Genomic DNA, 72089 nt, shown 5'->3' with positions numbered 1-72089 from the left:
TTAATACCACTACAGAGGTAGGGCAGTATCCGGTTTTGTAATTTGTGTTAGAGCTGTCTACTTGGGAGAGAGTCAGCCCACTTACTGTTCCATATAAAGTGACTGACCATTTCTCATTTCTCTGGTGGAGCTCTCCTTTTCATTGTTGCTTAGGAAGAGGCACATTCATTTTCCCTCTGTAGGCCACACAGGCAAGGAGCTCTTTGTAAGAATACTTATGTTTATGCAGAAAGGTTGCCAACACCATCCCTGTGGCACCACTCCAAGATATCTGCCCAGTATTTTTCAGAATTACACGCAGATGTCATGGGGTGGTACGAGTGGCTCTGTCTGGAAGCAGAGCCACTCGTAGCACTCCATGACATCTGTGTGAAGTTCGCATGCATGGTAAAGAAGCAAAAATCGGTTCACTAACTGGTATATCAAGGCCTACATTAAGGGGAATTGGCACACTTGACTATTAGAAAAAGTATCGCCCCGATGAAGATCTTGCAGACTAATTGTCCCCATGGAGATCGAAACGTGTTGGCTTAGCTCAAAGAATGCTTAGGCGCTTTACTACTGAGAAACTGTACTTTTTATGTTTAAGGACACCAAACAGCTCCAGGACAGGGAACCATTCTCAAGGACTGCTTTATACAAAATGACAATGCCACTTTCTCATTATTGCGAATATGTCAGGGAATGTTCATACAGGAAATGTGCTAATGATAGAAAGTCATCCTTTTTTTACCCTGTTTACCCCCATTTTTTGACTGATTCTGGTGGTAACTGACTCTGACTGTGCCCTTGGCTCTGGCAACCAGGCCCAGGGCTAGTGTTCTGATGAAAAAGTTATATGGTAATTAAGTATAATTGCAATTGGCAATGACAGACCTTATGAGCCCTAGTATTTTAATAAGGAATGGGGGGTTCAAACTACCTATAAGTCCCTAGTATATAATAAGGCAGTGTGGTTTAGAGGCACAGTAGCTTTCCTGCACTGTAACATGCACTACTGTGTTGCCTGCTGTCATTTATAAATGCAACCCTGCTTTGCAGACTGTCTTTAAAAGTAAATGATATGCAAATTCGACTTTGGAGTTAAAGGTACTTCCAAAGTGGTAAGCTACCTTATTTCTACATATAAGTCACCTGCATGGTCTCCTCTAGGCCCCCAGGGGTGGGGTGTCATGTAACTATAAGCAGGGACATTTTAAAAGATGTTTTATAAGCCCTTGTAGGGAAAAACTGTCAATTCCGTTTTCCCCTATGGTAGATTATTAGCTTCACAGGCTAACAAAGGAATATGTTATTTAAGCATAAATATTGCTAGGAAGGAGCTACAAACCTAATTCAATGACCTGAAAGATTGGCAATGAGAAATCCAACAATTTGACTTTATCATAACTGGTACAGAAAAGAAGTTGTAGAACTTTCTTTTCTGTGAGCCAAAATCCAGCCTTCTAGCAGCCTTTCCTGATTGGTCAGCCTTAACAGGCTTAGCCAGGCTGATTTGATGAGGTGATAAGTGGCCTGCATATAGCAGAAGTTATCTGATAAGGAGAGCTCTGCAGCTGCACAGAACAGGCCAGGTCGGGGGCTGGATAAATCACACTGAGCGTCAAAGAGAGCAGGACATTAAGGAATACCAGCCAGCCTATCCACTCTTCCTGTAACCCAAGCCAGGGAATGGTATTTACAGGTGGTGAAGGGGGAGTGTTAATGGAAATGAGCTACCTCGGTGGGTTAGTTTAGCCAGCTATTACTCAAAAGGAGAGAAAATCTCCAACTTGAATTTTAAAGTGCAGTTATTTGTGGCACAAGAATATGCCACACTTTGGAGGAAGCTGTCATGCTTTTTGGTGGCACCCTGCAACTCATTGAACAGCCCCCCCCCCTGATTTTTACCCCTGATCATTGAACAAATATGTGAGAGATGCACAGCAACTTGAATTTGCTGCCTGAAGCTACAAAACGAAGGACTGCCCTGCTGGAACCCTTGTCTGCACCACACTGGATTGCTGCCTGAAGACCTGCTTCTGTTGCACACTTGGAACTACAGCCCTGAAGACTTTGACTTGTTTCAAAAAGGAAAAGGAGTGAACTCCCTTAAAGCAGCAGGTTAACAGAGCTTCCCTGCACCATCTCCCTCAAGACCTCCCCAGCCTGGAGTGCTTCTAGTGGACATGTAAGGATTTGGCCATGTGCATTGTGGGAACTGTCGCCCGAACTTCCAAGGACCGTCTCAGAGCTTCTAGACCATTGGATTTGTGTTTCAGGCACTTTGAACCCTTAAAATGAACTTCAAGAAGAAGTTCCAGAAGATTGGAGAAGTTTGAAGCAACTTTGGGAAAAATCTCTATAACTTGACCTACCCTATGTCGAGAATGAAGTCGACTATCTTCTACTGTGAACCTGCCTTGATTTCAGGTTCATCCCACCGAAATCTCTGGAGCGCCAGACTTCCAGGATGTGACATGGGCCTCGCTTAGAAGCAATCCGATGATGTTGCATTTAAGTTGGTCTGCTGGCGAGGACCACACAATGTCGAGAGAAAATCCTCCAGAAAAGTTTTGAAGTCCGTAGGTAAAATTTTGACAGGGGCCAAACGCTTAGTTTGCCCGACCAGGGCTGCATTGCAGTCAGCCTCAAACTTTGACTTTGTCTCGGTCAAGCGCGACCGGATGTCCCAGGTTGGCATATATGTTTTCAAGCACCATAAAGTGGTTAATCTTTCATAATTCAGTAATTTTGTTGTAATTTTAAAGATAACAATATTTCCTATTTTTATAAATTGGTGTGGGATTTTTATTGTGCGTTGTGTTTTACTTATTTAATGTATTAGTGTTTTTAAATGCTTTAAATACCTGTCTCCTAAGTTAAGCCTGCCTGCTCATTGCCAGCCACCAAGGGTTGAGCAAGGGCATAATATGCATAGGTGGCCTCATTGCTAGTGGTCGATGCAGACTTACCTCTACTAATAATCCACCTTCCAACATTTAAACATTTTGAAAAGTGCTATTTGAATGTTATATAATTATATTTTTATGAACTCACAATATTAATATTGGTTGTGTTGTAATTGCTGTTAAATATTTTGAAAAATTCTATTTACATTTGATATGATTTTTGTTTTGAGTGTGTACAAGATTATTATCGGTATTTTGAGATTCCATTGAGAGTATTTAAAATAGAAAATATGACTGTTTATAAATCAATCTGATAAGTGTTGAACAATATTTTTGATGTGTAATGTTGATGTGTTCCTTTGACGTTTTTAAATGACCATGTGAAGCAATTGAGCTGACACAGTTGTAAAAAGGTCTGCATGTCATGTTTACTTTGGCATGTTCATTAATCTACGGTGAAGGAGGGTAGTCTTTTGTTTTATTGATTTTTAAGTACCCCTCCACCCTCATTGCCCTAAATGGGTCTAACCCCATATTAGGTATTACTCAAAAAGGCCCATATTAGATATTACTCAAAAAGTATACTGCTCTTGATTAGTGTAAACTGCACATGCAGACCATTCTTTCTATAATTTCCATTGAATGATCTCAAATCACTAAGGTTACCTACATTTCAAATAGAGAATCTTAGAACCTTGTACAGTGGAAGGAGCCAGCAGAAACACCTCACTTCTTCACAATCCTTCACAAGGACTCTCCTCTTCCATGTTCCTCAATGCATCTCGTAACACACACGCTCCTTCTTCCTCTCTGTACTCCAGACAGAGAGGCAGATATCTCTCTTCATGTGTTTGGATAAGAAGAGGAATCACAGATCACTCTTCTACTTAATGGGTTACAAAAGATATTATCGATTTTGCTCCCGTCTTTCTTCATTCATGTCTTTCAAAGAGGTAGCACAGCACTCTTTCTCCATGCGCCTCATAAACACATACCATAGCTTATTTACTATTACTGTATTTTACACTCTTAGATTTGGTCTCTAAGTTCTCCCGACAGAGGAACATGTCTTGCATGGATAGGTTTGGTCTCCAGTATTTACAGTGTTCCTTACAGTGTCAGGGAAGCTCTCTCACCCTCATTTTGTCCCTAACAGTGTCTTCTCACAGTAACATAGGTTCCTTCACTTTGTTTCAGATTGTGGCAGGCTTGGTCTCTCTTCCCTGTTCTGTTTTGTACAATTATGTTTGTTCTCCCTTTCATGGTCTTTTTATTAGAGCAACTGGTCTGGTCTCTCTTCCGGAGCCTGTTATTTACAGTAAATGTTGGACTGGTCTGATCAGCCCCATGGCACTGCCAGATGGGCTGACCTGAAAGGGTCAGTGTGTGCTGCTTTTTACCTTTTGGTTCCATCACAGCCCACAGACTCTAAATATGTGGCCTGCACACTTACCCTTTCACATGGGCCGAACTGGTAGTGCTATAAAGTGCCCAGCAGGCAAGTCCAACACTGATTACAGTAATATGTGCAGTCTCCCTCAGTCTATTTCAAATTGTGTTAAGTTTGGTCTTTATTCCTTGTTTTTTTTCTTACAGTAAATGAGTTGGTATTTTTTTCCTGGGCCTGTTTCTTAAGGTAAATAGTTTGGTCTTTCTTCTTGGGCCTGTTACGTGCAGTAAATGTTTTTTTGTCTTTCTTGTTTGTCCTGTTTGTTACAGTGATTGCTTTTTTTCTTTGGCGTTCTTCTTACAATGAGTTAGTTTCTCCTCAGAGTGTGTGATATTACTGGCAGATCTGGTCTCTTCTCTACTGTTTTTTTCTGATAGTGATAGGTTGGGTGTCTGGCGCCAATCTCAGTTTGCTAATTAGTCTAACAGGCTGGTCGCTGTACCTCAGTATGCTTCTTATAGTGAGAGGTCTGTTCTCTCTACCTTAGGTTTGTTTCTTCCAGGGATAGGTATGTTCTCCTTTTCCTGGTGTGTTCTTTCATGTAACATGTGATCTCCTGTCTCAGTTTCTTTTTATGACAGGGCGGGCCTCTCTTTCTCAGTCAGTTCCTTAATGTGACAAGTTTAGTCTCCTTTCCTTAGTCTTCTTCAGATAGTTTTAAGTCTGGCCTCTCTCTAGGTCAGTTCTGGTTTGGTCTTTCTTCTTTGGGCTCTCTTCGTCTGTTTCTTACAGCGTTTGGTTGTCTCTCTCTTCTTTGGTCAAATTCTTATAATGACAGGTCTGGCCTCTCTTTCTGAGTCTGTTTATTACAGTGATAGCACTGGTCTTCATTTCTCAGTTTCCGTCTTACAGTGATGGGGTAGGTCTCTCCACCACTGTCTTTTCTTTATAGTGACCAGTTTGCTCTCTCATCCTCAGTATATTCCTTACAGTGATATGTCTTGTCTCCCTTCCTGCGACTGTTTCTTATACTGAAGGTTTTTGTCTTCCTTGGTGTGTTTTCTTTTAGTGATGGGTTCAGCATCTTTTGCTCTGTTCTTTGAAGTGACAGGTCTGGTCTGAATTCCATGCTCTGCTACATTTAGTGTTAGGTCAGGGCTCTCTACCTCGGTCTATTCTTCAAGTGATAGTCCAGGCCTCTGAACTTAGGCCTATTTCTTACAGAGACAGGTCATGCCCCTCTACTTCAGTCTTACTTTTAGAGTCAGGTCAGGTCTTCCTACTTCAGTCTTTCTTTTAAAATCAGATTAGGCCTCTCTACTTCAGTTTTTCTTTTAGAGTCAGGTCAGGCCTCTCCACTTCAGTCTTTCTTTTAGAGTCAGCTCAGGCCCCTCTACTTTAGTCTTTCTTTTAGAGTCAGGTCCCTCTACTTCGGTCTCTTTCCTACAGTGGCAGGTTAAACTTTTCTCTCGTTTTCCATGCCATCACCTCGATACAACTCACGTCTCTCCTGTTGCTTCCGACGTCTTGTGCTCTGAGTCTTTGTAGAGGCACCTGGTGTGTTGATGTAACATTAGAATGGAATATTAGTATGAAATAATAGCATTGGAAGGTTAAGGGGTTTTGGAATGTATACGGGGCATTTGGAAAGGAAGCTGAAGCGACAAGCACTATATTCTGTAACTGAAAACAATCTGAAGTAAAGGCCTTGATGTTTTGCTTTATTTGAGAAGGTTACAATGGCGACGAGTGGTAAACATCCATGCTGCATGAAGTACTTATAATAATTACACTCGCCTGCTGTTCTTGAAGCTGTGACTTGATGAGCTGAGACTTGGAGAGCAGCGAAAAGGGAGAGCAGTAAGTAATGGAGCATTACAGCATTGGACAGAACGCCGGCCATTTTAAAATCAAACAGATCCACCCTGAAATGTGTTATAACATTGAATTTGAAGCCGACGACCATTTTAAAGTTAGGCAAATCTACTTTAAGCCTGAACAATAGTAAAATGGTTAAAAAAACTTGTTACGTTTAGCATTGTTTTAAAAGACACATTCTAGATTGATTTTTTCTCTTTTTGCTTACCTCAAATACAATGTGAAATAGAGAGTTAAGCAGTTAAATTACTATAAATTCAGATAGAGAAACACACAATGGTGAGGAAAGCATAGAGAATGTGTCCAAAATAATATTTTGGAGACCCATACCATTTATTTTGTCTGATCAGCAAAATATTGCGCAAAGATGGGAGAAATGGAAAAGATTTGAGCATTTTTTAAATGTTACATGTAAAAAGCACACAGATGCGCAGGCGAAAGATCTCTTGGTAGGTTATGATGTTGACGACTTGATAGTGACATTGCCAGAACATTAAAAAAGAACAACATACAAAGGACTCATTACATGTCTAAATGGCCAGTTTGATCCACAAAGACTATAGGATTTTGAAAGATTTAATTTCAGTGTAGCTTTCGAAAATGAGGATGAGTCCATTAATGAATATGTAACAAGTTTAAGGAAGCTGGTCACTTTTTGTGAATTAGAGAAGTTTAGCAATGAAGAAGCAATAAGACTAAAGTTAATTCAAGGATGTTCTATAAAGTTCAGAAAAAAGCTGTTAGAAAAAAGGTATGATTTGCAAATGACACTATTCATGGTTCGAACAAGCACAAATCATTCTAATAATACAGAACAGGGTAGAGTAAAAACTGTAGCACAAGTACGACAACTGTTAAAGAAAGACACTAGTATAGAAAAAACAGATGTGCAAAATAAAGAAAAAAGGTTGTGTTATAGACGTGGATTCCATTTCCGACTTATAAAAGTGTATCCAGCATTAGATCAACAGTGCACAAAATGTGAATGATTGAATCATTTTAGAAGTATATATAAAAGAGACAAAAAGGAAGTGTGGACTAAAAAGGAAAATTGGAACAAGCAAACCATGCCTGAAGCTAAAAAGAAAGTAGGTAATGTTAAATATTCAAGGCAAATGCAAGGTGTTGAATATGATTTTGGGGTTATAGAAGCTGGACAATCAGGCAGGTTGTACATGATGCCTGAACAAAGTGAATACAAACAAATCAACATGATCAGAAGAGAGGAAATTTAAAAAAGTATGTAGATATCACAGTTGGCTCTCAAAAAGTTACTTTGGTGTTAGATAGTGGCACCACATATAATATAATGTGTCACTGTATATCAAAACATGGAGAAATGTCCAAGTCTAACTCCATCAAATGTCGGTGTTTTCCTGTGGGAAGCACAACTCCTAGACCTATGTGCAGGAAAATTAGAGGAAACTCTGCAGTATGGAGAGAAATCCAGCAGATAGGTAATACATGTTTTGGAAGTTGAAGTTCCTGCCCCATGTTATTTTAGCAATGCCACAGCTCAAGTTATGGGTCTGCTAGCAATGACTTGCAATGTCACAATGGACCATCCTATTCTACAATATCCACAATAATTTACAGGTCTAGGAAAAATGAAAGATACAACAATTACTTTGCATATTAATGAGTCTGTAAAACCTGTTGCACAAGTTCGCAGAGGAGTTCCAATACATTTACAGACAAAAGTTGAAAAATTAAAAAAGTTGTTCCTTTAGAAGCACACTATTGAGCCAGTTTTTGGGCCAATGCCATGGATATCTCTGATTTTGGTAGTTCCCAAAAAAGATACAGAGGACATAAGAATGTGTGTAGATATGAGAGTGCCCAATTCAGCAATCAAAAGTGAGACACATCCAGGATCACATTTAACCGACATGATAACTAGCATCAGTGGTGTGATTAGCTTTTCAAAATTGGATTTATATAAAGGACACCATCAGTTAAAATTGATGATCAGTCTCGTTACATAACATTTTCTACACATTTAGGCCGATTTAGATAAAAAAGACTGAATTTTGGCATATGCTCAGCTGCAAAAGAATTTCAGGAAACTTAAAAAAATGTAGTAAGGCCAGTAAGAAATGCGTTGATCTATAGTGATGATCTTGATATTCAAAAAACTCAAGAAGAATGTGATCAAAGCTTTAAATGAAGTGTGCCAACAACTTGTAACAGCTGGCCTAATACTCAGTTTTGGAAAGTGTGACATAAACAAATCTGAATTGATATTTTATGGTCATATATTTTCCCGCAAAGGTTTGAGATGTGATCCCATAAAGATTTCTTTAAACTTGGTAGCCATTCCTAAATATGTAAGAGAACTGTATTCTTCTTGGGAATGGCCAGTTACTGTTCACAGTACATAAAACACTATGCCACCATAAGTGCACCGCTTAGAGAACTAACAAAGAAAGGACACAAATGAATTTGGGATGTGAACTGTTAACAAGCATTCAAACAAATAAAACAGGACATATTGTCTGCAGCCAATTTAAACTATTTTGATACACAATTGTGCACTGAGGTAGTGGTGAATGCCAGTCCTGTGGGACTTGGTGCAATATAAGTGCACCATAAACGCAGCAGGGAGCCTCCTCGGTATATGATTTCACATGCTAGCAAAAGTTTGTCTGATATGGAGTGAAGATACTCCCAGCCCAAGAAAGAAAGCTTTGCTGTTGTATGCACTTGTGAATATCACCTTGATTTTATATAATGCGAACCAATTTTTACAATAACAGACCATCAAGCACTAGTTGCAATTTATGGGAATCCAATAATTGAAATGACACCATGTATTAAAAGATGGGGAATGCGACTGATGGATTATGATTTTAAATCACTCACAACCCGGGAAAATAATTTAACCCAAAAGATTATTGATCCAGACAACCCACTGAGATACAGACAAAAGAACAGTTGAAGGCAGAAGAATGCATATGTTTTATTATCAGGTCTATCATACCAGATATCATATCAGAAAAAGAGTTAATTGAAATGACGGAGAAAGATGAAACACTTATAGAAGTAAAATAGATTGAATTTGAAAACAAATGGAGACGAGTAAATACTGCAACACCATTGCATGTGAATATATAAAGGTATGACATCCTAGCATTTAAGAATATACATTCAGAGTTATCTATAGCATCTTCTAGAGTGCTTTTCAGAGAAAATAAATTGATAATTCCAGAAAGTCTACAAAGAAGTGGAATTGACCTGGCACACGAAAGCCACAGAGGTATGTCGGTGACAAAGAACATACTAAGAGAAAAAATGTGGTTACCGCGATTAGTCAAGTAGAGGAAGTTGTAAGAAAATGCCATCTATGTCAATGCTTTACAAATGAAAGAGTAATGGAGGAGTTACCCAAGTCCAAATTACCTGATGATGAATGGTCTAGTGTGGCACCCAATTTTTATGGACCACTAAATTCAGAACACTATTTACTAGCAGTGATTGATGAGTATTCTAGGTTCCTGATTGTGAAAGTAGTGTTGTCAACATCAACCACAACTGTGCTTCCTGTTCTTGTTTACATTTTCTCAACCTGGGAGATACCAGAAATGTTCAAAACAGACAATGAACCTTTTAGTTCAAATGAGTTCTAAAGAATCATGAATTATTTTGGAATAATTCCTAGAAGAGTTACCCCAAGGGGAGAGGAGTTGGCCTAACGGCTAGGGCGCTCGACCTCGGACCTGGGGAACAGTGTTCGAGTCTTGGTAATGATGCTAAAACAACCTGTGATTATGGGCAAATCCCTTAATCTCCCCATGCCTAACAAAAATGAACATGTCCTCATGTAACGTAACTGGTGCTATGTAAAGCGCCCTGATTCCCGATTCGGGTTAAGTTCGCGCTATATAAAACTCTGCAAAAAAATAAAAAGTAGGCAGAAGTAAGTGATGATGGCACTGAGAGAGCGGAAATTTGAATAGAAATTATGTATGGGGCATATTTACAAGCACATTGAATAACGTAGGAATGAAACGTATATCGTAATGTGAAATTGACACTTATAGCATATAGATAACCGATGTAATTAACGTAAATATAGGAAACGTAACTATATTCACTTTAGAACATGTATTAGATTTAGAAGGCCCGTATATATAGTGGGCTAATATAGAGATGATGTAGAAATGCTTACGAAATGTAGAACGTGCAAGGTAGAATTCATGTACGTGTGAAAACGTTAAATGGAGAAGCGGCGAGAAATGTAACGTGGAGAAGTGCGCAGAAAGTATACATACGACGATGTAACGAATAAGCATATAACCTCGTACTCTATGTAGTTATATTCTATGTAAAATGTATTCAAGTAAAATTAAGACTTTAGCTAAATACGAATATATATAAATGTGTGTTAAAGGTTGTACTGTGTAGAAGGTTTTTTTTGTAGAAATGTTAGAAAGGTTTAGGTCATTTGTGATTCTAACCTGACTGACCAAGGGTTAGCAGGAACACAGTCCGATGTATATAATTTAGCGGACTTACAGGAGTCGTAAATAGTTGATGTGGACGTGAGAGCCAAGAAGTCTAGCACTTGTTAGATTTAAGGTGACAACGCTGGACAAAGTTTATGGCCTGAACGTGATGAGAAGCGCTAAGAATTTGAAACTTGTTTTTGAATGACCATTCACAGGACCTAGAAGGTCAAAGAATAGCAGTTGTAAGTTAAAGTCTTGTTTAAGTTCATATGATTTCTGATCTGAAAGTGTCAATTGAAATTGCCAATAAGAAGATGAAGATGACATCTAAAGAAGAAAGGTCAACTTAACGGACGGCGAAAGAGATGAAGCAATGGAAGAAGCCAGAAGCTGACATCATCGGGGAAAGTCCGTGGTGGGCGTCAAGGGGCGTTCCACCCACACTGTGATTGTGTATTTTAGGGACAGCACCCCGGGGAGGAGGTAGCAATTAGCAATTGGAGGTTAGGAACAGCAAGAGAAGTCATTATAGAGAGCAAGAGCGTAGATGACTTAAGCAGATGCGCTGAGAGAGATCAGAGCGCAGGAGAGCAGTAGGCCGAGGACCCTTAAGAAGAGCGGATGGGTAGGCAGAGAGGGTACTGCTTCTTAAACATAAGTTACCTTTAGAGGCTAAGAGAGTTTGATCTTCTTTGGAAGTCAAACTGCTGACACCTTTTTAGGTCAGGAACTAACGAAGTAGGGATGTCACATAGCATAGAGTAGGGACAGATTTAACGTGATACTTTTTCTCTTTCTGTAGATGACGCCAAGGAACCACTTCACATCGAAGCTTTAAATTGCTGAATGTGGAATTGATTTTGTATTCTTTTGTATACTTTGATCCCGAGAGGATTGTATTTGCATTTAACTTTGACTTTTATATAAAACTTTTAAACTTTATCAGTTGTAAGTGGTTCTTCTGAGTGGCGTCCGTTAATGGGGTTTGTCTAAACCTATATAGGGGTTGTCTTTTACTCAATGACAGATACTAGCGGTCCAAAATAGATGAATGAGATAAGTTATTAAATTGATCATAAATTGATATCAAAATCTCATTCCCCGCAGTTGGTAGCAGAGAAATGATGGTTATCTTCTTGAGGAAGACGACCTAGGCCAGGTTTAGTTTACCCCAAGGTCCCTAGTCATCGACGACCAGAAGAAGAATTGCAGTCGAAGACGGTGCTGACGGTGCGACGAGAGAAAAGCAGCAGAGTCGGTCGAGAGTGAGTATAAGGGTCATGCGTTGTAAGATTGCGGTGTTTTATGTTGTTTCTGTGTTGTAATGTCAAGCGGAGTTGAATGCCTGTAGTGTGATTGAGGGAAGGTTGTGAGCGCGCGCAACCGGATGAAATCTTAAGCTCCAGGGAAGGACTTAAGTGGTTCGGGTGTATCGAACACCCAGAGTAATTTGTCTACCATTGAAAGGGGGTCATGAGGTACCATTGATTTCCCGACAGACCGATGATAGGGGGAGCGTAAGAGTGAGTGAATGAGTAACGGACGCTGGTCGTACGTTTACTGTGTGTAAGTAACCTATCAGTTGAGGCGATCGTCTGACCGTAAGAGGGAAGACGTTTCGTCAGTTGAGGTGACAATTACAGTTAGACTGTGGCCGTACAGTCAGAGAAAAGTGATCGCTTGGACGGAAGTAGTCATTTTTCAATGTATGAATGAAAACGCATGAGAAATCGTGAGACAAATTGAGAAAGAAGGAGAATTGCTGCAAGAGGAAACGAGTGACGTCAGCATAGAACCGCGCTGAGATTGGTTAGTTTGTCAGACGTCAGCGGAGAGTCGCACTGAGATAGGCCGATTAGCGAGAGCCGCGTAGGGATTGGTTGTTGGTTGTCAGTGGGACATAAACAAGGAAGAGTAAAGGGAAAATTGTAAAACATCGAAAATGAAGTGTTTTAAGAGTTTAAGAGCACTTTTTAGGAGAAATAGAAGAAACTTATATGCCGGAGAAGAAGCTCCACCAGAAGGCACACCAGCTTATTATAAGGCAGTAAATGTAGGCTTACACTCGATACTATGGATCTCCGAGTGGAATAAGCTAACTGAAGGGAATAAGGAACTGACGTTTCCGAGATTTGGAACGTTTAAGCTAGATGTGTTGAACGAACTAAAAGCGGTAATGCTTGCAACAAGACCTCTACCGAGGCCAACACAGTTCGAAGCACTTAGTGTATGGTTTAGAACAGCACACGAAAAGAGCGTAAAGAGGCGCCAAGAAAGAGTGAGAAGATCGGTAAAAGCAGTGCAGGATGCTAAATGGGATGAGGAAGCTAAGAAATGGAGGGTGCAAAAGATAGAAGCAGACAAACTGTTCACCATGATAGAAGCCACAGGAGAAAAGAAACCTCTAGAGGAAGATGAGGAAAGCGAGACAGAAGAAGATCTGATAGAGAGGCTATTGACAGATAGACCACCTCCGTACAGCGGAGGGGCCGCAAGTCCTATATTACCACAAGAGGACGGAGCTAGATGGGGGGAATATAAATCGATCCCAGTAACAGATTGGGATGCCAAGAAAGAGGAGGAAGTACCTCAATCTAGTTCCGAACAAAGAGTAGTGGGAAGATTCGTGGTCCAGAAAATGCCAGAAACACAACATGCAAGGTCTTACCAAATGCCAGATGCTCTACAAGTACCGGTTACCATAGGCCCTATTGTGTCAATCTACAACCCAGAAGGGGTCCAGCAGGAGGAACAAGCACGATGGGACAGGGATAGATCAGAGATGGAGAATAGGGATCAGAGGCAGATATTAGCACCGATGAGTTGGAGTACCCCATTAGATGCAGCAACAGGTCCCTGGGTAGAACAAGGGCGTCAAAGAGGGCCAATGGACTTAAGGGGACCAAAACCGAAGACCTTTAAGGAATTAAGGGAATACCTGAAGGATTGGGATACTGCCGAGGAGATTAGGAATAAAAGTGTAGAAATAGGAGCTGAATGGAGAGACCAAGATAACCGGGTTCTCTCTCATTGTGGAGCTGGCGAAAGCAGCCCGGAGTGGGAGAGAGGGAGTCAGGAAAGCAGAGGAATTGATTGTCCTACTATCAGCGGCAATAGGCAAATGTGCGATGACAGGAGTACAGGGTGTGGCGAAGTGCCTCGCGTCACCTTTAGCGAAGGAGAACAAAGGACGCAGGAGTATCGTAATACTTTCAGGTGCACTCACCATACCCCGGGTGAAACAGTGCAACATTGGATTCACGGAAACATGGAGAGTCGCGAAGCGTCTCGACATGCATCCGGCGATAATAGACAAATTCATGAGAACATAGGGAGTCGCGAAACGTCTCGCCATACTTCTGGTGATCAGGATCGAGATCGTGGGAGCATGGGGAGCCATGAAGGACCTTATCGTTTATTGAGCGACACCAGACAGCAAGCGAGTTACAGTGATGTTGAACAGAACGGCGGATCCTATCTCGTATCTGGAGAAACCGAGCCAAAAAGGCGCAATGTAGGGATGGGGGATGGAGTAATGTTCCACCACACCCCACGGGAAGATGGAAAAGCTTGGGATCTAGAGAGGTGGGAACAAAGAGATGGAAGGAAAACTCCTCATAACTCACCTGTGTTCAGGCGTAGGGCGCATAGTGGAGGTGAGAGGGGTATGAACGAACCACCTAGGACTGACATACTGAGAGCTGAAATAAAAGCAAAACGGCTCGATGTAATGAGTTTGAAGTCAGACCTAGATGAAATAATTGACGGCACAGTGAAAATAGAGAGATTAGAATTGTACGCACCAGATGAAATATTGTTTATCTCCAAGGATGTTACTCGGAGAGCGAGGTCAGCTCATGAAAATTTATCGAATTTAGCAAATAGATATATGATAGACCTATCACGAACTAAAGCTTTACAGGGTAACCATAGGCTAACTTGCTCGGATCAGGATCTGGATGAGCGTAGAACGATCGCGCTGAAGGTACACATAAGGGAATTGATTCAGAGTATTAGAATATGGAGAGATCTGGATAGATGGGAGGAAAGATGGTCTAAGAAGGGGTCCGTAAGAAGGAGTTCACTTACAAGGTCCCCGGATACAGACCTAATGCGAATGGAAGCATTCCCTTTGCGAGAAATCGCGAACGGAAATTACGTTCACGTACCATGGAGTAGGGGGGATTTGGCGGCATTTACCAATTCCTTCCCAAAGCTTAGAGAAAATCCAGTCGAGTGGTACAAGCAGGTAGAGAGGTTCGTGAAGATCTCTAAGGTGCTGTGGATCGATTTGAACACATTGTTCGATATCGTAGTACCCGGAGATTTGTGGACGGCATGCAAGCTTAGTGTTGAATGGCCTACTTGTGAGCCTCCGAGAGACACACGGACGAATGGTCCATCAGTCAGAGTCATGGAGAAATACGAAAGAGTCATAACATGGCTGAAAGAGAAAGTGCCAGTGCACGATATAGACTGGGTTAAGATAGATCGAACTACTCAGGAGCCGAAGGAAACAGTCCATGAGTTTTATGAGCGATTGCTGAAAGCATTCAAGCAGTACAGTGGGTTAGACGTAATGGTTCCTAAGGACATAGGACAGTTTGTGTCGAAGTTTGTTCTAGGATTAAGACCAGACATAAGCTTGATGATACAACAGCATCTGATTTGTTGGCAGAACAAACCTTTAGATGAAATTCTTAGGTATGCAAGGTACTGTAGCGATGAGATAGATTCAAAGGCAAAGAAACTCAAGGAAAAGTTAATGCTGGTACAAATGCAAGCAGCTGGAAAGGGTGGACAGCGGCAACAGGGAATAGGAACGCAAGCGAAGAAACAGAATAATCAGAGCAGAGATGAGGAAGAAAGACCGAGACCGAGAATGGATATCGCGACACTGAAAAAGACAACGAGGTGTCATCAGTGTAACGAAGTGGGACATTGGAGACGCGAGTGTCCTTACAATGTTGAGACAGGGGAATTAGAACAAGAGGAGGAAGAGGTACAGAATAACGTGGTTAAGGGAGCCGCAGCCCCGAAGGGAAAGTTTGTCAAAGGGGGGACTCAGACTCCTCGAGCCCCGTTTCCTCAACCGCCTCGCATCACAAACGGAGGGAAAACCTATAGACAAATGCCATTGTTTGTAGGAGGAGAGGAATGCTATTACGTTGATCCTCTTACAGGGCAACGAGTGAATAGGGAGGAAGACTGTACTCTAGGAGCAGCCCTGGAAGTAGATCAGAGAGGACCATACGTAGAGGCTGAAGTAGCTGGATGTCCTACGACCTTTTTGGTAGACACGGGGGCCACTCGATCCACTCTGAGATCAGCGGTAGTCCCAGGTTTGCCAATATCGGGAGAGACGATTCAGGTGGTAGGAGTCGCAAACAAAAGGATGACGAATCCTCTGACAGAACCAGTGTCAGTAAAAATAGGGAATTACAGTAACGAACATCAGTTTGTGATCTGTGATTCTAGCCCTGTGTGTTTGCTAGGAAGAGATCTATTGTGTAAACTGAATTGCACAATACATTGTACACCTGAAGGAGTAGAAGTACAGACAAATGATGAGGATGCTGATTTTAAAATTGTAAACTCGCAAGAGTGCGTGGAACTATATCCTACCTTAACAGTGGAGGAACTTCCACAGGATTTGAGAGAGAAAGTGTCAGCTGAGGTGTGGGATTTTACTGGAGAAGAAATAGGACTGATTAAAGGAGTAGAACCAGTAAAAATCTTGGTAAGAGCCAATGCGGAATATCCAAGAACCCCACAATACAAGTTGACTCCAGAGACGATTGCAGGAATAAAGCCTGTGATCGAATCCATGATTAAACAGGGAATACTGAAGGAGATCGTGGGAAGTCCATGTAACTCCCCGATTATGGGTTTGCAGAAGCCTAGTGGAAAATACAGAATAGTGCAGGATCTTCGGAAGATTAATAATATTGTTGTCTCATGTTGTCCAGTGGTACCGAATCCATCAGTGATATTATTTCAGATACCGTTCCAAGCTGAATGGTTTACAGTGATAGATTTATGCCAGGCTTTCTTTTCGATACCTTTAGATGAAGAGAGCCAGTATCTTTTCGCTTTTAAGCTGGAAGATCGCGTCCTAACATGGTGTCGTATCCCTCAGGGGTATACAGAAAGCCCATCGATCTTTAACCAGTTATTAAAACGAAACCTTGAAAGTCTAGTACTGCCCAAGAATTCAGTTCTAGTCCAGTACATAGACGACCTCCTAGTTGCGTCAGAAACTGAGGAAGCTTGCAGGGAAGACACTATAACCTTGTTAAATCACTTGGCCGAGAACGGACACAAGGTGTCTCCAAGTAAATTGCAATATTGTAAGACTGAAGTGCAATACTTGGGCCATAGGATTGAAAAGGGAAAGCGGAAGGTGTCTCCAGACAGAATAGAGGCGATCATGAAAATGAATGCGCCTACAACACAAAGAGAAGTCAGGATGTTTCTAGGTATGGTCGGTTATTGTCGGCAGTGGATAGCCAACTTCTCACTGAAGGCAAAACCGTTATTACAACTGACGCACAAAGGAGTAAGTGATCCGGTACCATGGGACGAAGATTGTTTGATGGCATTTTTGCAGCTGAGGGAGGACTTATGTCGTGCCCCGGCTTTAGGAATGCCTGATTACACAAAACCGTTCTTGCTTTACTGCTGCGAAAGAGAGGGATGCGCTTTAGCAGTTTTAGCTCAGATCCACGGAGATGCGCGCAGGCCAGTAGCGTATTTTTCGGCTACATTAGATCCAGTAGCCGCAGCGTTGCCCGGATGTCTCAAATCCGTAGCTGCAACGGGTGTCAGCATTGAACGATCTGAAAGCGTAGTCATGGGTCATCAGTTAGAGGTATATGTACCACATTCTGTAGAATTGTTAATGACCAGGACTAAGACTCAGCATCTGACAAATAGCAGGCTCACACGCTACGAGCAAGTCATACTGGCTGCCGAGAATGTGACCCTAAAAAGATGCTCCGTCTTGAATCCTGCAACTTTGATGCCACTTCCGAATGAGGTGGACGATGAAAACTGTACAGATCATGACTGCCTTGATGTGACTGAACTATGCACCAAACCGAGACCCGATATTGTGGATGAGCCATTGACTGACCCAGATGAAATTTTCTTTGTTGATGGTTCATGTGTAAGAGACAATATCGGTCAGCTGAGAGCAGCTTATGCAGTTTGCACAATTACGAGGGTAATAGAAGCCGCTTGCCTGGAAGGAGTACACTCCGCTCAGGTAGCTGAAATTGTTGCTTTGACTCGTGCTTGCTTAGCAGGCGACAAACTTCGAGTCACCATATACACCGATAGCCAGTATGGTTTCGGGGTAGTTCACGATTACGGGCAGTTATGGTCTCAAAGAGGTTACATGACCTCCTCGGGTTCTCCCATTAGGAATGGAGAATTCGTGAGACTTTTGTTAGAAGCATTACAAGGTCCAACAGCCATAGCAGTGGTTAAATGCGCTGCGCATACAAAGAATGTTGACTTTGTGTCACTAGGAAACCGCTATGCAGATGAGGTAGCGCGTTACTGCGCAGAACAGGGATATTCTCACACTGATGTAAAAGTGGGGGGAATCCAGGAAAGAACTGAATTGACAATGTTGTTAGACACTGTAGATACGTGGGATGAATTAAGAAGTGTTCAGGAAAATGCACCAGATGATGAGAAAAAGAGTTGGGAAACAGCTGGTTGCTCTAGAAGTGAGATGAATTTCTGGATATCTGCGGATGGGAGAGCAGTTTTACCAAATGAACTTGTTAGTCCAATGGCAAGGAAATTGCATGGATCAGCACACATAGGTAGAGATGCTATGGTGAGAGTATTCAGACAAACGTGGTTTAATCCCAAATTTAGAGTAGCGGCAGAAGCTGTGTGTCAGCGATGTACGATCTGTCAGCAACTAAATGTGGGCAAGAGAACACCAGTTACATTGAGTCATATTGGGAGGTCTGGGGGGCCTTTCAATAGGATGCAGCTTGACTTTATAGAAATGCCTAAATGCAACAGACTCAGATACGTTTTAGTGATTGTTTGCATATTTTCTAGATGGGTTGAGGCTTACCCTACACGTAGGTGCGATACACTTACAGTAGCAAAATTGTTACTTAGAGAGTTGATACCGAGGTTTGGGGTGCCATCCTCTTTGGAATCGGACAGAGGAACTCATTTTAACAGCGAAATAGTGAAGATGCTATGTTCAGCTTTGAATATCGATCAGAAGTTACACTGCAGCTATCGACCAGAAGCTTCAGGGATTGTAGAGCAAATCAACAGCACAATCAAGTCCAGACTTGCCAAAGTTTGTTCAGCAACATCCCTGAGTTGGCCAGACGCACTTCCAGTGGTTCTTATGAGCATACGTAGCACACCGGATAGGAAAACAGGTCTCTCTCCTCATGAAGTGCTAATGGGGAGAGCCATGAGATTGCCATCGGTTCCGACTGCAGCTCTAGTGAACATCACAGACGATTTGATCTTGGACTACTGTAAGGGACTATCTGATGCCGTTAATTCTGTGTCCCTCCAGGTCCAGGCTGCAGAGGTTCCATCAGCACAAGACTTGTGCCATGACCTGAGTCCGGGAGACTGGGTCCTGGTGAAGAAGCATGTCAGGAAGAACTGCTTAGACGTGTGCTGGAGAGGACCGTTTCAAGTTATACTTGTGACAAATACTGCAGTAAAGTGTGGAGGTCTGCCAAACTGGATACATGCCTCACACACCCGAAGAGTGCCAACACCTCTAGAAGAAACAGCTCCTCTCTCGGATGAGAATCCAGCGGAAAGCGGAGAAGCCATAGAGGGGGAAAGCCAAGCTGTGGAGGTGAGCGAAGAGACTGAGATTGAGACAGAACAGGACGACGAAGGTCAAGACACCAGTGAGACCGAAGTCGCCTCAGGAGAAGAAAGTAATTGGGAGTCCGACACAGATATTGAACAAACTGAGAGTGACCAAGAGACAGGTCCAAGAACAAGGAGCAGGAGGACAAAGAGAGACGAAGCCAGTTGGCCGGAGAGAAAGAAAAGGCCAAGCTCAGAAGAAAAGCAAGAAAGAACTCTTGTTCCGATTGCAGAAGAATCAGACCAGGAGGAGGAAACTACAGACTCAGGAACTGAAAGTCCAAGGAGATCGAGGAGGGTACGTGTGCCCTGCAGAAGGTACGCCACCCCAGAGTGGACATATCTAGCAGATGTCTTGGGGACAGAAATCTGGGAGAGTGAAGAAAGTGAAAGTAATCGATCACGATCCATTTGTGGCAGTGGAGATATGGATGTTGACGCCTGGACTCGAGACTGAGGGATTACTGACTTTCACACTTCCCATACCCCCATATTTGAGTCAGATTCAAGATCTAGTGCTAAATAGATTACAATTTCCAACTTTTGGCCAGCAAATGCCAGAAGAAGAAGAAAAAGTCATTCGTTTTGAATTATTAGAAATTGTTGTGAAGGCTGCAGGTGCGAGAATAATTGTTGATGCATAAAAGACTTTGTGTATAAGCTATAAAGAAGAAGATAACCTAGCGCCGAGTGGAAAGAAGAATAAAATTAGGGATTACATTTAGAGGACGGAGAAGGGTTAGGGTTGTCGGTTACTAAAAGAGGAAAAGACATTGTTGCGAAAAAGAGACTTTGTTGATGAAAAGCACTTTACTGAGAAAGCAAATAAAGCAAACAAAGACTTGCAAAGAAAAACTTTTCGCAAAAGAAGGAGCTACGCTGTTTTGATAACATGGAGAACGGAAACCCAAACCGAAAAGCTAGATGCATAGTAGGTACACTTATAGCAATAGTAATTTTTCTCATAATTACAGTAGTGACAATATCATACATAATAGGACATGAAACAGATAAAGAAACAGCAAATGTACAGCCTATAACGACTTTGAGACCTGCTCTTGTGGGAAAGAACGAAGAGAGCAACGTTATACGTGAAAAGGCGTTATTGGCAGATGAAGCTCGTAGGTTACACATAGACGAGTCACAGGGAAACTTTAGGTCAAATGCATATGCTAAATTATTGTACGAGTATATTGATACCATGGAGGCCAAAGATTGCTACGTTTGTATGCAATTGCCGGCTTCTGTAGACGAAGGCATTAGATATCATCATCTCCCATTGACTTATGGGATAACATGTAGTTTACTGCTTAGTATATTTTATGGTAGGGAAGGATTTGAGTACTACTTTTCAAATTATGATTCGGTACTGCCTGAAGTTCCGAATTATAAGCAAATGAATAAGTGGGACTATTATAAAAAGGAGGATAGACTAGCTAAATTCTTTCTTCCTTGGGATACACTAGATACATCATATGCACGCAGAAATAACCTAACTTGCAAAGTGACAGAGGTAGAGAAGAAGTTCATAGGACAAGTAGATGATAGATACAGAAGGCAGAAGATTCTAAAAATGTCAGGACAATGGAAAACGGATTGGACCGAAGAAGAGAAGGCACATAAAAAGAAAGGTAGCAATGGTCCAATAGCATTGGATAGAACGCAGAAAGGAAAGTTATGTTTAACTCGAAGCAAGACATATTATGAGAGTGTATTTGTAGGTGAAGTGAATTGCGAACATGCTTTTCGTTTAGAGTACTATACGAAAGATTTCATGAAAGGGATGCAAGCAATTCCGAATGTATATTTTGTATGTGGAAGAAATGCCTATGTAAAACTACCTGACAATTGGTATGGTTCGTGTTACTTGGCAATTGTCTTCCCCAAAATATATCATGCAAAGGATGTAGCGATAATAGAAGGAAAAGCTTTGAGGAGAGCGAGAAGGGAAGTAGGAGATGCAGAAGTAGTAGGAGATGTATTTGGAGCAATGTTTCCTATGTTAGGTTTAATACTTAACGACGTTAAGATCAGGAGACTGGCTACAGTTGTGGATAGATTATCTGCAAGTACTGCAAGATCATTAATGTTGGTAGAAGGCGAGATGCAGTCGATTAGAGCAATGGTTCTTCAGAACCGACTTGCTTTAGATGTACTGCTAGCAAAAGAAGGCGGAGTTTGCAAGGCTTTGAAGGTCCAGGAATGTTGTACTTATATTCCTGATAATTCAAAACCACTTGAGAAAGTCATACGGAACATTACACAGATTCATCAAGAGATCGAAGATTTATCAAAAATAAATGTTTGGGAAAAAGTTGGTCATGGGGTAGGAAAGGTTGGGAGTTGGTTTGCCAACCTTGGGAAAAGCATAGTATGGTACATAATAAAGCCTGTATTAATAGCATTAATTTGTATAATCACATTGTTAGGTTTAGTAAAATTGTATAAATGGTATAGGTCGAACCAGTTACAACGAACAATGAGAGAGCAAGAAAGGAGATTAGCTGCTTTACAAGATCAACAGTATAAAAGTTTAAGAGCTCTCGAGACGATGAAAAGAGGGAATATCGTAACTAGTTCGGTTTAGAAATGTTATTCAAATTGCGTTTAGTGATGACTCCTAGAAGTCATCAAAGGGGGGACTGAGAGAGCGGAAATTTGAATAGAAATTATGTATGGGGCATATTTACAAGCACATTGAATAACGTAGGAATGAAACGTATATCGTAATGTGAAATTGACACTTATAGCATATAGATAACCGATGTAATTAACGTAAATATAGGAAACGTAACTATATTCACTTTAGAACATGTATTAGATTTAGAAGGCCCGTATATATAGTGGGCTAATATAGAGATGATGTAGAAATGCTTACGAAATGTAGAACGTGCAAGGTAGAATTCATGTACGTGTGAAAACGTTAAATGGAGAAGCGGCGAGAAATGTAACGTGGAGAAGTGCGCAGAAAGTATACATACGACGATGTAACGAATAAGCATATAACCTCGTACTCTATGTAGTTATATTCTATGTAAAATGTATTCAAGTAAAATTAAGACTTTAGCTAAATACGAATATATATAAATGTGTGTTAAAGGTTGTACTGTGTAGAAGGTTTTTTTTGTAGAAATGTTAGAAAGGTTTAGGTCATTTGTGATTCTAACCTGACTGACCAAGGGTTAGCAGGAACACAGTCCGATGTATATAATTTAGCGGACTTACAGGAGTCGTAAATAGTTGATGTGGACGTGAGAGCCAAGAAGTCTAGCACTTGTTAGATTTAAGGTGACAACGCTGGACAAAGTTTATGGCCTGAACGTGATGAGAAGCGCTAAGAATTTGAAACTTGTTTTTGAATGACCATTCACAGGACTAGGCATGGGCGGAAAATCCGTTCCGCTCGCGGATTTTGCGGATTTTCGGGAAATCCGCAATCCGCGAGATTTGCGAATTTCCCGCAAAATCCGCAAATCCGCGAGCAGCGGATTTTGCTCGCACTGCTCGCACTGTTCGCGTGAGTTCGCGCCCCGCGAATAAGTGCAAAATTGCAGAAATACGATCTTAGCAAAACTGAAAGTAACTACTTACCAGGTTCAAAAGTTCAGGCTCATCATTAGTAGCCATTTCCTGGAGTGCTTCCTGAGGGGCCCCTCCAGAGTTCAGTTGCCAGTTGAAACTATTATGTGACCCTGCTCTGAACCTCAGAATAGTTACACATATGCCACAAAGGTCCTGAATTACAGCTAAGGGAGACAAGCAGGAGCCAGGCTGGAAGTTAAAATCCATTAATCAGCCCCTAATTCATTATTGTCAGTTGGGGCAGGGCAGGTGTTGTAACAAATTTTGCAACAATGAAAGCACTTAGCAAGTGCAAAAGATCACTAATCAGGGCGCACTAAGGAAGCAGGTGCCAGCTAAAAAAATATTCTGTGACACATGAATCAGCCCCAAATTAATTCAGGTCACTTGAGGCAGGGAAGGTGTGCTTTGCTTTGCCGAAAATAATGTACACTGGACAACCAGAGGGTGTGGTGATGAAACAGAGGGTGGCATGGGTGGGCCAGAGGGTGGCATGAGTAGTCAGAGAGTGGCAGTGATGAAGAAGAGTGTCCCAAACAGGCTGGACACGTAGAAACAACAAGTTCGCGAAACTTGCGACCCGACAGGTAAGTTCGCAATTTGCGAAAGTGTACAAAACCCTCGCGAACTGGCAGAAACACGGGCGAACACAAAAAAAAAAAAAAATCCGCAAATTCGCGGGAATTCGCGGATTTTGCGGATTGCGAATCCGCAAATCCGCAAAATTCGCGAACGCGAGATCCGCAAAATTCGCTCATGCTTACACAGGACCTAGAAGGTCAAAGAATAGCAGTTGTAAGTTAAAGTCTTGTTTAAGTTCATATGATTTCTGATCTGAAAGTGTCAATTGAAATTGCCAATAAGAAGATGAAGATGACATCTAAAGAAGAAAGGTCAACTTAACGGACGGCGAAAGAGATGAAGCAATGGAAGAAGCCAGAAGCTGACATCATCGGGGAAAGTCCGTGGTGGGCGTCAAGGGGCGTTCCACCCACACTGTGATTGTGTATTTTAGGGACAGCACCCCGGGGAGGAGGTAGCAATTAGCAATTGGAGGTTAGGAACAGCAAGAGAAGTCATTATAGAGAGCAAGAGCGTAGATGACTTAAGCAGATGCGCTGAGAGAGATCAGAGCGCAGGAGAGCAGTAGGCCGAGGACCCTTAAGAAGAGCGGATGGGTAGGCAGAGAGGGTACTGCTTCTTAAACTTAAGTTACCTTTAGAGGCTAAGAGAGTTTGATCTTCTTTGGAAGTCAAACTGCTGACACCTTTTTAGGTCAGGAACTAACGAAGTAGGGATGTCACATAGCATAGAGTAGGGACAGATTTAACGTGATACTTTTTCTCTTTCTGTAGATGACGCCAAGGAACCACTTCACATCGAAGCTTTAAATTGCTGAATGTGGAATTGATTTTGTATTCTTTTGTATACTTTGATCCCGAGAGGATTGTATTTGCATTTAACTTTGACTTTTATATAAAACTTTTAAACTTTATCAGTTGTAAGTGGTTCTTCTGAGTGGCGTCCGTTAATGGGGTTTGTCTAAACCTATATAGGGGTTGTCTTTTACTCAATGACAGATACTAGCGGTCCAAAATAGATGAATGAGATAAGTTATTAAATTGATCATAAATTGATATCAAAATCTCATTCCCCGCAGCACCTATCAAAAAAGCTATACAAAGAGCTAACCTTACTCAGATTTCAATAAATCAGGCATTATGTTTGGTTCTACAAGACTTTAGAAACACTCGTAATGGTTCTACAGGAAGATGTCCTTCTGAGTTACTGTTTGGCCAGTCAAAACAAACACCTATGTCACATCTTCCACCTGTTCCACCACAAGACCGTGCTGAAATATTAAACATAGATACGAAAGCAAAAAGGAAAATGCAATATTATGCTGACAGCAAGAAACATTTTCGAAGTGAGGGCTACATTATAGGGACCTAGTAATGGTAAGGAAGCAACAGGTAAAAGAAAATCACAGGGTAAGTTTCATTCAACTCCTTTGGCAGAGGCAAAAGTTCATGGGACTGCACTTACAGCAGAAAATGACAGAAGAGTGATAACTAGGAATAACACATTTTTTTAAAAATGTCATTCAAGTGCTGAAGAACAAGGAAATGCATAACTAAATGGCCAATGCATGGAGCAATTAAGTACAAAACCTCAGAGGATTTTACGGACACCAAATCGCCTAATAGAACATTGCTGAATGTTAATGTTAAATGTGAATTGTCTAATTTCTTTCGTTTTGTTTTCTTCTACTCTTCTTTCAACTTTTGTTTTCTTCTTTTTTTTCTCCTTTTTTCTTCTCATAAAAAAAAGAAGGGGAAGGGAGGAAATGTAATGATTTAAAATTGAATATTGGGATGGAATAATAGCACCGGAAGGTTAGATAATTTCGGAATGTACATGGGGCAGTTGGAAAGGGAGCTGAAGCGACGAGCTGCAATAAACCTGAAGAAAAGGCCTTGCTGTTTTGCTCTATTTGAGAAGATTACACCTGGTCCCTCCCCTCCTCCGTGCGGTGCACACGCATGCAGGGCTGATCTCAATTCCTCGGTGGGTTTCTCACGAGGCTGAGGATGGATGCGGGGAACTCTCGAAGTCAGCACAAGATCAATAGGAATCCAATCTTCCCGAGCCTCCGATACGATTATCCAGGCACCTTGTACCCAATCATTCAGCTCACCGGGGACATGTGATAAATGCTACTGATCACACGCTCGGAGAGGGCGGTGCAGGTGGGCGAAGCAAGAGGGGGGGGTGGGAAGGGGCAGTACAGGGGGCTAATCTAGAGGACAGGAGCACCTGGTCAGGAGGGCAGGTGGGGCAGCGCAGGAGGACGGGAGAACCAGGGCTAGAAGGGCAGTACAGGAGGCGCTATGCGGGAGGACCTAGCAGCTGGGTGGGAGGTAAAGTACAGGAGGACAGGAAGACCTGCACAGGAAGGACAGTGCAAGGAAGGGCAGGGCTGGAGAATCCACGCTGGAGGGGAGAAGGGGCAGGGCAGAAGGGGTGGTGTGGGAGGACTTGGCAGGATGCCTTAGGGGCAGTGCAGATGGACCAGACTATAAACGCTGGAGGGCAGGAGGGGCGATGCTGGTGGGCAGTGCCACCTAGCGGGAGGACAGAAAGAGCAGTGCGGGAGGATAGTGAGTTCTACACAGTAGGGCTGTAGGGGCAGTGCATGAGGGGGCTATGGAGGAGGACTTAGCAGGATGGGTTATGGGGTAGTGCAGAAGGACAGGGGAACCTGGGTTAGAGGGGCAGAACAGAAGGAGCTATGCAGGAGAAGCTAGCAGGAGGCGGCACAGTACAGGAGGACAGGAAGACCTGCGCTGGAGGGACAGTGCAAGGAAGGGCAGGGCAGTAGGATTTAGCGGCAGAGTAGGACGGCAAGTGGATCAGATGAGCTACACAGGACAGGAGCAGGGGCGGCCTTAGGCATGTGCAAGCTGTGCACCTGCACAGGGCCACCAAACCCCGGGGCCATCACGCCAATATATATCCTTAATATAATAATCCTCTGAGGATGGATACATATTTGCGTGGCGGCCCCAGTGGCAGGGATTTGGCGGCCTCCGGCTCTGTTCCACTTCCAAACACCCTGACCCCCACCCCTCTTCACTGGCCTCCACGCAATGCCCAGCCGCGACCCCCTCTTCCGGGGCCCCCTACCTACGCTCCCTGCCCAGGGCCGCCATGAGCCTAGAGCCGCCCCTGACCGGAGGAGGGGCAGTGTAGGATGGGTGATACCGGAGGAGCACTAAAGGAGGTACCACGAGGAGGGGCAAGAGAATGTACACAGGAGGGGCAGTGCAGGAGGAGCCCTGAGGGAGGACAGCCGGACCCATGCAGGAAGGCAAGAGGGCCTATGCAGGAGAGGCGATGCAGTGGGACAGTAGAATCTACACAGGAGGGGGGAGGAGAAGTGCAGGAGGGGCGGTGCAGGAGGCCATAGCGGGGTGGCTTGAGGGGCAGTGCAGAAGGGTAGGAGGATAAAGACTGGAAGGCAGGAGGGGTGATGCAGATGGACAGTGCCAGCAGGAGGACAGAAAGAGCAGTACGGGAGGATAGTGGGCTCTATGCAGTAGGACAGTCGGGGCAGTGCGGGAGGGGCAATGCCGGAAGGCAGGAGGATCAGTCCAGGGGCATAGCTATGACTATTGTAGCAGGTCCTGTGGCATCGGAGCCCAGGGCTGCGAGGGGTCGACTGCATTGCAATAATGCTCTGTCTTACCACCAACCAAGGGGCTGGGGACATTCCCTTGCCTGCATAGGGGCCCATGGTGTCCTTGCTCTGCCATCAGCCAGTGCAGGTGGTGGTGGGTGATGCAGGAGAAGAGGAGCAGAAAATCCATTGAGATAGGGCAGAAAGGGCAGTTCAGCAGATGGGCAGTGCAAGTGGAGGACGTGTGTTAACTGTAGCAGGACCCCAGAACACATCTCTTCACACATGCCAAATACCTACCCATTCCAATGCACACAGACGCACACATGCCCAAACACACAGATCATCAGACATGCAGGCACAAATGCACATGCTAAGAAGGGATGTATGACGTTACAACACATGCTTTTATCACGCATGCCTTTACAACGTGGTTTTTACATCGCAATCCATTACAACGCATAGCGCTCTGGGGTGCTGGATAGTGAAAAGTTTAATTTACTATTCCAACACCAGTCCCCGTGGACACTAGGGAAGGTGTTGGATAGTAAATTAAACTTATTCCCTATCCTAGAGCGCCCCCAGCGCAATGCGTTGTAATGGTTTGCGTTGTAAATACCGCGTTGTAAAGGCACTGCGTTGTAAAAGTTTCGTTGTAACGGTTGTTCACCGCTAAGAAGCAGTCAGTCTCATAGAGAACAGGCACATACACCAGCTCACAACAAATATATATACACAGAGGGGTGTATAGGCACTCATCGATGATGAGATAGCGAATGTCGGCAGGCGGCATGAACAATTAATGGTTAATATACAGGCAGGGCGATGGATGCATAACTAACACAGGTGTGATCTGGCATTAATCTTTAGCCTCTCTGCAGCTGAACTAACAATTGAGATCATGGATAGGAGTGGACCGTCAGCACCCATCAAAACTTTGGTTTCTCTTTGGAGAAATTGTTTCAATTGGATAACAGACCAACAGACTTACATGCATCTATGCATACAGGCCACTAGACACAGAGGCTTCTATCAGTCAATCAATCAATCATTCAGCATTTGTAAAGCCCTGCTAATCACCCATGAGGGTATACAGGCACAGACAACCATCATACAGTCATCCATGCACAGAGAACAAAAGAGGCAAACACAAACTCTCAGAGGCAAACCTAAATAAATTCACATTTGCAACAAGACCAAAAGACTTAGGCGTATTACAGCTGCCCGCAATGGTGTTCCCATTCGGAATACTGCACAAGGCATCTACAAGATTTCCTAAGGGTCTCGGAGTGGATTTATCAGGTCCTCAAACACCAGACCCAATAATTCTGGCCCTAGAGACATTGGACCTGTGGTCTTGAGAGGAGGTACTGGTGTTGTGGACCTGGCCCCCTCCTGCCTTCACACATCAGCATGGGGAGCGCAGAAAAAGTTACCATCAGCTGAAGTAAATAAATGTATGCGCATTACGACCACTTTTTTTACCAAAAGGAGGAGAAATCAAAACATATATAAGTTGTCTGGGTATTTCTGGATCTCTTTCTGTGCTTAATTCGAGCCGGTGGGTTCTGGTGCTCGGCACCGGGACTTAATTATCAACACTAGCGCTTGTGACAGTCTGTCACAAGGTGGTACTGTCTGGAGATGACCACCACAACAGGTAATTAATCATTCAATATGCATTAAAAATGACTATTACCTGAAACCCGCGCCATTCGTGCAGCTTTTGTTGGCCACAAATAGTCAGAATTGTCACACTTGTAGGAGAGTGAGCATTAGTAGTTGTGTTGTTATTATGATTGGCAGCATAGCTGGAGCAATGTGTGGTGCAAGCTAAAGTGGCCCCCGGGCAATAGCTCTGGCACTTGTTCTTTTTTTTTTTTTTTACAAATTAAGCAGTGGTTTGTTAATCACCATTCCAGGGGAAACTATTCCAGCCCCAGTGTCCCCAAGCAAAGTCCAGGAAGAACTTGTAGTGAGGACCATGTAGATATCCAGGCACACACATGCAACACCTATCTGGCTGGGTGTGTGAGGGCCTTAGTTCCGAAAGGAGGAATTCCCCCGCCTCCTTACTCACCTCCCTTGGAGGACACTTTGCCCCCCAAGGTAGATTGTCAACCCCTTACCTCTCTGTACTCGCCCGCTGGGTGACCCACTTAGGAACTGCATACCCTTTCGGCTTCTGATTGTTCTGGGCAAGTATGCTGGACCTGAATAAACGCCCTACCTGATGCCCCCCCCCCCTTTTGTAGTACACACATGCAACACACACACAGTTACAGGCTGTAGATACACATTCAGTTGGAAACATCATATGTACGGATGGTCAACAAACTGGTGTCGAAGCACACTTGCACGGATAGAACCATTGGAATGGCAGTCACCCAAAGAACAAAAGGCATCAAGATACCCCATTACCATAGATGGAGGCACCGGTAACAGTGAACACTAGCGTTACAGAAAGCCGCAAGCACAAAGACAAATATGTTTCTAAGATTCTTATCCCCATGCATCTTTATAAGAATTGAAAACAGAGCAATTGATGGACAGACTTCAGAACAGTGACATACATTCACCCCAGTACAGTATTCTTTAGAGGAGTTGGCATAACGCTTAAAAGCACAGACATATTGGGTTAAAGGGACACAAGTAATTAGGTATACAGGCATGCCTGCACAAAGATCATCAAGCATACAGGCACCCATGCTTGCCACTGAATATACAGACACATATACACAGCAAACACATAGGTATCCCTGTACAGAGAGAGATGAATACAAATAGTCACACGTCAGTGGAGGGATTGGAAAGAAACACTAATGGGCTAACCTATTAATGGATGGACAGGTGGATGGATGCATAACTGGTGCAGTACTGCAAAGGAGGCTTTATCTTCAGCCCACCTGTAGATCAAATCACATTCAGGATTGAGAAAACATGGACACAGAGCAAAAAAGACAAAAACATGCATGGAGGATGACACGCACGAAAGCACTGTTATACAATGAATAAAACACAAGGGTACCGAAACATACACAAGCAACACAAGGTTATAGATGACAGACATACAGAAAACACACACAGCTAAATGTATGTGTGTAGAATTTCAATGGTGTGAATATAGCCAAATGGCAGCAGAGCACTGCACAAAGTCTAAGACACCCATAAAATCAATGAGTGATGGTAGATGTATCTGGTTTGTGGACAATTAATGCATTGTGATGTAGTGTTCCCTGAAAAGGTGCGCTTTCAGCTCTTTCCTCTGCTTGATGAATATAGAGATTCTGTTCCAGATCCTGGGTTCAGAGATGGAAATAGCTTGCTTCCTTGTATTTTTTTTTCTTTTTTACACTTCTTAGTCTGCATTCTGATGGAATTCTGGCTGCCGGTGTGCTGTGGATCATCAGAGATGGTGAGCTTGTCTGCAAGTTAAGCAGGGGTGCCTGTTGGGTTTATAAATGAGGCAGCTGGTTTTAATCAGACCTCAGCAAAGTTATGTTGGCATTATTTGCACTATTTTGAAGATTTTGCATTAACACCATCGGTGCAGCGCATTTTCCCGCTGTGCGCTGAAGATTTGAAAATCCCGCGGTTCATGACGAGCTCAGCTCGTCATTGAGCGTACGAGAGGTGTACTTCATGACGAGCTGAGCTTGTCATCAGCGTCGAAGGGGTTAAGCTTGTGATGTTGAGTTCCTGAAATGACACCCTTACTCTACTTTGCACAATTCATGGTAATTCACGCTAAATGTTTACAGCAAATACATGGGAACAACAGAATAAGAGCAGCAGATGTTTGTGATGCTCTTGCAAAAGTGCATTCTTGCACCAATATAAAAAAAATAGCACAAAATGACACATTTGCATTCCCAGTAATTTCTTATAATTTCATGTAATTTGCAGTAATTTTGAGAAAGCAAATTATGTGAATTTCACAATTTCCTATTTTTAAAGATGGTGGAGGCCACAAAGGGTGACAATGGCGTTCCAGCAGGATGGGGATGATGCAACCACATTACGTCAGGCCCTGCAAAAGACATGCTGAGTCATGTAGGATGCCCTTGAGGGGTACCAGTGTGGCATCTGGGAGGCTATGGTGTTAAATGTTTCTTTCATCCAGATGTGAAAGTGCAAGAGCTGATCTGCAGATCTGAAATCACCTTCTGGAAGAAACAGTTTCAAATTGTATAGAACCGCGATCTGCCAGTACCAGGCCATTGTTTTATTTTTGGCACTGGGTACCTCGAAAGTGTCGTTGATTTCCAAGGTGAATTCAAGTGACTTGGTACATATCACAGAGAATGCAATCCATTAAAGTTCAACATAGAACAAGAAATTGATAGATGAAAATGAAATAAACAAAAGCTTTAACTAAAGCAGACTACTCCATATTTTAGGTATTAAGTATCGTGTCGCAATGACATGCTGTCATTTAACCATGCTGACACCATCATGTGCCACAATCAGTCATATGAAACTACAACTTTGAAGGTTCAGAGCAGTCATGTTAACGTCCAGGCACAGCCACAAATGCCAAGGTCAACGATGCAACAGAGTGGTGAGGTCCTCAATAGAGATACATGCCTAAAGGCATATGGATACCATGGGCCACCGTGGTACTGCACTAGTGGGACTAAATGCCTGGCACAGATGCACACTCAAACATTTAGACAGAGTTTCAAACTCCCAGACATACCCTAAAAATCACAGCAATAGTTGGGAAAGGCCCAGGAATAAGAGGCACATGCACAGGTGTAGTCATACAGGGCCATTTGTAGCCACTTAAGCCCAGTGCAGCCTCGTATGCATAGATATAACGTCAATGTTTTGGCAGAGGCACGGATACCCATTGCACCACCATTTAGATCAAATATACCCTCAAATCCACATTTCAATAACCCATTGCATGGATAGCCACAAATTCGGAGTGAACCTTCTCATGAGGAGGTGTCACCTCACATGTCCACTGAAGCATTGCTATCCCAGCAAAATAGCCGTGCATTCCCAGAACAACATTGATTCAGTTCTTGGCTTCCACCAAAAAGATCCTCCAGTACTTGGTGAATCCTATAGATTTTTGTCTTTGTTTGTATATTGACCACTACCGATCCGGCACAGTAATTATCTTAGCCTCAAAGGACTGTATGTTGACCCTCCCCATCTGGGGTCCTATGTCATTACACACCAATGTTTCACAGTCATATTGGCTCTTTACAAGGCCTGTAGTGCTTTCTTAGTTTGGACCAGGTGTATCTTCCAGCTAGAGCTTCAGTGTAATCTTCGTGAGCAAGTCAGGAAAAATCTTTTCCAGCCCGGGCAGTGTTCACAGGCATAGGAAGGTTAGCGTGGATTCTTTAAGGCGATTACCTTATTCAGAAAATTGAGTTATCGCAGCAGTGGAAAAGGCAGTCTTTTCACGAGCACAAGATTCGAAGGCAATTATGCAGTGTCCTCTAAGAGAGTCAAAGGGGCTCTAGAACTTTGCAACACCCAACTTTTCCACAATTTTGTCGGCTAATGGAAAAGGATGAGCATCAACTCTTGTAATAGTGTTGAAGTGTGAAAACTTCATGCAATGGCAGACATGTTTCTACACCTGCATCAGAAGCAACAGAACAAGACTTCCCAATACTCAATACAGATCCATCATTTTAAGCAACTCTTCTTTAACATCAGTTACAGCATTTTGAGAACATCTTATGTTATTCAGCAGTGGAAATTGTCAAACCTTCTGTATGTCTTGCTGTTGTGAGGAAGCTGTGCCATGTGTCTCATAAGTAGGGGTGGGTGGAAATTGTGGAGTTTAACCGCAGAATTATGCATGATGTGCTGCAATTTAGCACCAGTAGCGAGAGCAGTGCTTAAAAAAATTAGCGAGTAATGCTTCATGTGGTGTGCAAGCGTGCGCGGCCATTCAAGTTGATTTTGCTGCTGCTCGAGTAAAAAATCCACCAAGCAGCAGCAAATCTGTTCTAGAAGCAACCCTCTGACTGCTCGTGACCACCTGTGTCTACCCGCGTTTGGAAATCCTGCTAGGGGATGCCAATTCTCACTCTGGCTTACCAGCTCTCATTTCTGGAACCTCACGAAAAAAAAAAATGCTACACAGCGATTGGCGGAATTTTGCTGGAACTCTGCATTACAAGAGTAACACAGAATCCCCAAATTCTACCAATATTTCAGATGTAATGAAACCTTCTCCCACCCCTTCTAAGAAGTGGTTGCTTATGTTAATGCAGAGATGTAAACACTTTGGCAAACAGGTCACACACTTTTTCTGCTACACAGTGAGTTTAACTCTGTCTCTGTCTACCGAGGGATTTTTTTTCTAACTCCCTGAAGCCCACCTGGGACCATGAGAAGCGCTGCCATAGTCCCCTCTATTAGTATGACTACGCCAATTGGGTGTTGTTTGTTGGCTCCAATGACAAATAAATAACATAACTCAATTTGTTTTTTTAGGATAGTGTATGAGATGTGTTATTTGTTGACCTTGTGGCCTAACCAGACCATTTTAAAGATTGTAATCTCTACATAACTTGTAAGGAGTGCCTTCTGATTGTAACTTCCATGAGTAGTTTGTGAATAATCTGAAGTTCATCTTTCACTTTATGCATTAAACTAGCAATTTTCGTCCAAGGAACTGGCATGCAGCCTACCAAAATACCTTGTGAATGACCATTGGATACCCTCCTAGCTATCTTCCACCTATGTAAGGGGGCATAGTTTGAGAACCTGAACAAAGCTTTTAATGGGTTGAAATCTACTCCCCTCTCAGGGGCGGCTCTAGGCTCATGGCGGCCCTGGGCAGGCAGCGTAGGTAGGGGACCCCGGAAGAGGGGTCTGGGCGGGACGGAGCGCGGAGGCCAGTGAAGAGGGGGGGGGTGTCAGGGTGTTTGGAAGTGGAACAGAGCGGGAGGCCGCCAAATCCCAGCCATGGGCCGCCACGCAAATATGTATCCATCCTCAGAGGATTATTATATTAAGGATTGAATTGAATTGAATTGAATTGAAAAATAATTTATATTGCGCAGAACAATAACCCGCAGGTATCAAGGCGCCTAACAGAAGATCAGAGGAAGAACAAGAAAACTTAGGACCTTAGACATAGGCTTGCTTGAAGAGAAGGGTTTTTAAGGCCGTGCGGAAGTTCTGAAGGGATGGGAGAGATCTCAAGTCCAAAGGGAGTTCGTTCCACCATTTAGGAGCAAGGGTGGAGAAGGCTCTGCCTCCCCACTTGGCTCTTCTTACACGGGGGGCTGTCAGAAGCAGTTTACCAGAGGAGCGCAAGTTCCTTCGGGGGGCATAGAGGGAGATGATGGATCCTATTCCAGTGTCACTCTTTTTAGCGATGGCTCTATAGGTCATACAAAGGACCTTGAAGCGGATTCGATGTTCCATCGGCAGCCAGTGCAGTGTTTTCCTGGCTGCAGTGGCCGAAGAGCGTCTGGGTAAATCCAGGACAAATCTAGCTATGGCGTTTTGGACTACCTGTAAGCGCTGCAGCTGATCTTTATTAAGTCCAGCATACAGCGCATTACAATAGTCCAGACGCGAGCCGATAAGAGCCACAGCTATTTGTTTTCTTGCCTGGAGAGAGAGATATTTCCTGACCCTGCGCAGAGTGTGGATCAGGCCCCAACAGGTGGAAACAGTTCTGCTCACCTGATTGCCTAAGTCGAGGGCGGGATCTATTAACACCCCGAGATTTTTAGCAGAGGATGTGGGGGAAGGGCAAGTTCCAAGGGAGTCAGGCCACCAATTGGCTGACCAGATGTTTTCTTTCCCCCCAAACACCATCACCTCTGTCTTCTCCCCATTCAGTTTCAGAGAGTTCCGGATCATCCATTGACCAACCGCCTCCATGCAAGATCTAAACTTGGATGCGATTAGGTCATCTGAACGGGGAAGAGAGACGAGGATTTGAGTGTCGTCTGCGTACGAGACTACCTCCATCCCAAATGATCTTATTAGTTTGGCTAGTGGGGTAACATAGATATTAAAGAGGGTCGGGCTAAGTGCCGACCCTTGAGGAACCCCACATAGCAAAGGATGGGATGGAGATAGAAACTCCCCAAGCTTGACTCTTTGTTCCCTCCCCGTGAGGAAGGAGGTCAAGAGATCCAGAGCTGCGTTCTTCACCCCTACCTCCCTCAGCCGAGATGTAAGTACTGAGGGGGAGAGGGTGTCGAAAGCCGCAGTTAGATCTAGCAGGACCAGGAGAGAGGTCTGGCCCTCATCTACTGAAGTGCGGATCTTGTCAAGCACGATGGTGAGGGCTGACTCGGTGCTAAATTCTTTCCTGAATCCATGCTGGGAGGAGTCTAAGCATCCCGAACTTTCGACAAAGGCAGCAAGATGCTTGTTAAGGTGGGTTTCAAGCATCTTAGCAGGAGCAGGGAGCAGGGAAATAGGCCGGAAGTTTTTTAGGACCCCCGGATCCAAAGAGGCCTTTTTCAGAAGGGGTTTCACTACCGCCTTCTTCCACTCTGCAGGGAAAACGCCATCTCTAATAGCTAGGTTCGTTATCTCTAGCAGCGGTGGTAAAAGGGTCTCCCTACACAGTTTGATGACCTTCAGAGGGCAGGTATCCAAAGGTGAACCAGACTTAGTCTTGGCTAACAAAAGCTCAAGGTCTTGCAGGGCCAGCGGGGGAAAGGTGTCCAGAGTGCAAGAAGGGGAGAGTTCATTGATGGTCGGACTCGTCTCTACGCTAGGCATAGATGCACTAAGGACAACTCTTTGTTCCTCAAGGGCTAGGTGAATGTTCTGTATTTTAGAATGGAAAAAGGAGGCGATCTTATTACAGAGATCCTGCGAAGGGATGACAGGGTCGGGGACTTGCAATCTGACCAGGGAGTCTACAGTTTTAAAAAGTTCCTTCGGGGAGGAGAGCGAGGAAGTCGCGGTCACAAAGTATTCTTGTTTGGCCTGCAAAATTTCAGCCTTGTATTTTTTAACAAGAAGTCGATGATCTTCCTTGTTTTTGAAGTCCCAACTAGCGTGCCATAACCTCTCCTTTCTCCTCACTTCTTGCCTAAGAAGCCTAAGAGATTCGGAGTACCAGGGGGCGGACGGTCTCTTTCTAGCGCGGCGTCGGGATTGTTCTGGGGCTAGTTGATTCAGGGCCTCGGTAGTGACCTGTTCGAAGTGAGCGACTGCGGTCTGTACGCTATCTAGGCCAATGGTAGCAAGGCTTGCAGCCCAGGGCACAAAGGAGTTGCTATTGATATATATTGGCCCCTGGGGTTTGGTGGCCCTGTGCAGGCCCACAGCTTGCACATGCCTAAGGCCGCCCCTGCCCCTCTGTCACTCTTGAAAATTAAACAGCAAGCATACCAGGAGGATGCACAGTTTTCTCTGCACACCTCACTGTCATACCGAAAAATCACAAGCCTCTTCCTAGGCCCTGCTGCAGGATCCGAGGACAACCTTTAACTCATCCCATTCTCCCATGCTTTCACAAAACAAACAGTTACTTCTCCACCTCACTCTGGTGGTCTACAGTATGCAATGCAATTTTAGAGGGTGTCGATCATCAATATTGAATACAGAATATTGTGGGTCACTTTTATCAAAGGCAAAATATAAAAGAACAAAATATTTAAAGTTAAGCACGGCATTCTATACCTAACTCTGCATATGTGCACCTTAATAATATACTTATCTTCAAAGTACATAGATGTGAATTTAAGAAAAGTAGATATATACTGTCCTAGAGACACTTTCCTTTTGCTAATTGGTCCCTTGCAATTTTGGCTACATTATTAGCCTGCCATCATAGTGTTGCACTCAATATTGCAGAAGAAATTCATTTTAGAGGCGGGGCAGTCTCGGTGTCTTTGAGAAATAAAGGTTATTTGTACCTTCAGTACCTACCAGCTCTTTCACCAATTTTAATCTCCAAAGAACAAGCACTTAATAACTGTACATATGTAAGGCTTCTATTGCTGAATCGCTCTCAAATGGGCAGGCTGTGATCTTGTTAAGAAGATCTTCACCATCCCAATCCCTCTGTGAGTTTATTTCCAAATGACCATCTCAAAATCATTCCTTATACCCTTCTTGATCTTTTGAAACATGTCACCAAACTTAAATTGGACCTCAGCAACAAGCTACATAAAATGTCCCCAGGAGATGTTTCTTCAGTCCCAACACTTGGTGGTAAACTAATGCCTCTCTGGCTCCAGACTCCTTGAGTGCATTGACCTGCTTGCTGCTTGAATACAACTCTATATAGAAAGGGTCATGTGTAATGTGATAACTTCAAGGGACCAATATTTATCAAACCAAAATGCCCAAAAAAGACAATGAAAGCCCATGCAGGGGCCCTTTGGAATCTCCTTTTATGTGAAAGCAAAGGTTGACCACCTGGAGAGTGGAAGTAAGCACTAGGCAGTTCTGCTCTGTGTGACCTTCAGTCAACAGCCAAAACAATCCACCCAGGACCTAAATAGGGCATTATTTGACTTGTCTTTTTCTGGTCAGGTTGGTAGGTCTAAGTACCCCTGATGTTTCTTTACCTTCTTCTGAGTCCTTTTAAATCTGCTGCCTATTAGAGGGCTTCTTCTGGATACTTATGCATTGGTTTTTGTCTCTCTCATCTTTTGCATATTTAGAATCTTGCCACTTGTGGATTACCCTTTTTTTCTACTGTATCAGCTGCTGCTGGCTGTAGCTTGGGTTCAGACCTGCATAAATCAGTTAGATGTTATCTTGGCTCCACATCATAAAAATATAAGTGGCACTCCACCAACTCGTTAAAATGTTCCTTCATAGGTGCTAGCTTTCTCCCCCTTCAGTCACCTATTCAGATTTTTATGCATGAGAAGAATCGAATTTGTGCAAAAATGTTCTAGACTCTTTGAAGCATTCTTAGAACTGTTATACTACTTGACTGTAGTCATGCTAAGATTGATTACATTTTCCTCCTCCATGCATTCATATATTCAACTATCTTTCTCACACAGTCCTGAAATCAACACATTCCCTCTGAGTTATGTCAGGCAGCCTATTAAACCGGCTTTCTTCTCATCATCACTGAATTTGTGCATATCTTATGTAAGGTAGTAAGACAAACACATAGGCACACTTGCCCCTATGATGACGTTTACAACAAGCTCTTTATGGATCCTAACTAAAGAGGTGGGTAGTTTCAACATGGTGCATAGACCATGCAACTGTTTTATGGAACTGGGGGGCATATTACCAAGCAATAGCGATAGTTATCGCTATTGCTTGGTTAGAGACAAAAATGTACCACTGAGCTGCGGCGATTTTTACCGCAAATAAACCTTGGTATTACCAAGGTTTAACGCAAATGCGATAAAAATCGCCGCAAAGCATGAATATCGCTGAAAAGTCCGCGATATTCATGCATTACCGAGCTAATGCTCTTAGCCATGTTATCCACCTCCCATTGGATAACATGGCTAAGAACTGCTCAGGGCAGGTGTGAGCTTTTGGAGATATTCGTGCTTAGCGCGAATATCTCCAAAAGTTGGTAATAGGAGATAGCGAAGTTAGCGACTGTTTTCAGTCGCTAACATCTTGGCACGCCCACTTTGCATGTCATTAGTGATAAATATCACTGACATGCAAAGTGGGGCCCAAGATGGTCGCTATCTCCTACTAGCTGTCGCTAACTGGTGTTAGCGACAGCTAGATAATAGGGAGATAATTTTATCTCCGCTTTCTTGGCTTTTAAAGCCAAAAAAGCGGAGATAAACCCCCTTGATAATATGCCCCTGCATCTCCTCTATATAACAGATTTACTCCCTTTCATCCTTCTCCATACCCTTGTTAGCCTGTCACTGCCCCATAATCTCGATAGCCCCATGTTTTTTGTTTGGCACTTCCAAGTGCCCTAACCCTAAATATCTTTCATTTGAACTCCTTAATCTATGGAGGGGACTTCAAGGGGGAATATGGGGGTATTATTGGTCTTTGATGTAACAGAGGTCTCTATACCACTTAAGGAATTGGTGTGAGGGTGCTGCAATCACATTATATAATGCATCTGCAGCATTTTTATCACCCTGGGATCTGAGAGCCAGCTCTAGCAAATATACTTTTGTCATGGTGGTTTTCTTGAAGCCTACAGGTTGCCTTGAGCTCATGTAGATTCAAGGCAATCTAGAGTGACTCGTGATCTCTTTTGATTTTTGCCATCTTCCAATTGATTTCTGATTGTAAAACTAGGTTTCATTGCTTGATTTTCCAATGCCTTCTAATTCTTCACCACAATCTTTGTTGCTTTCTCCCTTATTTAACACCAGTTCTGTGAATCCAGAGGCAGATGTTTATGAGGCAGTACCAGTGGTTAGCATTTTAATTTCCCTGACTTTCCCAGGGCTGCAGATGCAGATTCACTGCAAGTGGTTGGCAAAGACTCTTGTTTATACTTGACCCAAATTAAGGAGGAATAGTGGGCAAATGAATGATGGGTTGGATTGCCGCCTGAGCGATTGCAAATGGTTAGACATACTACAAGCACTGACCCATCTCTTTTTATGTGTTTGATATGCTGCACTAAGTGGCAAGGGTAGCCCAGTCATGGGTCCCCCTCACACTGTGCCACCGGAACAAAGCTATACCTGAACGAAGAACCCCAATCAGGGCAAAAACGGTTTTGTGCTGCTTCTGTTTTGGTTCAGGGAGGCCCTGGCCTGACAGTGTGGGCTGGACTTTTCTGATTGGAGCAGGGCCAATACTGATTTGCATATGGTTGCCTCCAAACTGAAGTGGCATGGTGGGCAAAAGAACGGTGGATTGAAGTGCGACCCCAAGCGATTTCCAGTGATTAGACTTACTGCAAGCATTGTTCCCATCACCTTTTGTGTGTTTGATGTACCACTCTAAGTGGCAAGGGTATGCCCAGACATGTGTCTCATGCTCACTCTACCACTGGAAACAAGCTACACTGGAGTGAAGAGCCACAATTTGGGTGAAACCGGTCTTGGGTTGCTTTTGTTTCAGCTCTATGATCTCTGCCTGTGCGTGCATCATCATGCATGTGTGCCTAGGTCATGTGCGCTGAACACTTACATTTTTTTTTTATTATTCTAAGATGATGAATACTTGTCATGGATCAAACATTTAAAACAGTAAAAAGTAGGCAAAGGTACATTTTGAGAAAGGAGCTGCCTGGTAGCAAATTGCAGCTGCCGGGCCCTATTAAAAAGTTGAAAAAAATTAAATTTCAAAAAGCAAGTTAGCGTCACTACTGCCGAAGAGTGGTGTTGAGCAGGGAGGCAAGAAGGGGCAGAGGAGCAACTGAGGAGCATAGAGGAAGTATATATGAAAATGTTGAGCAGGATGAGTGGGGGGAACAACAGATAAGCTGGTGGTGGGAGAGAAAAATGGAGAGCAGAAGAGAGGGAAGTGATGGGGAAGCATCACACAGGGGACAGAGCCAGAACACTCATGCATTTTTCTGGAGTGCTGAATACGGAAAAAACAAGTAGTACCCTGAGTGAAAATAGTGGATGGATACATGTCATCCAATTAAAAGGATAGTAAAGAAGCTATGCTCCTAGAGAAGAGCACACGTTTAAACAGGCGTTCACATGGAATTCATACATGAAATATACAGTAAGACAGTGAAATAACTGTCAAGATTCAATCTGCAAAGGAATATGAAGGAAACCAGCATTAACGGGATACTTTCAATTTATTTGAATTGAATGTATTTAACACAATAGAATGAAATTCAATGAACAGAGTTTGATAAGGTCACTTCTGCACTGAATTATTTTAGAACGTTTGCGCCTCATGCACCACAATTCTATAGAGGGTCTCTACAATGGTAGTAGCTCATATTTTCACATCCAGCTTAAGAATGTGATCTATAAGTTAGCATCAAAAGAGGCCTCCCATGGTGAATGCTGCATTAACTTTCCTTCACTGCAACATGTTGTGCACTTCTTAAATGGTCATGAGAGGTTCCATCTAGCTGACCTGTAGCCGCAAACATGAAGTTGTAAGGCATGTTGGTTTCCACTAGCCTTTCAATAGCTGTGACTACAGTCTTCTGTTAATATTAGCTTTAGTCTTAATCAATCTGTGGTTTAATACATGGGCCAATTGTGCTGTACTGGGCCATGGTGCTGTGGATCATCCAAGAACCAGAACTTCTCAAGACATTGCTTTTTATGTTGAACTTTTATGATTGTAAATCTCAGCTTCTGTGCTTCTCTCTTGCAGTTCCTATTATATTCACCGATTTTTTTCAAAGCAGTCACTGGAATGCACTTTCGTGATGGCTCAAAACATGTTTTTTTAAGTGACTGAATACCTCTGCCTGAAGTGGTGTTAGTTTGTTGATGTTAGCACTCTACAAGCATGAGCTACGGTTGCCATGGCAGTCTTCATCAATTTCCTCGTAGCATTACTCCTAGAACACCGGCCAACTGCTTGGTTTCTTTGTGAGGTTTTAAACTAGGGCATGGGCAGGTGCATGAGAGTTGTGCAGCAAAAGAGAATCAAATTATGTGGCATGTTTATTTAAGTTAAGCAGAGAGGCAATGTAAACCAAGGAGGCAGCATATTATGTAATTAAGGTAAAGTAATGAGCCACAATCTGTTGCATTATTGTCTGGCCATGATGTCGTTTCTACACATATTGACACAAAATTAAATCCCAAGAGTGTACAAATTATGGGGCATATTTACAAGCCCCTATTGCCCATGGAGTGTCACTTTTTTGACGCTCCGATGGCATAGCACCATTTCCCGTATTTACAAGGTGGCGCTAAGTCACTTAACGTGGCTTAATGTCACCTTGTAAATGTGCCCCATTCCGCTCAAGTCCTCTGTGGCAAAGGGGAGTGCAATGTGTATTGAGGTGGGCGTTTCCCCGCAACACCCATTGCTTTTTTACGCTGCCCCAGATATACAATGCTAAAGCAGAGCCATGCTAACGCCATGGGTTACCAGACATTAAAATACAGCGAGAAATTATTAATTTATCCTGTTTTTTTGCTCTTTCCATGCATTCTGCAGCGCACATAAAAAGAGTAAATCACCATTATTGATTGTTTATGTGCACATCAACAATTACGCTTGTGAATTCGGTGTATCCCTGCGTTTTATAAAAGTCGTATCGCAGGCTTGCAGACTTTGGCACATCTCTACACTCCAAATTATTTTTTGTAAATATGCCCCCTTGTTTATTTCAATAAATATTCAGCATGTCTCGTACACAATGTTATTTCTTCAATAATTAATGATTGTTTTGCATGGAAGCCCCATAATGGTATTTTATGAAAACAGTCCTTTCTATTTGCCGGAGTACAGATATTGATGTAAATAAAAAAATAATAAATTAGCCTAGATGTTCACATTTTTTGAACTAAAAGATGCGCCTCATTTATTCTACGCATCCCAGCAATCTTTTAGAACTTTGTCTTTTATGTTTTGCTTACCTTTTGCTCAATCTATTGGGCCTCTGAAAGCTCTTCTTTCCATTAGGAAAACAATATAGCACATTTGTTAAAGCCATCAATAGCTGCAAGTTGGCTAGTTATTTTTTGAAAAGTGCCAGGTACAGTGTCAACCTCGGTGAAGAGTATTAATAGCTTTTTATTCCTTTGGGCTTGAGCATCATTTTCTGTTTAAGTCTGTAAATCATGCAACTGATGATGAAACATGTGTAAGTGTGTCACATTAACATTCACACAAAATGATGAAATACATGGTAGTATTTATTGCAAAGATTGAAAACAAATAATCATAGGTAAAATTATAAAAGAAAACAAAGATAATCGTAAACTAAGAGCATATATAACAATAATCAAAAATTCTAAACACAAAGGATACACATAGGCTAGCCCTAATTTTTGAAACCAAAAAGGTCGTTAAGAACAGCCCAGTAGATGCATATATTAGATGGAAATTTTGCGGTATTTACATTATTAAAAATACCTCAAACATTTGCTACAGTTTTTCTTAAGATTTTCTAGTTGATTATTTAGTGTTATAAAATATTTTTCACTACATCCTAGAAATGTATGAGAGGTGTTAAAAAAAATGTGAATTTTTACAAGTTGTTGAAGTTGTACTACAGCTGTTGATTGGTTAATGGGAACACTACATTTCACCTGTTTCTTTCTCTAAAATGTCCCTCTTGATGAGCCGAAGTGTTGGCGTGTATACTATCTTCTAATAGTGCATTGTTTGGTGTTTGAAAAACCTCCTTTTACTACTAGGTGTTACTGTTGATAGTAATAAATGATGACTGGGTGTTCACGGATAGATCTGAGCAGGTGTATCGTATAGATCAGGAGACCATGGGAAGTCAGAGCTACTCATCACTTCTAAACAGAAGGGGGCGTGAGGGTTCTGTGCCACACCACGCACAGATGGTGCTGAGTGCATGGCAAGAAGCCAACAGATTCTTGGGATGGGAGGCCAAATTTACGTATAGGTTGCCACTGTTGGATAGTGATCTCCTGCGGGAAGTTGGGGACCTAAAGGAATTTTCCAAATGGGAGTTGTTAGGCATTGAAGACGTAGAGTATGTGAGGAGAAGCCACGCCTTAGTAGCATTTGATATGCTACAGCTGGAATACAAGATGACTGAGTCAGAGAGCTTTAAATATTTGCAAATGGGACATTCTCAGCAGTGGCACATACTAGACGGCGCGCAATTCCTAGAATCATCAACTTTGGAAGATCGGCTCTTCATGAACCCCATGACAGACAAGGCATCTTGTTGTTAATGAATAACTACCCTGACCTTCTGCAGAAGCTGTGGGAAGCGTGAGAGAGAGACATTGGTGTCATAAAGGAGGAAGACTGGGTTGAGGCAACACAGAGCCCCGGAGAGATGGCTATATATGCCCGTTCCATTTACTACTCTAGAATGCTTCTACATCACATGGGGAGGTGCAATAACACCTTATGTGCCTGTGGTTGGGATACTTTTTCCACACACTTTGTGAATGTCTGGAAATCCAATCCTACTGGATTAGAGTAATACAAATTATGAGCAGAGTTACCGGACTCAATCTGGATGTTTCGAGACTCTTTCAAGTTTCACATTTGTTATAACTGATTGTGAGATTTGGTCCCAATAAATGATCGCTTTGAGCTTACGCCAAATCGTCATTCTCACCTATCATCCGTTGTGTCGTGGACCTTCTGCCTACAACATTATCTTTGTGCCTTGAGAAAGTCTGAATACAAATGTGTACAGACGAAACACGTGTTGGTTTTAGTATATGCTGGGAATTTCTTTGACATCAATAAAAAATATTTTTTTCAACGCAAGGTGTTTGTGGATTATCTCTCAAGCCCTCACAGGATTGGAATATATTACACTTGCCTCATGATTATAGGGGTTGATCTTTTCATGTTGTGATGAACATAGGTCCAATACGTTCATTTTTGATTCATTTTAACTAATAAGGGTGTGCTGCACTAGCTTCTTTCTTGATGTTTAATTGCATGTTATGTGTAACGTGTTGACAGCACCGTTTGGCAGTAGGTGCTCATAGCTATCCTAGCTTCCCGATATACTTGTATATAATCACTCTCGATGCTTGTACTTGTTATTTGTCACATTTTCCTTACCTTTGATGTACGCTTTTTTAATAGATATCGATAATATGCACACATGTGAAAAGTCCTATTCTAATCCCCAGAAAAGCATCCTTGTGCAGTGCAACATATTGTCAACCCCCTGCCCATCCTCACAATCCTAAAAATGCAATTTTACATGCGCCCTGGGCTACAATGATATCAGTAACATGTACATACACAAAACTACAATACTTTTAGCAGCATTGTGGGACGAGACCACGTGGATAAACCCACTGTTGAGTGGTCAAGTGCTTTTAGCACGAGAACAACATATAAACGAACACCACCAACCAGTGTCATGAAGCAAAGGCGGCCCACAGACAGTCAGTCCTGCAAACTCACTTTGCATCGCTAAGCAATGCGACAGGTACCAGCCCGGTTCATATGGGCACTTTAACACATGCATGCCTGACACCCTAATGCGGTGCCACGGACACCAAGCAGATCAAGAGATAACACTCCGCAGACCCTGAGGCTTCAAACCTCCAGCCACCATTCAGTTCACCCCCTTTCCCAGACACCCTGGATGAAAGTTCACCAGCCCCTCTATCCGGAAACAAAGCTGCTCATGGCTGAGGTCACACCTCCTAGGGGTCCATGGAAAGCAGGTGGGGATAGACAGTAAGTATAAGAGGTTGATGTAAACAAAGTCTTGGCACCACTCAGGAAGTTCACCAACAAGTTGCAAAGCAGACAGGCTAAGAGCAGCAATTCGTTAAAAGCAGGGGTCCACCAGGGCCTTCTGGCACCAGAGCAGTTCTGTGAAGCACAGGGGGTCACACAGTCTCTTGACCTGCTCCAAAACCTTCTTGGAAGCATCCCTCCAGCCTAGTCAATTCCTCTCACTCCTAACTGACGCCACAAAGTCTTCATAAGGGCACAATGGGGAGAGGGCAGTTGGTACACCGTGATGGCACCGTTAAGGGAGCAAGCAGTAAATGGAGAACAACATTCAGGGGCGGGCTCTCAGCTTGAGGAGGCACGCCATTGGTTCCACATTGATCCAGGTTATGCCCCGGCATTCTGGTGCACAACTAGATGAGTCACACCAGAACACTTCAGGTAAGACGAAGTAGAGTTGTAATTATTTACCTCCCTGGAAATGAGGCTCTATGTCCGGCACACCTCGATGTCAGTTGCACCAGACAATTCCAGTTACGCACACAGCCGCAAGTTCTGCAAAGCCCCACAAGGTAGAATGAGACTCTGCATTGGGTGCATCCCCCACCTCTGATGGTCACAACCTGTGAATCAGATACCGAACACAATGAACATGCAGCTGACGTGGCGCACGAGAGAAATGCAGCACAGTCAATAAGGCGGGCCGCTGTGGATCCTGCACCCTGTGAATCCACTCACCACTAACAAGACACTTATGTGTGCTGTTGTCTATTCAGTACAGGAACCACTTCACTGTAGATGCGGGTAACGTCTTGAGCTCCGTTCTAGGCACTCCAGTCTACAAGTATGATTCTGTACTTCCAACCTCACACTGCGCTGTCCAGCTTTCAGCAAGTGATCTGGGCAATTAGAGGGCACTGCTCTCCAGATGTCACTGGTAGGTGGTGTGGGCTCCTAGTAGGAGATCTTTGATCTCGCTGAGGCCTCCGAGAGAACAGGATACCATCCAACTGGTCCTTGGGAGCCAACTTCAGGGTGCTACACGTCAGCAGATCATCAGCCCAGGCCAGCTAGTGTTCAGGAAGGCGCACATGGGCAGCCATCCTCCATGTTCATAACAGAGTCCTCTGGCAATATGCACCAAGTAGACCAAGTTATCTGATCCTGTGTCCCAACTAGTGGATCTATTATCTTGGTGGGATGGCACTGGGTAGTTATACCCCATTTGCCCACTGAAGTTGGGGTAAGGTTCAAAGGGTATTTCTTTGAACCGCAGATATGTCTCCTAAATATCCGACCTGCCTATCATGAGGCCGCGTAATGCAGATCTCTATCTATATGGGGACCGTGATCCACTTTCCATTAGTGGCATTTCCACACAAGATATCTCAAGCCCACCATTAGCAATAGAACAGGTATGGCCTTGCGAATCCACCAGAGGTGCAAGTGCACGCCCAGGTCGCAAAGGCAGGCCTGACCTATACTTACAAACATCGTACCACTTCCTAACATGTGTCAGAAGGTTGTGCACACTTTCTCACTGCCCTACAGTAGGAAGGGCCTTGGAGCCTTAGGGTTTCACATGAGAACCAGCACGCCCACTGGCTTGACTTGGCAGGCCAGCAGCCTGGGTCTTCAGGATACCTGTGGTGTCCTTGCGCTATCTGGTTGGCAATGGTTGTCCGGATTCATGCTAAGCACTTCCTTGATGATGACCCACAAGCCTGTCTTGGTAGTCTGGTGATGGGGCCTAAAAACATCACTGGTGCAAGGGCTCAGACCGACAGGCACTAGCAGGTCGGACATAGACCCAGCACAACCTTGACGCTAGCGCCCCCAATGATTGTCATGACAGGTGGACAATCTGTTTCACCCCCTCAGCTATGCGCTGCTTCCTATGAGAATTAAGAGGGGTACACACACTTCTACACTGCACCAACAGTGGGAAAGGTGTCCAGCCCTACCATCTCAAAGGGGCCTCAGCAACCTCGTGAGGTGTCCCATTGAGGGGATTTACCTCCGAGGGAGAGGTGCCCCATCTAGGGTCTCTCTCCTGTTCGGGCAGCGGTCACGCTCGGACCACTATCCAGCTACACACCCATCATGAGCTTCACCCCTCTGGACGTACCCTACAGCCACTCCGGTGGTAAGGGAGGTCACTCCGGCTTGGCTCACCCGTGGAGACCCCCATCTGAGTAGGAGACATAATAGGCAGGCGAGTCCTACGGGGCATGATCAGTGCCTGGTCCCCCAACTTGCCAATGTTGTACCCGCCTTGGGTATATGGTGTTCCTTTTTATAGAGCACTCCCGGGAGATGACATTTAACACAATCATGCGAGCACACCACTCCTAAACGGTGTGGAGAGTGTGCTCGTACCTTCCCACTTTAGTACAGTGGGAAAATACTCAGAGTTCTAGGATCACGAACAGAGAGTAGACGACGAATATGAGGACAAAAAAAGCAAAAGGTTTTGGGTATGTTTCCCAAAGAAGGCCATGTCCAACAGTGGTCAAAGATTAATTATCATCTTGTTTGATGGACTTGTTGCAGATTTTTAGACCTGGCATCCTTGGCGTGGTTTCCCCTGATTTTTTGCCTCTACCTCCTGTATTTTTGACACTGTGCAGGATTTTGTTTTTGCTGGTTTAGATGCTTTGGGCAGTTTGCCACTGCTGATCAGTGCCAAAGTGCAAGTTCTCCCTGTGTAAATTGTTATGGTGATTGGTTAGCCATGGTTAGCATATTTGTCTTACCAGTGGGTCCCTAGTAAAGTGCACTGAGTGTGCCAGGGATAGTAATTCAAATGCTACTAGTGGGCCTGCAGCACTGATTGTGCCACCCACATGAGTAGCCCCAAAGAGATGTCTCAGGCCTGCCACCGCAGTTCCTGTGCGCAATTTGCTAACTGCCATGTTGACCTGGCCAGAGTACCCACTTACCAGGCCTTACCCTTCCCTTTTCTTTCACCTAGGACACCCCTATGATAGGCCCAAATTACCCCCCTGGGCAGGGTGAAGTTTATTTTACAAGGTAGGACATGTACTAGTGTGTGTAACATGTCCTGATAGACAAATACTGCCAATTTCGCTTTTCACTATCGAAAGGCTGTCTTGCCCATAGGACAGAATGGGGAATGCGGTGTAACATGTTTACCTGCATATCTTCCCATAGGAGCAAGATATACATCTGGAATCTAGTATCTGAACTCAGAATGTAATAACACATCTTTTAGGAGGGATGGTTTTTAAATTCTGTGTTCGAAAATAGCACTTTTAGAAAGTGGATATTTTCTTGTTCAACCTTTCTGTTTGCCTCTGCCGGTTTGTGGGTTGACTGTCTGGTTTGAGAGTGACAGGGGCTGGGGTGGCTCCAGAAGTCTGGGTGAGTCAGCACTAGGCTGAATAGACCTATCGGCATTTGGAGTTGTGGAAGGAGTAGCACCTGGGCCTGAATAGGGCTGTGCCTGCCTTCCACAATGCTGGCTCCACCTCCTGTGGTTCATCTGATGACCCTTGTGTACACTGACAAAAGAAGAAGTTGTGCACTTGGAGAGTGCACCCAGAACTGGTGTGGACTGGGTCCAGGACCCCTCACACATAGCAAACAAAGACTTTAGGTGTATAAATATGAGAGCTGAAACCCTTAAAAGTTAGACTACTTCGTGATCAAGAGGAATACCTGTCAAAGAAGATCAGCTGAAGTGACTGAGGAGATGTACAGCCCTTGCTGTGTGTCTGGGGTTGGCCTGCAGTTTGCTGTTTCTACTGAGGAGAGGACTAAGGGACTTTGCTGTGTGCTATTCCCCCTGCCTGAAGAAGGACTTTACTGTGTGCTGTGTCCATCTGGAGAAATGTCTCCAAGGGCCTGAGAAGAGCTGACCTCCTGTTCCTGAAGTCCCAGGCACAAAAGGACGTCACCCCCAGCTTGCCTAAACTTCCTTGCTGGGAGTTCCAGTCTGCCAGGAGGGCCTGTAACTGTGTGTGAGGCCATTTTGCTGTGGGGAGCTGGAAGCGTGACGCAACGAGAGAGAAGCGTGATGGCGCTGCAGCAGCTGCTGTCGCATCATCGAGGAAGCGTGTCGCTGCTGTTGGCCGTTGCATCACTGGAGAAGCGTGCCGCCGCACAGAGGGTGCTGTTGCATCACCGGAGAAGCATGTTGCAGGGCCGTCGCATCGTTGAGGAAGCGCGCTGCTGCTGATCATCGCTGCAACACCGGAGAAGCGTGTTGTTGTCACCGAGGGTATCGTCGCATCACCTGAGAAGCGTGTCCAAGGGCCTGTCGCGGCTCAGATAGCCACAGAGTTCGCCATCCGACTGTTGGGCACGCACGCATCGCCTCTACATTGTCCCATCGCAGTAAAGACGCCATTTTCTTGCACCAGATCGTGGCAATGTATCTAGGTGCCATCTTGTCGCATCGGAATTGGACTGCAGGAAGAATTAATGCATCGCCTTCTCTGCAACCCTTTTGTTTGTTTTGCGTTACGGATCCCAGGTACTTTGTGAGTAAAGTATCGCATTTCATCATCTACAAGTTTATTTTTGCAACAACGTTTCTAAAAACATTCTACTGAGTTTTTCTATATTGGATTATTGTTGATTTGGTGTTGTTTAGTTTAGATAAAGATATGTAATTTTTCTAAACTGGTGTGGTATCCATTTGTGGTGTTTTCACTGTGTTACAGTGAGTGTTGGTACAAATCCTTTACACATTGCCTTTGGGATAAGCCTGTCTGCTCGTGCTAAGCTACCAAGGGGGTGAGCAGGGCTTATCTAAAGTGAGTATCCCCCTGACTAGAAGCAAGGGTCCCTTTTTGGTCAAAGGTCCCTATCTCTGCCAACTAGAGACCCCCAGTTCTAACACAGATCCTCATGTTGTTGTAGATACATACATGCCCAGGCTGCATGATCATGGAAACAAGGTATTGGACCTTAGTAATACTCAATTGAATCTACATCTTTGAAATCGTTGAGTTATTTCTCAATATTCTTTTTTCTGAAATTGAAAGTAATGTGAGAACACTTCAAAGTTACAGGTTGGAAAGATCTGTCAATATATAGCCATGTTTTGATCATCATGTAGTCCAGTCTAGAGAACAGCTGGCTGAATCCTTGAGTATGCTATCTGTGGCAGGGGTACTGACATGCAACACTAATTGGATTAGATCTGTCTCTTCAGCAGTGTTGTAACTCAGAAATGTACCAGTCCTGTCCACAGTCACAAATCCTTGGGTAATCACTAAAGTCAACCTTCATTATCTTGCACCTGACACTTCCTTTGAGTGGTATGTTCAATGCTGCGATATGCAAATTCTGTCATCTTGGTGCCTTGCAGCTGTGGTCCTGCAAGGCAGAGTGTTGGCGAGAGAAAGAAATTATTTGTGCGCTTCCTCACCTGGGTAGTGTGGCAGCAGATGAACCAGCGGCCTCCTTGGTCGCTTAAATGCTGTTGTTCAAATGTGCCCCTAATAGTTTACAGAGCTGGCTGTTCGATGGATTTGGTGCTAGGAAGATGTGGGGCTTTAAGGACGAGGCAGAATTTTATTTGATCACAAACCCAAGCTTGGAAAATATTTTGGCAGCATCATCCTCAGTTGACATTGCAATTCAAGTGATATGGAATAAGCAGAAAATAGATCTGGCAAGGATGAAGTAGCCTGTGAGTGCCTCTCATTGCCAGGTGTTGGTGGGTACCAGATGGAGGCCGCATTCACAGCTTCTCCAGGCCTACAGCATGCTATAAGCATGTTCAAGCTGATCGCGAGATTGGATCTGGCCTAGGAACATGGGCACCAGGCCTGCAGTCCGGCTTGCATTCTGATAAGTCCTGATGGCTATTCCTGCACCCCTGCAGTCATGCACACCTGCCATCACGGCTGTCACACAGATTTGTACACAGGATGGGACTGGGGCAGAAAATAGGCCGTCACCGTGGAACATAATACAAGTGGCCTCATTATTAGAAATTCAGATGGTTTTAAAAAGTGACCCACATTTGCAAATGGAGCCGTTCCTGTCAGTGCGTGATAATCCCGCTCTGCGCCGTAGCTCCAACGACGTGTTTTAGGGCGATGGTGTGATCTTGGAGAAGAGTTAGCTGGTTTGCTCCCGCGTGGCTCTCGACTCGGCTCTCTCCTCTTTGCCCCTACCTCCCCGGAGAAGGGCTGGCAGGCCGCGGCCAGCAGTGCGGCATCCGCTGAGACAGCTCTGCACTCGGAGGCGTCACAGGGGTACCGGGGCTCAGTCCGCGCCCGGCAGCGCCGCTCTGCAGAGACCCTTTTATCTCGGCCTCTTCTGCAGGTGAGCGCGGGCGCCCTGACTGGGCGCGCGGCTCCACCTGGGACACCGCGCGCCGCCATTTCACTTCACAGCCTGCCCGGGCCTTGAAATCAAAGCGCGGAAAGCAAATGAATTCCAGAAACTCCAGCAGCAAGTAGAGCGCGCGGAAACGGCACGCGCGCCTTTCAAGCGGCCTGGCGTCTAATCTTCTGTATCTGCTTCCTCCTTTCCACGTCCTGCTTTCTTCAGGCAGAGTTCTTCCTAATCCGATGTATTTAAAATTCAGAAGCAGATTTTCTCTTTTTATGAATATACATTTTATAGAAGTTTTCGCTATGGAATATTTCAGTTCAAAAGTAAATCAGTACAAGTTTTGTCTGTATTTTACAGGTATCTAGTGTTCCGTTCCTTTCCTTTCATTTCCTTTCCTTTCCTTTCTTCCTATTTCTTCCTATTCCTTCCTTCCCTTCTTCATTTCTTCCCTGACTCCTCACAACTCTTGCTGACTTCGGTAACTTATTGTCATTTTAAAATAATGGGTCTCCCTCCAGAAACTCAAACGCCCTTCCTCTGTCCTATTTGCATGTACTGAATTTAAAAATTTACCCCCCCCCCATCATTTTATTAACTTCCACGTTTCAATCCTTAAAGATTGAAGTATTTACATATTGCTTCGTACACTAAGAACAGTATTAGTGGGTTAACATGCCTTTAGACTGGATTCATAGCGATTTAACCCCAATGTATTGACTTTACCCCTCCAACTACTTTTTTACTAGTAAAACACAATTCATCTGCACAGAAAGTGGCATCGAAGTGCAATGAGATTTCTGTGCTGCTGCCAGGGATAGTTAAGATGGTGGTGTATCAAGGGTGCAAGCAGCGCTGAATGATGTAACAATATACAAAGATCTGAATAAAGTGCTGGCAGGAGAAAGCTTCATGGCCATGTCAATACAGTAATCTGCAAACCCATCGTAGCGCCACAAGGCTCCCCAAAGACCTTGGCTACACCCTGGTTTTCCATCAGATCTTACTGACTTTTGTGCCGTTGCCTTTCACTTTTCCTGAATAACATGGATGTGTGCCTCTTGCCACAAGCTGAGCCGACCTTGGCCAAACCTTATACGGAGAGACCAGCAGCAGTTGATCTGATCACTAAGCCAGTCCTTTTCCACTGCAGACTTACTTTCAACTCACTCGGTTGCTCTACAAGTTCAGTTCTGGTCTCAGAATGCCTCGCCGCCTTTATTCGTAAATAAAATGTCCTCACCGCCAGTTCTCCACCCCACCTTTCAGTTTTGTCCTCTGTTCTTTCACACCAAACCACATCGACCTAACATTCAGGTTCAGACAAGAACAAGAGAGAATGAACTGCTGAGATGCAAGCAAAGGTGGGTGATGGGGTTCCTCTTCCTCTTCACTCCTCTAATGATGATGCACAAGATATGGAATTAATTGTGGGCCAGATATACAAAGGAATTTTGCAGTTGCACGTTCTTCAGTTCGTTCAATTATGAGGTTTGTGACTTCAAAGCCCCTTCAGCATATGTACTGACCTAATTTTGTGATTCAGATTCATTTTTGCAAATCTCAAAAGGATTTGAGATATTATTTACTGAATTGCAATTTGGGAGGGATATTTTAGGGCATATTAGGGCATATTACTTCCAAAGCAGGATTTGTTAACCTATCTATCAATACCTTGTGACTTTAATTCCGGTCATAAACCATTGATCAGTTGTCGACTTCCAAGTTTGGGTGGTAACTGATTCACAAAGGAGGGGTACTGATTGGGCTTCTTTTTCTAGGGAATAAGGGTGGAAATTTCAGGGACGGCTGCCTGCTCTCACTTAAGTTTTCAAACACCAAATTTTGTTTTTAAGAAAGCAGTCCAAGTCCCTTTAAGAAATGTGTCCCTTTTTAAAACAAACATTTTCCATTTTAGAATACAATCCAAGGGAAGTTGGACTGCTGTCCCTTGTAGGCCACCTCTTCTGTGACTATAGCCAACCAACCAGGGTTACAAATTGTTACCTGCCTAATGACTATAATTAACCGCCACTGCGCAGGTCACTGGAGGAGGGAGAGGCCGCAACTCACGCTAGCCACTCCCGACCTCCCTGCTGCTGGACTCGTGCATTTAAGCTCGACGTGTTCCAGCGGCTGCTAGCTGCCACCGCCTAAGTCACTGAGTTCCTGGAGGAGGGAGAGGACACAACTCACGCAAGCCTACAGGGGATGGCTACAACTCCCGACCCCCCTGCTGCTGGACTCTTGCATTTAAGCGCAACGTGTTTCTGCTGCGCGGTATGTGAACGGGCAAAGGCCGGGTCATTGGCGGGTCTGTCCACGCCAGTCGAAGAACAGAGGAGGCTGGGTCTCCTGTCTAACGTCTGACTCCCATATAAGGGTATAGTGCACAGAAGGGACTGCTTTCGAGTATTGTATTGTGCAAAATGGTGAAGCTGAAAGGGCTCAGTGAGCAAGTCGGTGGAGGGATAGTACCCACACAGCGCATTTCTGACAAGAGCAGCGAGTGTCCTAAAACACGAAATTTAGCTGACAGAGCGGCACTTATCACTGGACCCTATATCCTTTCAGAAGTGGTCTTCTTTAGGGGGCATTGGTGCGGACAATGCCACCATCCAGCCACCCCTAATAGCTTCTCCAGCATGCCCAACAACTAGCCAGTCACTACCATCGCCTGTAGTACTTCCTTCCCTGTATCACCCATCAGAAGGTCTGACCCCCGCTCGCACATAGACTCTAATATTGAACCGCCAGTAAAGATAAGAAAAGGAGGCGGGGCTCCAAAGCTAAAACCTATTAGAACCACCTGAGTAAGGAAAATTAAGGGGGACACAAACATGGAAAACGCTATTCTTACATCTTCACTCCTGACCCTGTCATTACGGCAGTCCAATGATCTTATCTGGGAAAGTTTGGAAAAAAAGTTGTCCACTCTATTGAATCCCCTCCTACTAAAATTGACACAAATCGAAGAGAGACTATCTCGTATTGAGGCACAGGGAACAGGCATTCTACGCCCACGGAAACTTTGTGTCCCAGGACCATTGGACATGCTTTGGACTCGGGCCAACTTCCTGTACATAATAACTCTGGTCTGGCTTCACCACCATATCCCTGTCCCGAGAAAGGAACTTCACTATGGCAGTATGTGCCCCCGTACAACCCAATGCACCCATTGATAAGGTAACTGTAGGTCCATCTCCAAGTCCGTCTGGCATAAGAAAAGTATCAGTGGTCCCGGTTACGGGGAGAGGGAGGGGGGTCGTCTCCCGGAACGCAGACAGCCCAAAAGCAGGGAGAAACATCTACCCGCACCAGGCCCTGCACCTTCCGCCGTAGGCGTCCCCTCTTGTACTTGTACTGGGAAATGTAGGAATTTTGCAGGAAGATCAGCACAAAACGACAATCCATCTAATAGATAAATGCCTACACTGGCTTCCATGTCACTTAATTGACACAGGTGGGATCTGGACTTTTGCCCAAATAAATTATTATAGTGAGGAGAGTGGGATGGTTGGGTACATCCAGTAAAACATTCTCAGGGGATTGTGTGGTGATACAATCTAATAACATACATGTGTTTAGATCACTCTTAACCCAGTTACATTAAATCCCCCCAAAAGGTACTCAGATAGTTCCCCTGTCAATGGAGTTTTTCTATAATCACTGTGCACCGTATGGAAATGACAGGAGTGGTCAGGCAAGGGGAGACCCATTATGGAACCGCAGAGTGGAAATCAACAACCTTCCAGGGCTGACTTTGGAAAATAGATATGCCGCCCTGTCAGACTTGGGGGCCTGTGATTGACTACCTCTAAGTGTTACAAATCCTGAAGAGGGCTTGGAAAGGTTAGTTAGTCCAGACCCCAACATCCAAGAGAATCGCAATACTATTGACATCATGAATGAGGCATACAATTACCCAATTAGTCTTGGAATGTGGCAGGTATTGCCAAGAAACCAGGTAATGAAGAGTGCCACAAACTATGGCAAATATCGGAATATTATATTCCTTCAGGAAACTTGGGCCGTGGATCCTTTCTTTGTTAACGGCTACCGCTCATTCGAGACAGCGGTAACACCATCAGTGTCAGGTAGAGCGAAGGGGGGGCTCTTAACATTAATTTCTAATACCCTTCCATTGAAAGTAAGGAAGGTTGAATGTCCGGATACTCACTTCCATCTGCTTTCCATAGTGACCCCCAGCGAAGGTGACTGGCTGCTAATTAACTATTATAATAATGAATTTGAGGGAAACATGCACCTAGTGGTAGCTAAGTTGGCAGGGAGATAGACATTTTCCAAGACTACTAAATCTGGACCACCTAACATCATTTAGGACGGTGACTTTAATATGCAACTTTGCAAGCACACTGAAGATCGTGTTTGTGGCCTTAAGGATTTGCAGGGAAACACAATTATTCTCTTTGCCCATAATGAATATGGCAATAACCTAAATAGAATGCTATACACCAGAAATATGGTAATAGCTAACAATGTGAGCTCTGACCAGGTAGGTAAAACCTTTAGGAAAAATGAGTACGAATCCACCATTGATTTCATCTTAGCATGTACCTTCTTTAGTTCAAAGGTGACTCATGTAAACAACCTATTCACAACCTTTATCGATCACGCTATATATTAATATATGCATAAGCATGGGAATTAAGGACGTAGAGCCGCTTCAGACAGTAGAAAAGCTAACACTGTCAAGAAAAAATGGCTTCCAATTAAAATGGGTCCAAATTGAGAAGCGGAAACTGGTCCCGGGGATTATAAGGAATGTACAGGATAACATTTTTAATTGTCTGGAGCAAGATACTTGTCCATCTTTACTAGTATTACACTCTATAGACCTTTTAGGGAAAGTAAAAATGGCTTTGACCTGTCACAAATCAGCGTCTAGTCTAACTTCAAAGTGCAGGTTTGACTCCCCCGTACTATATCCAGGAAAGCTCTCAATAAAGCCCTGAAAATCCATCCAAGAAATGTGGTACATATAAGAGCACTATGCAAAAATTACAAAGCAGTAATGAGGGAAAGAAAAAGAGAAATGAGGGAGAATGAACAGGCAGCAAGGACGGGAAATAGCAGGGGTTTTTGGAAAGTAATCAATGCTCTGTGCTCTAAAAACCCCAAGGATCCGTCACTGGACACACATGCAGGCGAAGAAGCTGCGGTGACACATTTTGAACATATCTTCGCCTCCAATACTTCCCCAGTGTTATCACCCATTTACACGTATTTTAATTCCCAGGGACATTTTAACTTCTCACTTATAGAAGTGATAAAAGGGCTTCTGACCTGTACTCCTGGGAAGGCACCAGGTCCTGATGGGGTGCTGATAGACCTCTTTCAGGCGAATCAAGACCTGTGGGCCCCACTGCTAACTAATGTCTTTAATAGCATAGCTTTAGTTGGTCAGCCGCCTTCCGGAAAGAACAGTGTGATTTTCCTCATTTATAAAAAGGGTGATAGGGGAAGTCCACAGAACTATATGCCCATTTTCCTGTTGGATACAACCGCCTAGCTTATGGGCTGGCTCCTCCTAAATAGGCTGGAAGGGTGGGCCCAAGACAAGAACATCTTAATGAAGGCACATTATGGTGCTTAAAGGGGAAAGGGCACCATCGACCAGTGCCTCAATCTATCACTAACAATAGATAAATATACCAGAGCAAAGGGTGGTAAAATCTACATGGCCTTTATGGACTTGTCAGCCGCATTCGACTGCGTGAGCCACCCTAAGCTCTGAACTATAATGGAGAGGATGGGGATCGAGTCATCCATAATCAACTTCATCCGCCTTCTATATTCCAATTGCACGGCTTGCGTTCGTCATGGGAAAAACGAGGAATGTACCCGTCCCTTTAAAATTGCAAGTTGAGTTAGGCAGGGATGTGTCCTTGCCCCGTTCCTCTTTTACATCGACATGAACAGGGTTAAGGTATCCCTCTCGAACTCATCACTGGATGTCCCTGTATTTAACTCCGCCGCTTGCCAATACTAGCCTCTGCAGATAACGCAGTGCTGATCGCTAGAACGGGGCTCCAACGTCTGATAACAGTGTATGCCTCTTTTTCGGCCTCAATGGACTTGAAAGCCAATTAAAGCACATCCTTTGTTATCATAGCTGGGGCTGGCAAAAGTGATAAACTCCCATATTTCCACATGGACTGTCGGGAAATAGAAATGGTAGAGTCCTTCCCATATGGGGGTTTTATTTGACAAAATCAAACCTGAGCGTACCTGGTTGCGGGACGAGCTTTAGGAATGGAGAGGAGTATGATAGCTCTCAAGACCTTCTGTAAAAAGTTAGGTGCAAGGCCCTTTGACCCAATAAAAGACATCTATCAGGCCAAGATGTAGTCAGCAGCCACATATGGGGCGGGGGTTTGGGGAATGGCATCTATCGACCCTCTTCAAATACTTGAAGATAGATTTTTTAAGTCCCTAGAGTCCCTCCCGTCTTCTTACTCGAACTATATTTTACACTTGGAACTGGGCTACCCTGCATTGTAGACACCATTAGATTAGCGACGATCTTACTGTGGTTCTCTATATGGCACAGGGACTCAGTAAATTTAACTCAATCTATAATTAAAAGATGTCTGAAACTGGATCATCATAATAAGATTAGATGGCTGAGTTATATAGAGTCAGAACTGATTGCAATTGGGTTAGGTGAATTAATCAAGGACCAAATAGCATGCAGAAGTATTAAAAAAAGAAGCTGATTGACACCTTTATGCTGAGGGCACTCTATGCACATAGGCAAATGAACTATACCAAGCAGACCTTCCTCTCATACCATCAGATTCCTTCTGGGATAGAGGGTGGTTATTTTTACCTTACACACTTCTCAATAGTACAGCACAGATATATATTGCTGAGATTTCATCTGAACTTTTTACCACTGATGTTAGGATACCCCGAGTGAGGATTCGAACATTCTGACTTGATTCCGTGTCCTTGTGATAACCACACTTCCCAATCTGACCTGCATCTTGTTTTGTTTTGTGGCCCATATAAGAAAAAAAGAGATGATCTCATTTTATCGATCCTAAAGGGCTATAACTTTAGACAATGTAGGTGGCACTTTACTTTTTAAAATCTTTGCCTGATCCCTTTGTATTTTTTTCGGTAGCTACATTTCTGTGGGCCTGTATTAAAAGGAGAAAGATGCAAGATCGACATATGGAATAAGGGTTCATTTCTACTGAATATTAAAACATGGATAATGTGTAACCTTATGCATATGTATGCGCGACAAAATGTACATCATTTCCAAGGGTTCTCTTTTCTTATTGAATATTTAAAACTTTTAAATGATTACTTATTTATGCAATGTTTTGGCATTTTTTAGCAGTATATGGCCTCACATTGTAATGAATTGGTGTTTTCTTTTGGACCCTGATGTTTTTAATTGTGCTTTTTTGATCTGTATTTAATAGATCGAATAAAGATTTTATCGATTGAATATAATTAGGTAGGTCATTTTGAGTCTCCTGCGACTCAATATGTTGTGAACAGTAGTCTTTTGCAACCACTTTTATAGTACACCTGGCCCTTTATTTATTATTTTCCAAGATAAGCAAACGATTGCTTATGAAATTAACTAATCTTTCACAAAGGTTATTATTTTCACTACAATGGCATAGGCCATTAGACCAAATAGCATGCAGAAGTATTTAAAAAAAAGAAGCTGATTGACACCTTTATGCTGAGGGAACTCTATGCACATAGGCAAAGGAACTATACCAAGCAGACCTTCCTCTCGTACCATCAGATTCCTTGTGAGAGGTGCCTGTCTTGAACCAGATTTAGAATATCCAATTGCCCTCTGCTATACAGAATGATCGTTTTAGTTGAGTCTAACTCGTATTTGAGGGCATCAAAGTGTCTGGCTCTGTGCATTTGTTTTAGACTAACGTTGCTTCAGGATGAAGGACTGCCCTTAGGCAAAGGGGCTCTGAATGTGTTTAGAATATGCAGTATCTCACAGTGGGCTGTCAGCCATCCTACAGCGTACCGTTAACAACATGCATGCTTATATAGCCATGTTTCTGAAAGATTTTTTGACATAGCTAATGGAACAGGAAACTTGCAAACAAGATCACACAACAAATATTCAGCCCATGTTGTCGAAGGCAAAGGGATACTGGTAAAAAAAGTTGCCCCTGCACTACAGATTCAGCCACTACCATCTATCAAACTCCCTGTAACTGTGAAAGTGTCCTCTGATAAGACTTAATGATTGCCCACCCAAAAAACCGAGGATCACCTATATATGTGCTTTTGCTATTATTGAATGGTTGTGTAAGCAGAACAGTGGCTGGAGTTTCGGGTCTTTATCATAACTGTGATAAGTGTTTTATACTCTAATTAGACTGTCCCTTCATCAACATCCTTGAGCTAGCCCTTGTCTGTTCGCCCATGCCTACCCAGAGTGTTAGACAGACTTAGTGAGGCTAAGGCTTATCACACATGGGATAACTGATGCCCTTGTTAGTGGATGTATGACGTTACAACGCATACCATTACAACGCATGTTTTACAACGCAACATCCATTACAACACATTCCATTACAACGCATGCCATTGCAGCACATTTTTTAAAACTACCTGTACAACACATTCCATTACAACGCATACTACCTTTACAACGCATACCATTACAACGCATACCCTTACATTGCATGTATGGTAAGTATTGGATAGTGTAGGGGTAAAAATTACTATTCTAACTCCAGGGGGGTGCAACAGTAGGGTAAGTGTTGGATAGTGTAGGGGTAAAAATTACTATTTTAACTCCAAGGGGTGCAACAGTAGGGTAAGTGTTGGATAGTGTAAGGGTACTATGCTTTGTAATGGTATGCGTTGTTATGGTATGCGTTGTAATGACTGCATTGTAATGACATGCATTGTAGTGGTATGCGTTGTAGTGTCATGCGTTGTACTGGTAGCGTTGTAATGGCATGCATTGTAATGGATGTTGCGTTGTAAAAGTTTCGATGTAATGGTAGTGCATTGTAAAAGTTGCGTTGTAAAGGTTGTTTCCCCTTGTTAGTTGGGTTCCCTAGTATTTTCCCTGTAAAGGTGCTCACTGACCAGTAGAGATTCAAGCCCAAGAGAAAAAGCCTGCAAGTATGTGATACAGTAGAGAATGGATTTGTTGTTAAATCAGATGACTGGTATGGAGATTTCACTTCTAAATGTTAAGCCATCTTTGAGAACAGTGGCTAGGCAGTGTCTATTTTTGTGTGATGGCCCTTAGAGATGATTTTGAAGTTGAGGCTCTCACAGATGTGTTGGAATTTTTCTGAGGAATGGGTTGGGTCATTATTTGGTCAGGAGCCGAAGCATCCAGTATTTGCTTGCAAGAGTGGAAGGGTTCAGAAAGCAGTATAGAAAACTATTCCAAGAGAAAGGTTCCACGAATGCTTCAGATACCTTATTAGGTGGTAGCCTTGCAATGTTTTATATATTTATGATAGTAAAGGGTCAGTGTACAGTTGTAAGAAATCAGATTCTAACCCATAAAAATAGGCAGTTTTTTGCTTTTGAACCTCTGTTTTTTGGCCCTCCACTGTGAGTGATGTGCCCTAATGGAGTCTCGCCCACCGCAAGAATCAATTTAAAAGGTTTTGGAGAAAACAATGCTTCCGATCATTTGATACCTCCCAGCGATGCTGAGGTAAGAGATTGTGCATAGGTTAAGAGTGTAAAGAGTACATACCCAAGTGCATGCTGAGCAAGGAATACTGTTGTGTGACTCAGCTTGGATTCTAAACACATGTAGCACTCTAGCTTGCTGAATTGGGTATGGCCTGCTAAGGCTTATAATTCATTTGGAAATCAAAAAATAAATATTAAGTTTTTTATGGTGAAAGTATAAAATCTGTAGTGTTTTAACTGTTTTTTTCCCCATTTTGGATAAAGTATGTTTATACTATAATATTTAATTGGCATATGGTAGAAAGGCAATTGACGTGCCCTTTTCCATATATAATTTGGGGTTTGAATGCATACGTAGAGATAGTTTTACTACATATGCATCCTTTTTATACCTTTACAATTAGACATATTTCCCTGAACCAGCCTTAATGGAAAGCAGGCTTTGAACTACCCTGCTGGTCCTAGTTAATTATCCAACTGGCTGGGAGTTCAAAGCTCCCCCTGAACAAGAGACCTATTCTGGGATATTAGCCTACTCATGACAGAGGGAGTGGGTTGGGATGGAATTGTCATAAAGTAATTAGCTTTCCAATGTGACAAGCACTGGAAGGATGTTTTCATTAGCGACAATGGAAGGGCAGGTTCACCTATGAGTTCAAGCACCACATGAGTTTTTTCAAAGACTTGAAAGGGGAAGAAAACAAATGCAAATGGAAGAGGCCTGACTTAAAGCAGAGGTGTGCTGCAATGTCTCTTCAATTTGCCATCTGGATTTTTCTCAGAATGTGCTGAGGCTTGGGCAAACCATGGACTGCTCCCTGAAAGTGCCCATTAGGTGTGGAGGGGTGACATAGTATCTCTAGATTAGGTAAGAACTCTCCACCTCTACTTTTAACCCCCTGCACTGGGAAGATCATTTGAGATTTGATTGGAGTTTTTGTGCATTTATAAAACTGTGCATTATTAACAGGATTCAGAACACAGATCTATACATCAATTCATATGTATACTCTTAGCTGATATTATTCTCTGTCAAACAATTTCGTTGTGACTTGTTGAAGTGTTTTTTCCTGGCTTATGTTAACTAAGCCTCAGTTAAGCCTCAACGCCATCTTGTTCAAAATGGATGTCTAACCCTGCACTTTCATTATTATTAATTCTGCTGCACACAGTCAAGCAAAATCATTTTTGTTTATTTCTGAAAGATGCTCTTGAAGAAGATCTTCAAAAATGGACTTGGCAAAGTTCCAACATAGAACATTTATTTTGTATGCTTGCTGTACTACATTCATTTACAATAGTGTACTATTATTTTGGAACAAGCTTGTTCTGCCATCTCCGGATGACATTAGCTTAGAGTGGACTGAAACATTGTTTATGTAGTGGGATAGTGCTTAGGTGATATGGTGGTATGACGCTCTAGTTTACTGTTCTCTGATTTGATCAATCAACCAATCAGAAGTTTGTAAAGCGTGGCTTCTCACCCGTGAGGGTCTCAAGGCGATTGAAGGGGGGCTGCTTATCCGTCTGGGCATGGAGGTTCAGTCAAAGAGCTAGGTCTTGAGATGCTTCCTGAATTGGGTCAGCAACAGGAATTGCCTGAGGTGGAAGGGCATGGTGTCCAAGTCTTGCCGGAAAGGTAGGAAAAGGGTTTTCCTTGGTAATGATCTTGTGGATCTGTGGGACGGTGGCCGGGGCGAGTTGAGCAGAGCAAAGTTGTCTGACGGGTATGTGGAATGAGAGGCGGTGTTCAGATAAGCTGGTCCTGCATCATGGAAAGATTTGTAGGCATGTGTGAGGAGCTTGACTGTGATTCTCTTGTTGACTGGGGGCATTGGAGTTGTTGGAGGTGTTGTGCTGTGTGGCTGTGGCGGGGGATGTTGAGAACCAGTCTGGCTGCTGCGTTTTGTACGTTCTGAAGTTTCCTGAACTGTTTCTGCATGATGCCATTGTCGAATCTACTGGTGATGAGTGCGTGGGTGACTCTTTCTGTATTCTTTGGCGATCCATCTGAAAGTCTTTTGAAGCAGACCGAATGTGTGTAAGTAATGATTAAATTGTAATTCATTTGCTCACACCATGACGGATTTTCAGTTTTCATTCCATTTAATGTTATTTCCAGTACAAAACATGGAAGTGAGCCATAAAAACTTCCAGATGCTACTATGGATGCTTTTCGATTTCTTATTGATTTTGCTGATCATTGAGACTTAAAATATTTTTGTTTTTGCCCATAATTCTTTATTGTCCTAAAGCTGAGACCCTTTGTGGCAGTGACTTCATGCATCTGTATTTTACAATTTGTGTATTGTACTCTTTGAAGTTTTGTAATAAAACTTTCTAAATTTTACAACTCCACCCTAGAACTCACTTATTGAGCTCGTACTTATTTAATCGGCTGTAATTTTTTATATGTTGTGTTGTGCCTTAACTTATGGGCACATTGCATTATGAAATTGATGTTTAAAACCATCCCGACCCATCCACCTGTGGGCGTATGATTGAGGTGCCTTTTTGGGGTCTTAAAATGTTGAGGTTCCTCAAGCCCACAAAAGGAATCAACAAAAGAAGGAATGCCGACACCTTAGGTTAACCCAAGTGTGCAATTAAAGGACTCTGTATTTGTACTTTTTGGACTTTTGTTCGACTTTCCTTCCAGAGCTAATGCCATTTCTCTCCCAGGGACAGTAAAGGGTTAAGTTGCTGGGGACGCTGAAATTACAGAACCCCCTGAACTTCTATGGACTAGTCCTGGTAGTAGGTGCTTTAGGAAGGAGTAGCCCAGGCCAAAGGCACTGAGTGCAGAAGTAGTACAGTAGTACAGAAGTTGACCATTTAATGTGCATAAAGAGCACATTGGTAAACTGAGATTTTGGGTCCTAAGTAACTGCCAGGAAAATTGTTTCATGAGTTGAAATTAGATTTTCTTTTAAAAGTATAGCAAAACCAATGTGTATGGCTTTTTAATAGTGAAAGTCAAAATATGTGTATACCTGTGACAGCATCCCAAATGTTTGATAATGTTAATAATGATGAAATGCCTATATTGTATTGGTGAATATATGGTGACAACTGTGACAAAGTCAATAGGCCTGGACTTTTTTAATTCCAGAATGGAAAGGGGCGACCACTCGGTCCCCCCGAACGTATGGCAGAGTACCTCGATCCCCCCGGGAAGCCATTTTGGGCGGGAGGCGCGTCTCGGCTGGTATGCCCGAAGCGGCGTAGCCGGGGCGCGCTTTTTCCCGCCCTAGAGTGGGCTGGCCTAGACACTGACGCGGCTGGCCACGCCCTCGGGGCAGGCAGGGGCGGGTTTACGCCCGCCCTGAAGACGGATAAAAAGGGACGCAAGACCTGAAGGCATCCTCTTGTTCCTGTGCTCTGAAGCTGCACCTCCTCGCTGTACGAGAGCTCGAGACGGAACAAAGAGCCAATTTTGAGCGTTTTAATCGTTCTTGTTTGTTTTACAGTTACTCTGTTGGAGAATGCCGAAGAAGGCGGGAAAACGCATGACTACTGAACAGATGCTGCGTGTTCTCATGAAGGAGATGTCCGAACTAAAGAAGCGGGTGGATAAGAACGAGGAAGGGGGCCCAAAACGTCCTTTGGCGGGAGCAGCCCCGGGAGGGAAAAACAAGAGGCCCAGGAGGGGAGCAGCGGGAGAAGACATCCCGGGTCCCAGTGCCCCGCTCGAGGCACCAACTCCCGTGCCGGAGGAGGGGAATCCGATACCCGTTGTGGTCACCCCCGTGTCCGAGGACGATATGCCGCCCGAGCTGGCAGCACAATTGGCAGCGTGGTTGGGTAAAGGTAACGAGGGCGCCACAGCTGTCGACGCGCAGGCGCTGATGAAGCAACTGCGTGAGAAACGGGAGTCAGCCAAGGTGTCCGTGCCGGCTGCAGTAGTGGACAGGACACCAGGGACGGGTGCGACCGCAGAGGCAGCGTCCGGTGCAGGTAAGCGGCCATTGCCGATTGCGAGGGATGAGTCAGCACCCTCTCGTAGAGAAAGATTGGGTCAACATGTTCCTTTGACGATTAAGGAAAAAATTTGGGCAGGGGAATATGTGAACATCTTCTCGTTGCTTGTTGATCATTATGAGGTGGAGCATGTTAAGGGTCAGAAGGATCTCATGCACCCGAGTGTTTGGCGCGCGAAAATGGCCGCCTTTAAAGTGAACGAGAATATTGGCAATTGGGGCAAGGCATGGGGAATTTTTACGTCGATCTTAGGGGAACGTAGGCCTGAGTTGCTTTCCGAGTTGCCAACCTATCAGTCGCGAATCATGGGGTACTCGACATCACACCAGGGTAACCATTGGTTCTGCTACGATAATCTTTTTAGAAAGGCGAAGGAGCATAACAAAAGCTTAACCTGGGATTGTTACGATTCTTTGACATGGGATAAAATGAAGGAGACGGGTATGTTGAAAATGCCATTGGTAGGAAGTAATGTTGGCGAATCCTCCCGCCATTATGGGGGGACGCCCTTTCGTTCAGGTACGGGTACCGAAGATCACTCGAGACCTGCCGGCAATGCAGGAAAAAGGGGGTTCTGCTTTAATTTCAACAGAGGTAATTGTACTAGGCCACAGGGATCGTGTAAATTTAAACATGAGTGTAGTGGATGCGGGTCGTCCCATCCTGAGTCCACGTGCAGAGCCAAAACGGGTGATAATGGGGGGAGAGGAGGCACCAAACAGGTCTAATATAGTCCGAGGGGCGCCTTTACCTACCCCGATTGATACCTTGGCGATGATTCCCTGGCTCAGTGAATACCCGGATCGTACTTCTGCTGGGGTGCTGCGGAACGGTTTTTCCTATGGTTTCCGCATCCCGGTAGGGGACTTTCAGGGTGTGGAAAAGTGTAAAAATCAACTTTCCGTCCTGCAGCATACGACCGTAGTACAGGATAAGATCCGGAAAGAGGTGACTCGAGGTCGGGTCGCCGGCCCGTTTAGTGTACCCCCGGTCCGGAATTTTGTTTGTTCCCCGTTGGGGGTGGTCCCCAAGAAGGATCCAGGCGAGTTCCGACTGATTCATAATTTATCAGCTCCACGTGGTCTTTCTGTGAACGATGCAATAGATCCAGAAGTGTGTTCGGTGCGGTACGCATCCTTCGATGAGGCCGTAGCCATTTTGAATCGCCTGGGGCCCGGGGCGCTGATGGCGAAATCAGATATCGAATCAGCGTTCCGACTGCTCCCGGTACCCCCAGACGACCAGCGTCTCCTGGGATTCATGTTTCAGGGTTGTTATTACATGGATAGGTGTATGCCGATGGGGTGCTCTATATCTTGTGCCTATTTCGAGAAATTTAGTAGTTTCCTACAATGGGTCTTCACACAGAAGACGGGTTTCCAACATGTAATGCATTACCTTGATGATTTTTTGTTCCTTGGGGCAGCCGGGGATCTCGAGTGTGGCCAGGCCTTGGCCGAATTTTGTGTGTTAATGAAACAGTTTGGTGTGCCATTGGCACCAGGTAAGACGGTGGGTCCTGCGACTTGCCTTGAGTTTCTGGGGATCGAGTTAGATTCCAGTGAGGGTTGTTTTCGATTGCCAGCTGACAAAGTTGGGAAGTTCAGGGCAACTCTGCAAGTATGTATAAATGCATCTAAAGTTACGCTGCATCAACTACAGCAGTTGGTGGGACAGTTGAATTTTGCCCTGAGGGTGATACCAATGGCCCGCCCCTTTTCCCGGTCAATTTCCCAAGCTATGGGCGGCCTAAAGGAGGGCCATCATCACACGAGACTATCGGCTGAGGTCCGCCAGGACATGCGTATTTGGTTAGCATTTCTGGTGGATTTTAATGGTCGAGTGGTCTGGAACAAACCAGCCGTGTCCTCTGACGAGCTGGGGCTGTGGACAGATTCAGCAGGAAGCATAGGTTTTGGTGCCATCTTTGGCACAAAATGGTCGGCACAGAGATGGCCGACATGGTGGCATGACAGTGGTCTGACAACTAATATTGCTTTCCTGGAACTTTTTCCCATTTTGGTGGCCCTGAGAACCTGGCCCGAAGGGTTCAAAGATCACTCTGTCATATTTTGGTCTGACAATATGACCGTGGTTGAGTGCATCAATAGTCAGGCAGCACGTTGTAAATTGATTTTAAGACTGCTCAAAGAAATTGTTTTACTGTGTATGCAACTGAATGTGCTATTCAGAGCAAAACATGTCCCAGGGGTAATGAATCAGGCGGCTGATGCACTGTCTCGTTTTCAAATGCAGGCTTTCTCGGGTTTCCTTCCCTCAGCGGACCCAGAGCCGGCACCCTTCCCCGAAGCTCTCTGGTCTCTCGGTGCCCCGAACTTCGTCACCTCGTGGGAGAGAATCTAGCACCAAGGACGAGGAAGGCATACGAAGGGGCGTTTCGGTCCTATTTAGCCTTTTTGGGGACTGATAGAGAGCGGCTTTGGGGTCACGAGGAATGGGTAGTGAATTTTCTGATGTCATTACGTAGGGCTGGGAAATCGGTGGCTACGGCCCAGAGGCATCGTGCTGCCATTTCCTTTGTTGCCAGAGCACACGCTATCCAGGACCCGACAGCGTCTTTCGTTGTACAGAAAGCGCTGCGTGGGTGGCAACGCCTTGAGGGTCGCAGATTAGATGAAAGGCGCCCGATAGGTTTGGATAGATTGTCCCAGTTGTTGGCCACACTCCCGGCCACATGTTCATCTCAGTTTGAGGCGGTGCTGTTCCGAGCCGCTTTTTCGCTAGCATTTCACGGGGCGATGCGGGTAAGCGAACTAGTTGCAAGGAACAAACTGGATGTGGCAGGGGGTTTGTGCCAGGAACACGTTCGGATCAGGGGAGAAACAATGACAGTCTCCTTTGTAAGGTCCAAGACTGATCAAGATGGGATGGGTGACTGCGTAATCATACGCAGGATTCCCGGGTCCTCCATGTGTCCGGTAAAGTGTTTAGAAGATTACCTAGCACGAAGGGTGGCATCATGGGGGGGGACTTTGTTAAGACACGCAGACGCCACCCCACTGACGAAATTTCAGTTTCAGCGGGTGCTTGCGATGTCAATTGCCGCTGCGGGCTTGAACCCGGGCGAATTTGGGACCCATTCCTTTCGGATAGGGGCTGCTATGGAAGCTACAGCCAGGGGTCTTAATGTTGAACAAGTGAAACGAGTGGGGCGTTGGTCCTCCAATTGTTAAAAGAGATACGTGCGGTTGCACATGTTGTGAAGCTGTAATAATATACTCACGCTTCTTGTTTTGTTTGGTTTTCAGTTACGCAAGCCTACGAGGCGGGGCGGACTATGCAGTCGACCCAACACCGGGCCAGCGGTCAGACATCACCGGCTGTGAAAAAGGAGGTGTGGGTCGTGGGCCACTCATACGTGAGGCGTGCCGCGGACGTATTCAAAGCAGGTGATATGATTCACGTAGCTGGGGAATACGGGTACAGGGTGTCCTTCCACGGAAGAGGCGGTCTCTGTATTGACCAGTTTCAGTCATTTTTTTGAGGGTCTGTTAGGGCGGACGAGGTCACCGCCGGCTATAGTTATAGTGCATTTAGGGGGCAATGATTTGGTCACCACCGGTAGACGACTTCTCCTGGAGGCAATGCTTTCCACTGTAAGTTGGTTGGCGAGGAGAGTTCCGGGGTGCACAATTGCGTGGTCCCATATGATCCCACGAAAGGTGTGGCGAGGGGCTATTTCTATCCATGCTTTGAATCATTCTGTTAGAAAGCTTAATAACAAAGTGAGTAGGTTGTTCCGTTCCAGGACATTGCATTCTATTTCGCATGGCTGTATTAGTGATGACAGTATGTATTTGGGGGATGGTGTGCATTTGTCTTGGGTGGGCAATGAGTTACTCATAGGAGACTTCTTGGCATGGTTAAAAACGTTAAAACATGACCTTTAGGTAGGAGCTTTGTGGGGGGTCCGGATAGCCGGTCAACTATCCGGCCTGTGGCGGTAAGGTCATGATCGGTGAGCACTAATTGGAAGATCCCTATGAGTGGGCGTCACCCAACACGGATGGGAGCGCTCGGGAGAGGTGGCCTTTGGCCCCTCAACGGGGAGGCGGTCCCTTCTAAGGATGGGTCGCCGAAAGAAAAGGAAAGGCGGTCAAGGCCCCTTCCTGTGTAGGAGGGGTTACAGCCCCCTCCTGGGGAATTTCCCGGGGCCAGTAACGTCTGCGACGGCAGATGTGGTAAGTTGTGCGGGGTTTGGGGGGAGGTCTACGATACCTTCTAGATAACCTCACACGAGTCCTCGAACGACCTTTAACTGGCGTCGAGTTTATTGGTGCCCCCGTCAAGTCAAGGGAAATTGGTAGTTTGCACTTGAGGTACGCCTCCGTGCTGTCGCCCCTCCCAAGTGGGGGGGGTATTTCTGGTTAGGGATCTTGACACCGGTTACGACCTTGCCGTTGGCCCTTAAACGTTAGGATGTACAATTTCAATATTTCAAGAAAATGTTTTGTAGGATGTTAGTTCGGCTAGGAGAACCTCTGTATTAGAGAATCTGTTAAGGTTAGCCAAACATCGCAATGTGGTAATGAAATTGTACATTAATATGAACTGTTTAATGTTTTAATTTTTGTTTTAATAAATACGGCCGGGAGGGTCACTCCCTCCCTCTTCCAAAAACTTTAAGAGCTGTTTCCGGTTTCCCTCCTTTGGGGATTGTGTTGAGAGGGGGTGGCGGGTATCTCAGCCATATGGAAAGGGGCGACCACTCGGTCCCCCCGAACGTATGGCAGAGTACCTCGATCCCCCCGGGAAGCCATTTTGGGCGGGAGGCGCGTCTCGGCTGGTATGCCCGAAGCGGCGTAGCCGGGGCGCGCTTTTTCCCGCCCTAGAGTGGGCTGGCCTAGACACTGACGCGGCTGGCCACGCCCTCGGGGCAGGCAGGGGCGGGTTTACGCCCGCCCTGAAGACGGATAAAAAGGGACGCAAGACCTGAAGGCATCCTCTTGTTCCTGTGCTCTGAAGCTGCACCTCCTCGCTGTACGAGAGCTCGAGACGGAACAAAGAGCCAATTTTGACCCACCCACCAGCCCCTGAGGACAGCAAGTTGTTGAATAAAGTTTGATGTGGTAACTCTAATTCTTTGTTTACAGGTGTGATTAGTATCATGATAACGTTGAATATGCAATAAAGAATGGTCAATTTATGGTATGTTTTACAAATATAGTAATCCTGCTTTAGTGTTCATCAGTAAGCATGTTTTAATAAAGTGGTTGTTGTTACTGTCTTTCAAGTAATTGAGTCATGTAGTAATTTAGTTAGAATTGTCGTATTTATTTTGGTCGGGCGGTAAGGTCATGATCGGTGAGCACTAATTGGAAGATCCCTATGAGTGGGCGTCACCCAACACGGATGGGAGCGCTCGGGAGAGGTGGCCTTTGGCCCCTCAACGGGGAGGCGGTCCCTTCTAAGGATCGGTCGCCGAAAGAAAAGGAAAGGCGGTCAAGGCCCCTTCCTGTGTAGGAGGGGTTACAGCCCCCTCCTGGGGAATTTCCCGGGGCCAGTAACGTCTGCGACGGCAGATGTGGTAAGTTGTGCGGGGTTTGGGGGGAGGTCTACGATACCTTCTAGATAACCTCACACGAGTCCTCGAACGACCTTTAACTGGCGTCGAGTTTATTGGTGCCCCCGTCAAGTCAAGGGAAATTGGTAGTTTGCACTTGAGGTACGCCTCCGTGCTGTCGCCCCTCCCAAGTGGGGGGGGTATTTCTGGTTAGGGATCTTGACACCGGTTACGACCTTGCCGTTGGCCCTTAAACGTTAGGATGTACAATTTCAATATTTCAAGAAAATGTTTTGTAGGATGTTAGTTCGGCTAGGAGAACCTCTGTATTAGAGAATCTGTTAAGGTTAGCCAAACATCGCAATGTGGTAATGAAATTGTACATTAATATGAACTGTTTAATGTTTTAATTTTTGTTTTAATAAATACGGCCGGGAGGGTCACTCCCTCCCTCTTCCAAAAACTTTAAGAGCTGTTTCCGGTTTCCCTCCTTTGGGGATTGTGTTGAGAGGGGGTGGCGGGTATCTCAGCCATATTGTTATAGGTATATCTAGGGGTGGTGTGGTTTTAACGGTTAGTCTGCTGAGGAACAAACTGCTAAGGGTGTCTCAGACCTACAGGGACAAAATTACATTTAGGGGTTGTTTAACTTCTAGGACTTTCTTTAGTGTGTACCCCCTGTAGTTCCTGAGGCCCTATAGAAAGTATTGACTTTGGTTTTCCACCTGCAATTTTTATATATTTGTAATTTTGTGTGCAGTATTTAGTTTTGAATGTATTAAATACTTTTCCTTTTTAAAGAAAGGGCGCTGATTGGACATTCATTTATTGAGTGTTGTGTGTTGTTCTACAGAGTTTTCAGTTTGTAGCCCACACCACCTCCCTGAATAAGCCTTGGAATAATTTGCCTTGCCAAATCGATAGTCCAGTGGTACAAAGGGATACCTTGTTCCAGTGCTTAATTTGAGGGGGAACTTTCCGGTGTTCAGCACCGGCACCTAATCCACAGCACCAGTGCTTATAGCACCAGTTAGGAACACACTTATTTACAATGCACATGATTTTCCCCAGACTCATAGGATGTTGAGCAACGTCGAGACTCGAACCGGGTTCCCCAGCTCCGAAATCCGCAGCTCTACTC

This window comes from Lissotriton vulgaris, chromosome 7, assembly GCF_964263255.1.
Source record: "Lissotriton vulgaris chromosome 7, aLisVul1.2, whole genome shotgun sequence".
In the NCBI taxonomy this organism is placed as follows: Eukaryota; Metazoa; Chordata; class Amphibia; order Caudata; family Salamandridae; genus Lissotriton; species Lissotriton vulgaris.
The sequence above is the reverse complement of the archived record's forward strand: the minus strand, read 5'-3'. Positions refer to the sequence as shown.